Source organism: Leuciscus leuciscus (assembly GCF_965113295.1).
Source record: "Leuciscus leuciscus genome assembly, contig: SUPER_11_unloc_4, whole genome shotgun sequence".
Taxonomy (NCBI): domain Eukaryota; kingdom Metazoa; phylum Chordata; class Actinopteri; order Cypriniformes; family Leuciscidae; genus Leuciscus; species Leuciscus leuciscus.
This window is the reverse complement of record NW_028118543.1, coordinates 403816-475904: the sequence shown is the minus strand read 5'-3', so window position 1 is coordinate 475904 and position 72089 is coordinate 403816. Positions and strand designations below refer to the sequence as shown.

At 35.8% G+C, this 72089-nt stretch overlaps 1 protein-coding gene, 1 long non-coding RNA gene and 1 pseudogene across 3 annotated transcripts in view; 2 read left to right on the top strand and 1 right to left on the bottom strand.

Moving 5' to 3' along the window:
* The window catches only part of LOC309510201, a 150894-nt gene extending 144656 nt beyond the window's left edge, over positions 1-6238 (top strand). The window contains exon 3 of the long non-coding RNA XR_014210259.1: positions 3159-6238. This is a non-coding gene — a long non-coding RNA (uncharacterized lncRNA). The remainder of the gene's footprint in view (positions 1-3158) is intronic.
* A 40645-nt stretch (positions 6239-46883) lies between these two features.
* On the top strand, positions 46884-67443 carry LOC309510186 (protein adenylyltransferase SelO-like; annotated as a pseudogene). The gene is made up of 17 exons (XR_014211780.1): positions 46884-47352; positions 47440-47504; positions 47792-47848; positions 48015-48080; positions 48345-48412; positions 48499-48586; positions 48670-48739; positions 48841-48913; positions 49019-49102; positions 64989-65118; positions 65196-65240; positions 65322-65404; positions 65598-65690; positions 65782-65861; positions 65943-65986; positions 66624-66703; positions 66880-67443. The product of XR_014211780.1 is annotated as a protein adenylyltransferase SelO-like (transcript).
* On the bottom strand, positions 67046-69833 carry LOC309510180 (uncharacterized protein). The gene is made up of 3 exons (XM_082191235.1): positions 69047-69833; positions 68906-68952; positions 67046-68100 (listed from the first exon to the last, which is right to left on the bottom strand). Exon 3 carries the CDS (start codon positions 68056-68058, stop codon positions 67540-67542), a length of 519 nt encoding a protein of 172 aa, XP_082047361.1. The 5' UTR covers positions 68059-68100; positions 68906-68952; positions 69047-69833; the 3' UTR covers positions 67046-67539.
* Positions 69834-72089: the final 2256 nt, after the last annotated feature.

The window sequence follows — 72089 nt, the reverse complement described above, 5'->3', positions numbered from 1 at the left end:
CTCCAAACTAAGCGCTGTCTTGCTCTCTCTCCCTCATGGAAAAGTTAGTCTGGAGCCCTGCATTGACGGTTCACATCGCTGTAGCCAGGCGGCTGATATCTGCACAGCCCTTATTATACGGTACATTTAGACTCAGTGTCAAGACAACACCATCTGGGTAAAAAAACAACAACACAACGCTCCGAACTAATTTAGTGTAGGAGAGAGATGGAGAGCAGAGGCACGGAGCGATGTGCTCCAGGTGTAGCCTCTGCCTCTGCCTCTGGCTCGACCAGCTGATGTGGCCACAGAGAAAGTGATGAAGGTGGACAATCGTCAGAGTGTGCTTCTGCCCAGCCAACACCTCTCAAGGGCTGTGTCGATAGTAGCCACCTGGGTAACGTTACAGCGATTTGACAGCCGATGAGAGCTAGCGCGTTTAGCTAGCCCATCTTGGAAATTATTAGATAAAGTGTCACATCTCCAGAGCACAAAACCTCTAAATGTTCACAAGAGCAGCACTGAACATTAACTCCAGCCAAACGGAGAATAATCGTATGATTTTCATGTTCAGAATAATGCCGATTCAGGATATTATAATGCTCCGTAACACAAATGCTTTGACCCACTTGACACACAAGATGGCGCCGTAAGGAGTTGCGGGAGAAATGTGACGTCATCGTAAATCTATCTATAGCTGGATTTGGCCAGCTCAACCAGAGCCTCATCTCGAGGCCACACCTCAGAGTTCCTGACGGAGACCTCTGCATCAGCGACTCGCATCATCCTGAATACCAGCATGTACAACTTCACAGTGGGAAGATTGCTAATGCACTGCAAGTGAACACAACTACTAGTGCTTAGACATTATTCATGCCATTTTTCTTTTCTCATTTTCTCCTGTTTTTTGTTAGTTAGAAAGTAAGGTAAGAGTTCTGTTGTTTATTTGTGTTGATTGTTGTAGGTGTTCCTTCTACCGGGTAGTGAGATCTTTTGTTTGTTTTGGCTTTACCTGCTCCTGAAGAACAGGCTTCATTTCTTTTTCTTTTGGAGCTGTTTGTTTAGGATTCTTTTTGCACTGTATTTATCACTTATTGTAAATAAATGTATTGGAAATCTTACTTTGTGTATTGTGTGCTGGGACTCAGATAGGTTAACTTTTCTTTGTCGCTGTTCATTTTTGCTTTAAAGCTACTTTCCCTTTTGCCCCTAGAAAATGAATTGGGAACGTAACAGTGGTATTGTGTAATTATTCGAATAGAATTGAGTCTTTTCTCTCTGTTTTGCATGCGTCGTCATAATCATTGTTGTTATTATTATTTTAATAAATTGTTTTGCCTCTGTCAAAGTGTATTCTTAACCTGAATTAGCACTGTTCATATAGGCAACACCAATAGGTGTCATGTAACACAAAATAAACCTATGTTTTCTTCATGATACAGGGCATAATCTTAGTTTCGTTTTTATTTTGTTACCATTAGACATCACTGGGTTTTAATTTGAGGTATGAAAACCTGACGATGCCACATATTGAAACACAAATTCATATAACATATTAATTAGCCTGTCATTTTCTTCATTTTCTAAGTCAATAAAGGTTATGTTAAATGAATAAATGTAGTGTAAATGTTGTAATGAAACCAACTGTACCGTTCAAAAGTACTGTTTGTTGTTGTATTTTTCAAAACTTGAAACTTGTGTGTGTGTGTGTGTGTGTGTCAGGTGGATTTTTTTAATGTTTTTGAAATAAGTCTCTTGCACTGCTCCCCCAGCCTGCATTTATTTGATTAAAATATAGTAGCCTAGGCTATAAACTACAGTATTGTGATGTATTATTACCATTTTAAATAACAGTTTCTATTTGGACATATATAAAAAATTTAAATACATTTTTTTTTTTCTGATTTCTAATTGTAATAACGATCTCATAGCTTTATTTCTGCAATTGTAAATGCAGTGAAAATATATTATTGGCACTTCTGTGTATGCACTGCAAAGATGTATTTTCCTTGAATGATTTAATTTGACTGGTGTTACCGTCCCAGGACGTATGCATTTGCGTTTTCTAATGGGTAAGTGTCATTCATTGATTTATTGAGTGTGTGTGCGCGCGCAGCCAATGGACCCAACGGCCTGCTGGGAGTTGTAGTTTTGTTGTACGTTGTATTTATACCACAGAAAGGACCTGTCTTTCACTTCGATGGTAACTAAAAAAAAATTCAAGCTGCGATTTTTCACGATGGATATCCTCGCGCGATTGAGTGTAGATTGTGTTAAACACGACAAGAACCAAAAATTCTGCGTTTATTCCTTAAAACAGTCGGTATTTCCCATATTGCTTCTCCTTTGCAGCTGCCATTGGCGCACGTCACGATTATAAGCGCCTGCTATTGGCGTAGGCAATGTTTACAGCACGATTATCAAGTATGTGGTGCGAACGCAACGGAACAGTCAGATTTACCATAAATGAACATGGTGAGTAACATTTTATAAACAATATTGTCAATATTGTTTGTTTTCCCTCTATTTTGCTGACGAGAATTTCAAAATAAAGCCCTACCAGAGTCTCAATGCAACAACAGACAGTGATTGAACCGTGAATTTTGTGAACCATTACATAATCCTATATAGGCTAATTATAAATTCAATTGTTATTATACTTTACAATATTACTGTTTGTTGTTGTATTTTTCAAAACTTGAAACTTGTGTGTGTGTGTCAGGTGGATTTTTTTAATGTTTTTGAAATAAGTCTCTTGCGCTGCTCCCCCAGCCTGCATTTATTTGATTAAAATATAGTAGCCTAGGCTATAAACTACAGTATTGTGATATATTATTACCATTTTAAATAACAGTTTCTATTTGGACATATATTAAAAGGTTTTTTGTTTGTTTTTTTTTGTCCAATTTCTTGTGCTCCTCCCTGTCCTAATCTAGGTGATGGGACCTACCAGCTGTTCCTCATCAATGGCAAGAGGATCCAGTATTTAAGCAGAGCCGGGGGAGAGAGAGAGAGAGAGAGAGAGAGAGAGAGGATCCAGTATTTAAGCAGAGAGAGAGAGAGAGAGAGAGAGAGAGAGAGAGAGAGAGAGAGAGAGAGAGAGAGAGAGAGAGAGAGAGGATCCAGTATTTAAGCAGAGCCAGAGAGAGAGAGAGAGAGAGAGAGAGAGAGAGAGAGAGAGAGACAGAGACACTTAGGTAAAGTTGGTTTTATATTCGCATATTCGCACATTCGCGGACTTCCGCGTTCAATAACTCGTGAACTAAACGTTGTTGCTACACAAAACACCTATCACATATAACTACAGATTAAACACCAGAAGCTACAACATAATTTTCCTCAAAACGATCTTTCCCTCGCACTGGACAAAATACATTGATCTCTATGCGCAGGCTGCTAAGAAGGGACCATCTGCAAAGTGCAAACCCGAAGGAAAGCTCGTTTTAAGAAGAAGATTTAAATATTAAAACAATGTTATTTGTGTAGTAACAATATTCAGCTCACGAGATATTGAACGCGGAACTCCGCGAATATGCGAATATAAAATCAACTTTACCCAAGTTGCAGACTTGATAATTTAGGACCTTCAGGACCACATACGTGGACAGCACCATGAACATAATCAAGTAAAAAAATAAAAAAATAAAGTTGCCAACCAGGATAGAAATAGTTTCAGGTTTGATATTTGCTGCATATTTTTACTTTTTTGTAGGCTACTGTACAGAGTACGTATGTGTAATACGTAGCAAATATGTTTTATGTAAAAGTTACAGTAATTCAGCAAAGGGATTTTTTTCATGTTCCAAAGGTTGTAGTATGGTCCTACTGACCAGACTGACTTACTACATGTGAAATTTTGACAATACCTCCCTTACTGTACGTTCAGTATACAAATATTAATTAAAAAAAATTACAGCAATTCACCTAAAGTATTTTTTCATGTTCCAAAGGCATAGTGCTTCCCTAGTGATCAGACTGACTTACTACAGGTGGAATTTTGACAATAACTCCTTTACTGTACGTACAATAAACAAATATGTTTAAGAAAAAAATACAGTAATTCCCCTAAAGTATTTTTTCCTGTTGCAAAGGCTGTAGTGCTTTCCTAGTGATCAGACTGACTTACTACAGGTGGAATTTTGACAATATCTCCTTTACTGTACGTACAATAAACAAATAAGTTTAAGAAAAAATTACAGTAATTCCCCTAAAGTATTTTTTCATGTTCCAAAGGCTGTAGTGCTTCCCTAGTGATCAGACTGACTTACTACAGGTGGAATTTTGACAATAACTCCTTTACTGTATGTACAATAAACAAATATGTTTAAGAAAAAATTACAGTAATTCCCCTAAAGTATTTTTTCCTGTTCCAAAGGCTGTAGTGCTTTCCTAGTGATCAGACTGACTTACTACAGGTGGAATTTTGACAATATCTCCTTTACTGTACGTACAATAAACAAATAAGTTTAAGAAAAAATTACAGTAATTCCCCTAAAGTATTTTTTCATGTTCCAAAGGCTGTAGTGCTTCCCTAGTGATCAGACTGACTTACTACAGGTGGAATTTTGACAATAACTCCTTTACTGTATGTACAATAAACAAATATGTTTAAGAAAAAATTACAGTAATTCCCCTAAAGTATTTTTTCCTGTTCCAAAGGCTGTAGTGCTTTCCTAGTGACCACACTGACTTACTACAGGTGGAATTTTGACAATAACTCCTTTACTGTACGTACAATAAACAAATAAGTTTAAGAAAAAATTACAGTAATTCCCCTAAAGTATTTTTTCATGTTCCAAAGGCATAGTGCTTCCCTAGTGATCAGACTGACTTACTACATGTTAAATACTGCCAATACCTTACTGTAAGTATAGTACAAACATATTATTATTAAAAAGTTACTGTAATTTCTCCTTTTTTCATGTTCCAAAGGTTATAGTATGTTCCCAGTGATCACTCTACTCAATTAACTTTGATAAATGTATTAGGTAAAAGTATGTATTAGAACTGCTGTTCCTTGTACAACACAATTCTTTCATTGATTAAAAAAAGCAGATATTTTAGGTTAATAATATTTTCAATGTTATAAATAAGCAACACCCTTATTGTAATTATTCAAGTTAAGTTTTTGTTATGAAGTCCTGAAGAAGTGGATTCTGGAACACACTGCTGCTTCAATGTATATCTAATGAGTGATTATAATCAAGGTATTAATCAATAGTTTTCCTTCTATATATCAAATGAGTTGAATGAATTCTCTAGGCTTATGAGATTTTACTTTGTTAAAGAAATTATCAGTGTGATTATCGAAAATGTTATTTCATGTATCCTTTAAATGTCTGTATTTGATATCTGAGGTGTAACATAAGGGTCTGGCCCATGCCAGGAATGCAGTAACAGTGTTTGCTCATTTAGCCCGGCTTCCAGAGATGAAATATGGACTTCTTTAACAGGTGTCACTACATCCATCTGCTTTTCCAGGCTACCCTGATAGCAATGGTCTCAGGAGTCATTGAAACCTATAGTTGAGAGACCATTTCTTAGTTAAAGTCTTTACTTTACAGTTAGATTTAAAGTATCCACTCCTTGAGAGAAAGAACATGTTATCTTAATGTTTTGAGAAGACTCTCCTCCTCACCAAATCCAATCTTGAAGAAACTGTGTCTGTGTGTGTTAGTATTTTGGTTACATGTTAAGGAACAAGTGGAAATATAGCTGCAAGCAGCGATACGGGGCCAAGCTGAAGCAGCAGCAAGAGCAGGAATAGTAAAAACAGCAGAAATTGAAGAAAAAAGAGCTGGTTTAGAAGTATAGGTGAAAATAAACTCAAAATGAACAGAAGTTCAGATGAGAATGAACATATAATGAACAAGACATACATTAATCCAAGAGGAAGAAAGATTAGTACAACGTTGAATAATAAAGGAATCGACATGACACAACATTACACACAATTTTTTTTAAATCATCCCACACGGGGCTCAAACCCATTATCTCTGGGTCAGATACCTGTCACTCATATCATTGCGCCACTGGGAAGTTGCGTTTTTAGCAAGATGAAGAAGGTCCAGTAGTTCAAGTGAGAAGCAATTCAAAATGAATAATTTTTTGTATAAATTCGCTGCATGTTGTATTTATCGAGTTCGCTCACATATAGACACCATGTCTGGAACAGAAGCAACTTTTACACCACAATACCTCTTGCGGTCTGGGAATGTGCCACACAGGATTCAAACCCACAACTGGAATGGTTCAGGGCTCATGGCACGTGGTTTAGCAGCTTGCGCCACTCAGTTGACGCTGTCTTACCAAGCTGCCGAGGAGAGGCTTAAGTGTAAGAATGAGCACACAAAGGCATGTTAACCAGATTAGTTAAGTTAGCAAGTTAAGTTATCTTAATGCTAATGTAGTTTATGGTTAGCCTTATAGCTGAAGAGCCACATTAGAAAGAATGGCATCAGGTTAGCATGCTAACCAATTAGCATGCTAAGCTAACTACCATAAGGCAACAAATACAGGTCGAATTTGGAGAAAAGTATATCAGGAACGATAGCAAAAATAAAAAAATCTGTTCAGTCACTTCTGTGTGGCTTGGTCCAAAGATCATCTGAGCCAATTTTTGTAAAAATTGAACAAAATTTGAATGAGGAGTAGCACAAAAAAATTGAACACTGCCCATTACAGTAGTGGCCATTTTGAAAAGTACAGAGTCTTAATGTAAGATATTGATTGTGATCACCATAATGAGTGGAATCAGGTGTACTAAGTGTCATTTTACATCTATTTACATTCACATCTAGATCAAAGGGTTCAAAAGCTATAATCCTTTTAATGTTGAATTTTTGAACTGGTGGTGGCGCTATAGAGTTGGTCCTAGACTGGAGACTCAAAAATTGGTCCAATTACTATTCATTACAATCACTACAAGTGTGGAAGGTCACGACGTGCCTAAATTCAGGGTCCGAATGTCAGCCGCATAATTGATGGAGATATGCTTCAGTCTATCTATGTGTAGAAAATGTGTGATTATTTATTAGCCAATCAGAACCTACTTTTGATCACTGGTTCTGATTCTTGACTTCTGCCTGATAATAAACTGCAAACATTCTTCAGTAAAATTTCCTTTAATTTATTATAATTCTGACTCTTGTCTTAAATTGAGTGCACTTCTAACTCCTGGTCTTAATAAATCATATCTGGTCCATGGGTCTTTAACTGTAAGTCCCAAAATGCAGATATACAATGGTAATCCATATTGCAACAAGGACAATAAAGCAGAAGTTTCAGCAGATATTCTTTAATGATGTTCCACTGTTTAAGGTACACAGTGAGCACAACCATTGGGTATCTTTTTCAGGTAGCTTGTCTGGTGATAGTCCAATGCAGCTTACATTGGGTACCATCTTTGGCACTGTTCACGTTGGTAAACATGACAAGGATTAACTATGTAACAAACCACTAACAGTTATAGTTATGTGTGTTAACCAATTACATAATGCAATGAATAGATATTAAATAACATATTTTTGTTTACCCAAAGTAGTCCTGACTGAAAACATTTGAAAAAATTGTATTCAAACACACACATTTGTTTTACTTAAACTTTTACGTCACTTCACTAAAAGAAAATATAGTAAAGTAAAAAGTACTTGACAAAACAATCAGTTAAAGGGTTTATGATAATATAAGAACAACTTAAACCAAGAGAGGATCAACAACAGCAAAATTTTGAAGAAGTGAAATTGAAATATTACTCTAACCACGAGGAATTAATTATAATAACTTTTATGTATAATCCTAGTGGTATTCCATGAACAATTAGAAAGATAATAGAAATAAAACAGTGCACTGTACAGTATCTTGAATGCCTCCATGATCTTGTTGTTCATTATCTGTCAGATTTGCTGCACCAATCCGTGTGCGCGCGCACACACACTCAATAAATCAATGAATGACACTTACCCATTAGAAAACGCAAATGCATACGTCCTGGGACGGTAACACCAGTCAAATTAAATCATTCAAGGAAAATACATCTTTGCAGTGCATACACAGAAGTGCCAATAATATATTTTCATTGCATTTACAATTGCAGAAATAAAGCTATGAGATCGTTATTACAATTAGAAATCCAAAAAAAAAAAAAAAAAAAAATTTTTTTTTATTTTTTATATATGTCCAAATAGAAACTGTTATTTAAAATGGTAATAATACATCACAATACTGTAGTTTATAGCCTAGGCTACTATATTTTAATCGGTATTAAACAACAGTAACGACGAATAGCACGAGCGACTTCCTGTTCCTTTCAAAACAATAGACATGGCGCGAGGTTCGTTCGTGTGGACAGACAGCGAAGCAAATGCAAACAGGCCAAAAGCGTTTTCACAAAAGTAAAAATGAGTACCACTTTAACAGCATCCATGATCAAATAGTAGCCAAACAAACTCATAGACAGTATGGAACAAACTCTGAACATAGGGCGCTCACATGACGTAAGCATTTTCTGGCGCATAATGTGACGTTTGAGAACCTAAAACCCCGTTTCTCCCAGTTGACACGGCAACACATGACCGGCGTTTTCAGAAATCTCCACTTTGGCCGGAGTTTTTAGAAATAATCGTTCTCTGGGATAAAAACTGCGTTTTCGTGTAAATGACAGGCCAAAACGCAGGGAAATATCTGCGTTTTCCCATCGTGTAAACGGGGCCTCAGGCTCTTGGGAGAAGAAACCTCTCCCAGTCCCAGTCCCAGTCCCAGTCCCAGTCCCAGTCCCAGTCCCAGTCCCAGTCCCAGTCCCAGTCTCTCTCTCTCTCTCTCTCCCCCCCGGCTCTGCTTAAATACTGGATCCTCTTGCCATTGATGAGGAACAGCTGGTAGGTCCCATCACCTAGATTAGGACAGGGAGGAGCACAAGAAATTGGACAAAAAAAAAAAAAAAAAAAAAAAACCTTTTAATATATGTCCAAATAGAAACTGTTATTTAAAATGGTAATAATATATCACAATACTGTAGTTTATAGCCTAGGCTACTATATTTTAATCAAATAAATGCAGGCTGGGGGAGCAGCGCAAGAGACTTATTTCAAAAACATTAAAAAAATCCACCTGACACACACACACGAATTTCAAGTTTTGAAAAATACAACAACAAACAGTAATATTGTAAAGTATAATAACAATTGAATTTATAATTAGCCTATATAGGATTATGTAATGGTTCACAAAATTCACGGTTCAATCACTGTCTGTTGTTGCATTGAGACTCTGGTAGGGCTTTATTTTGAAATTCTCGTCAGCAAAATAGAGGGAAAACAAACAATATTGACAATATTGTTTATAAAATGTTACTCACCATGTTCATTTATGGTAAATCTGACTGTTCCGTTGCGTTCGCACCACATACTTGATAATCGTGCTGTAAACATTGCCTACGCCAATAGCAGGCGCTTATAATCGTGACGTGCGCCAATGGCAGCTGCAAAGGAGAAGCAATATGGGAAATACCGACTGTTTTAAGGAATAAACGCAGAATTTTTGGTTCTTGTTGTGTTTAACACAATCTACACTCGATCGCGCGAGGATATCCATCGTGAAAAATCGCAGCTTGAATTTTTTTTTAGTTACCATCGAAGTGAAAGACAGGTCCTTTCTGTGGTATAAATACAACGTACAACAAAACTACAACTCCCAGCAGGCCGTTGGGTCCATTGGCTGCGCGCGCACACACACTCAATAAATCAATCAATGACACTTACCCATTAGAAAACGCAAATGCATACGTCCTGGGACGGTAACACCAGTCAAATTAAATCATTCAAGGAAAATACATCTTTGCAGTGCATACACAGAAGTGCCAATAATATATTTTCACTGCATTTACAATTGCAGAAATAAAGCTATGAGATCGTTATTACAATTAGAAATCAGAAAAAAAAAAAGAAAAAAAAAGTTTTTTTTTAATTTTTTTTTTAATATATGTCCAAATAGAAACTGTTATTTAAAATGGTAATAATACATCACAATACTGTAGTTTATAGCCTAGGCTACTATATTTTAATCAAATAAATGCAGGCTGGGGGAGCAGTGCAAGAGACTTATTTCAAAAACATTAAAAAAATCCACCTGACACACACACACACAAGTTTCAAGTTTTGAAAAATACAACAACAAACAGTACTTTTGAACGGTACAGTTGGTTTCATTACAACATTTACACTACATTTATTCATTTAACATAACCTTTATTGACTTAGAAAATGAAGAAAATGACAGGCTAATTAATATGTTATATGAATTTGTGTTTCAATATGTGGCATCGTCAGGTTTTCATACCTCAAATTAAAACCCAGTGATGTCTAATGGTAACAAAATAAAAACGAAACTAAGATTATGCCCTGTATCATGAAGAAAACATAGGTTTATTTTGTGTTACATGACACCTATTGGTGTTGCCTATATGAACAGTGCTAATTCAGGTTAAGAATACACTGTGACAGAGGCAAAACAATTTATTAAAATAATAATAACAACAATAACAATAATGATTATGACGACGCATGCAAAACAGAGAGAAAAGACTCAATTCTATTCGAATAATTACACAATACCACTGTTACGTTCCCAATTCCTTTTCTAGGGGCAAAAGGGAAAGTAGCTTTAAAGCAAAAATGAACAGCGACAAAGAAAAGTTAACCTATCTGAGTCCCAGCACACAATACACAAAGTAAGATTTCCAATACATTTATTTACAATAAGTGATAAATACAGTGCAAAAAGAATCCTAAACAAACAGCTCCAAAAGAAAAAGAAATGAAGCCTGTTCTTCAGGAGCAGGTAAAGCCAAAACAAACAAAAGATCTCACTACCCGGTAGAAGGAACACCTAATTGACCTACAACAATCAACACAAATAAACAACAGAACTCTTACCTTACTTCCTAACTAACAAAAAACAGGAGAAAATGAGAAAAGAAAAATGGCACCCACTCCCTACTGCTCCAACACTCAACAATGGGCAAGCAATTCAAAGCTGCACACTACAGCCGTAACAACACATTTAAGCGTAACAACACACTTAAGCTTAACATACACCAACAAGAGCAACACTCCAAGTCTGGTAACACAACAGTCTCAGGCCACATTTACACATAGCCGGGTATTTAGAGAAACGAATATTTCTCCCCCTCCGTTTTCAAAAATAACATCGTGCACGCAATATCGTTTTCAAAAAAAGTTGTCGTTTACATCAACCCGCATAAATACAAAGGGGCGGCAGTGTAAGGAGAAGGATAAAGCCATGCAAGCCAATCAGAATCCTCAAAATCGACAACGACGAATAGCACGAGCGACTTCCTGTTCCTTTCAAAACAATAGACATGGCGCGAGGTTCGTTCGTGTGGACAGACAGCGAAGCAAATGCAAACAGGCCAAAAGCGTTTTCACAAAAGTAAAAATGAGTACCACTTTAACAGCATCCATGATCAAATAGTAGCCAAACAAACTCATAGACAGTATGGAACAAACTCTGAACATAGGGCGCTCACATGACGTAAGCATTTTCTGGCGCATAATGTGACGTTTGAGAACCTAAAACCCCGTTTCTCCCAGTTGACACGGCAACACATAACCGGCGTTTTCAGAAATCTCCACTTTGGCCGGAGTTTTTAGAAATAATCGTTCTCTGGGATAAAAACTGCGTTTTCGTGTAAATGACAGGCCAAAACGCAGGGAAATATCTGCGTTTTCCCATCGTGTAAACGGGGCCTCAGGCTCTTGGGAGAAGAAACCTCTCCCAGTCCCAGTCCCAGTCCCAGTCCCAGTCCCAGTCCCAGTCCCAGTCCCAGTCCCAGTCCCAGTCCCAGTCCCAGTCCCAGTCTCTCTCTCTCTCTCTCTCCCCCCCGGCTCTGCTTAAATACTGGATCCTCTTGCCATTGATGAGGAACAGCTGGTAGGTCCCATCACCTAGATTAGGACAGGGAGGAGCACAAGAAATTGGACAAAAAAAAAAAAAAAAAAAAAACCTTTTAATATATGTCCAAATAGAAACTGTTATTTAAAATGGTAATAATATATCACAATACTGTAGTTTATAGCCTAGGCTACTATATTTTAATCAAATAAATGCAGGCTGGGGGAGCAGCGCAAGAGACTTATTTCAAAAACATTAAAAAAATCCACCTGACACACACACACGAGTTTCAAGTTTTGAAAAATACAACAACAAACAGTAATATTGTAAAGTATAATAACAATTGAATTTATAATTAGCCTATATAGGATTATGTAATGGTTCACAAAATTCACGGTTCAATCACTGTCTGTTGTTGCATTGAGACTCTGGTAGGGCTTTATTTTGAAATTCTCGTCAGCAAAATAGAGGGAAAACAAACAATATTGACAATATTGTTTATAAAATGTTACTCACCATGTTCATTTATGGTAAATCTGACTGTTCCGTTGCGTTCGCACCACATACTTGATAATCGTGCTGTAAACATTGCCTACGCCAATAGCAGGCGCTTATAATCGTGACGTGCGCCAATGGCAGCTGCAAAGGAGAAGCAATATGGGAAATACCGACTGTTTTAAGGAATAAACGCAGAATTTTTGGTTCTTGTTGTGTTTAACACAATCTACACTCGATCGCGCGAGGATATCCATCGTGAAAAATCGCAGCTTGAATTTTTTTTTAGTTACCATCGAAGTGAAAGACAGGTCCTTTCTGTGGTATAAATACAACGTACAACAAAACTACAACTCCCAGCAGGCCGTTGGGTCCATTGGCTGCGCGCGCACACACACTCAATAAATCAATCAATGACACTTACCCATTAGAAAACGCAAATGCATACGTCCTGGGACGGTAACACCAGTCAAATTAAATCATTCAAGGAAAATACATCTTTGCAGTGCATACACAGAAGTGCCAATAATATATTTACACTGCATTTACAATTGCAGAAATAAAGCTATGAGATCGTTATTACAATTAGAAATCAGAAAAAAAAAAAAAAAAAAAAAAAAAAATTTATATATTTTTTTTTATATATGTCCAAATAGAAACTGTTATTTAAAATGGTAATAATACATCACAATACTGTAGTTTATAGCCTAGGCTACTATATTTTAATCAAATAAATGCAGGCTGGGGGAGCAGTGCAAGAGACTTATTTCAAAAACATTTTAAAAAATCCACCTGACACACACACACACAAGTTTCAAGTTTTGAAAAATACAACAACAAACAGTACTTTTGAACGGTACAGTTGGTTTCATTACAACATTTACACTACATTTATTCATTTAACATAACCTTTATTGACTTAGAAAATGAAGAAAATGACAGGCTAATTAATATGTTATATGAATTTGTGTTTCAATATGTGGCATCGTCAGGTTTTCATACCTCAAATTAAAACCCAGTGATGTCTAATGGTAACAAAATAAAAACGAAACTAAGATTATGCCCTGTATCATGAAGAAAACATAGGTTTATTTTGTGTTACATGACACCTATTGGTGTTGCCTATATGAACAGTGCTAATTCAGGTTAAGAATACACTGTGACAGAGGCAAAACAATTTATTAAAATAATAATAACAACAATAACAATAATGATTATGACGACGCATGCAAAACAGAGAGAAAAGACTCAATTCTATTAGAATAATTACACAATACCACTGTTACGTTCCCAATTCCTTTTCTAGGGGCAAAAGGGAAAGTAGCTTTAAAGCAAAAATGAACAGCGACAAAGAAAAGTTAACCTATCTGAGTCCCAGCACACAATACACAAAGTAAGATTTCCAATACATTTATTTACAATAAGTGATAAATACAGTGCAAAAAGAATCCTAAACAAACAGCTCCAAAAGAAAAAGAAATGAAGCCTGTTCTTCAGGAGCAGGTAAAGCCAAAACAAACAAAAGATCTCACTACCCGGTAGAAGGAACACCTAATTGACCTACAACAATCAACACAAATAAACAACAGAACTCTTACCTTACTTCCTAACTAACAAAAAACAGGAGAAAATGAGAAAAGAAAAATGGCACCCACTCCCTACTGCTCCAACACTCAACAATGGGCAAGCAATTCAAAGCTGCACACTACAGCCGTAACAACACATTTAAGCGTAACAACACACTTAAGCTTAACATACACCAACAAGAGCAACACTCCAAGTCTGGTAACACAACAGTCTCAGGCCACATTTACACATAGCCGGGTATTTAGAGAAACGAATATTTCTCCCCCTCCGTTTTCAAAAATAACATCGTGCACGCAATATCGTTTTCAAAAAAAGTTGTCGTTTACATCAACCCGCATAAATACAAAGGGGCGGCAGTGTAAGGAGAAGGATAAAGCCATGCAAGCCAATCAGAATCCTCAAAATCGACAACGACGAATAGCACGAGCGACTTCCTGTTCCTTTCAAAACAATAGACATGGCGCGAGGTTCGTTCGTGTGGACAGACAGCGAAGCAAATGCAAACAGGCCAAAAGCGTTTTCACAAAAGTAAAAATGAGTACCACTTTAACAGCATCCATGATCAAATAGTAGCCAAACAAACTCATAGACAGTATGGAACAAACTCTGAACATAGGGCGCTCACATGACGTAAGCATTTTCTGGCGCATAATGTGACGTTTGAGAACCTAAAACCCCGTTTCTCCCAGTTGACACGGCAACACATAACCGGCGTTTTCAGAAATCTCCACTTTGGCCGGAGTTTTTAGAAATAATCGTTCTCTGGGATAAAAACTGCGTTTTCGTGTAAATGACAGGCCAAAACGCAGGGAAATATCTGCGTTTTCCCATCGTGTAAACGGGGCCTCAGGCTCTTGGGAGAAGAAACCTCTCCCAGTCCCAGTCCCAGTCCCAGTCCCAGTCCCAGTCCCAGTCCCAGTCCCAGTCCCAGTCCCAGTCCCAGTCCCAGTCTCTCTCTCTCTCTCTCTCCCCCCCGGCTCTGCTTAAATACTGGATCCTCTTGCCATTGATGAGGAACAGCTGGTAGGTCCCATCACCTAGATTAGGACAGGGAGGAGCACAAGAAATTGGACAAAAAAAAAAAAAAAAAAAAAACCTTTTAATATATGTCCAAATAGAAACTGTTATTTAAAATGGTAATAATATATCACAATACTGTAGTTTATAGCCTAGGCTACTATATTTTAATCAAATAAATGCAGGCTGGGGGAGCAGCGCAAGAGACTTATTTCAAAAACATTAAAAAAATCCACCTGACACACACACACGAGTTTCAAGTTTTGAAAAATACAACAACAAACAGTAATATTGTAAAGTATAATAACAATTGAATTTATAATTAGCCTATATAGGATTATGTAATGGTTCACAAAATTCACGGTTCAATCACTGTCTGTTGTTGCATTGAGACTCTGGTAGGGCTTTATTTTGAAATTCTCGTCAGCAAAATAGAGGGAAAACAAACAATATTGACAATATTGTTTATAAAATGTTACTCACCATGTTCATTTATGGTAAATCTGACTGTTCCGTTGCGTTCGCACCACATACTTGATAATCGTGCTGTAAACATTGCCTACGCCAATAGCAGGCGCTTATAATCGTGACGTGCGCCAATGGCAGCTGCAAAGGAGAAGCAATATGGGAAATACCGACTGTTTTAAGGAATAAACGCAGAATTTTTGGTTCTTGTTGTGTTTAACACAATCTACACTCGATCGCGCGAGGATATCCATCGTGAAAAATCGCAGCTTGAATTTTTTTTTAGTTACCATCGAAGTGAAAGACAGGTCCTTTCTGTGGTATAAATACAACGTACAACAAAACTACAACTCCCAGCAGGCCGTTGGGTCCATTGGCTGCGCGCGCACACACACTCAATAAATCAATCAATGACACTTACCCATTAGAAAACGCAAATGCATACGTCCTGGGACGGTAACACCAGTCAAATTAAATCATTCAAGGAAAATACATCTTTGCAGTGCATACACAGAAGTGCCAATAATATATTTACACTGCATTTACAATTGCAGAAATAAAGCTATGAGATCGTTATTACAATTAGAAATCAGAAAAAAAAAAAAAAAAAAAAAAAAAAATTTATATATTTTTTTTTATATATGTCCAAATAGAAACTGTTATTTAAAATGGTAATAATACATCACAATACTGTAGTTTATAGCCTAGGCTACTATATTTTAATCAAATAAATGCAGGCTGGGGGAGCAGTGCAAGAGACTTATTTCAAAAACATTTTAAAAAATCCACCTGACACACACACACACAAGTTTCAAGTTTTGAAAAATACAACAACAAACAGTACTTTTGAACGGTACAGTTGGTTTCATTACAACATTTACACTACATTTATTCATTTAACATAACCTTTATTGACTTAGAAAATGAAGAAAATGACAGGCTAATTAATATGTTATATGAATTTGTGTTTCAATATGTGGCATCGTCAGGTTTTCATACCTCAAATTAAAACCCAGTGATGTCTAATGGTAACAAAATAAAAACGAAACTAAGATTATGCCCTGTATCATGAAGAAAACATAGGTTTATTTTGTGTTACATGACACCTATTGGTGTTGCCTATATGAACAGTGCTAATTCAGGTTAAGAATACACTGTGACAGAGGCAAAACAATTTATTAAAATAATAATAACAACAATAACAATAATGATTATGACGACGCATGCAAAACAGAGAGAAAAGACTCAATTCTATTCGAATAATTACACAATACCACTGTTACGTTCCCAATTCCTTTTCTAGGGGCAAAAGGGAAAGTAGCTTTAAAGCAAAAATGAACAGCGACAAAGAAAAGTTAACCTATCTGAGTCCCAGCACACAATACACAAAGTAAGATTTCCAATACATTTATTTACAATAAGTGATAAATACAGTGCAAAAAGAATCCTAAACAAACAGCTCCAAAAGAAAAAGAAATGAAGCCTGTTCTTCAGGAGCAGGTAAAGCCAAAACAAACAAAAGATCTCACTACCCGGTAGAAGGAACACCTAATTGACCTACAACAATCAACACAAATAAACAACAGAACTCTTACCTTACTTCCTAACTAACAAAAAACAGGAGAAAATGAGAAAAGAAAAATGGCACCCACTCCCTACTGCTCCAACACTCAACAATGGGCAAGCAATTCAAAGCTGCACACTACAGCCGTAACAACACATTTAAGCGTAACAACACACTTAAGCTTAACATACACCAACAAGAGCAACACTCCAAGTCTGGTAACACAACAGTCTCAGGCCACATTTACACATAGCCGGGTATTTAGAGAAACGAATATTTCTCCCCCTCCGTTTTCAAAAATAACATCGTGCACGCAATATCGTTTTCAAAAAAAGTTGTCGTTTACATCAACCCGCATAAATACAAAGGGGCGGCAGTGTAAGGAGAAGGATAAAGCCATGCAAGCCAATCAGAATCCTCAAAATCGACAACGACGAATAGCACGAGCGACTTCCTGTTCCTTTCAAAACAATAGACATGGCGCGAGGTTCGTTCGTGTGGACAGACAGCGAAGCAAATGCAAACAGGCCAAAAGCGTTTTCACAAAAGTAAAAATGAGTACCACTTTAACAGCATCCATGATCAAATAGTAGCCAAACAAACTCATAGACAGTATGGAACAAACTCTGAACATAGGGCGCTCACATGACGTAAGCATTTTCTGGCGCATAATGTGACGTTTGAGAACCTAAAACCCCGTTTCTCCCAGTTGACACGGCAACACATAACCGGCGTTTTCAGAAATCTCCACTTTGGCCGGAGTTTTTAGAAATAATCGTTCTCTGGGATAAAAACTGCGTTTTCGTGTAAATGACAGGCCAAAACGCAGGGAAATATCTGCGTTTTCCCATCGTGTAAACGGGGCCTCAGGCTCTTGGGAGAAGAAACCTCTCCCTCTCCCAGTCCCAGTCCCAGTCCCAGTCCCAGTCCCAGTCCCAGTCCCAGTCCCAGTCCCAGTCCCAGTCTCTCTCTCTCTCTCTCTCCCCCCCGGCTCTGCTTAAATACTGGATCCTCTTGCCATTGATGAGGAACAGCTGGTAGGTCCCATCACCTAGATTAGGACAGGGAGGAGCACAAGAAATTGGACAAAAAAAAAAACAAAAAAAAAAAACCTTTTAATATATGTCCAAATAGAAACTGTTATTTAAAATGGTAATAATATATCACAATACTGTAGTTTATAGCCTAGGCTACTATATTTTAATCAAATAAATGCAGGCTGGGGGAGCAGCGCAAGAGACTTATTTCAAAAACATTAAAAAAATCCACCTGACACACACACACGAGTTTCAAGTTTTGAAAAATACAACAACAAACAGTAATATTGTAAAGTATAATAACAATTGAATTTATAATTAGCCTATATAGAATTATGTAATGGTTCACAAAATTCACGGTTCAATCACTGTCTGTTGTTGCATTGAGACTCTGGTAGGGCTTTATTTTGAAATTCTCGTCAGCAAAATAGAGGGAAAACAAACAATATTGACAATATTGTTTATAAAATGTTACTCACCATGTTCATTTATGGTAAATCTGACTGTTCCGTTGCGTTCGCACCACATACTTGATAATCGTGCTGTAAACATTGCCTACGCCAATAGCAGGCGCTTATAATCGTGACGTGCGCCAATGGCAGCTGCAAAGGAGAAGCAATATGGGAAATACCGACTGTTTTAAGGAATAAACGCAGAATTTTTGGTTCTTGTTGTGTTTAACACAATCTACACTCGATCGCGCGAGGATATCCATCGTGAAAAATCGCAGCTTGAATTTTTTTTTAGTTACCATCGAAGTGAAAGACAGGTCCTTTCTGTGGTATAAATACAACGTACAACAAAACTACAACTCCCAGCAGGCCGTTGGGTCCATTGGCTGCGCGCGCACACACACTCAATAAATCAATCAATGACACTTACCCATTAGAAAACGCAAATGCATACGTCCTGGGACGGTAACACCAGTCAAATTAAATCATTCAAGGAAAATACATCTTTGCAGTGCATACACAGAAGTGCCAATAATATATTTTCACTGCATTTACAATTGCAGAAATAAAGCTATGAGATCGTTATTACAATTAGAAATCAGAAAAAAAAAAAAAAAAAAAAAAAAAAAATTATATATTTTTTTTTATATATGTCCAAATAGAAACTGTTATTTAAAATGGTAATAATACATCACAATACTGTAGTTTATAGCCTAGGCTACTATATTTTAATCAAATAAATGCAGGCTGGGGGAGCAGTGCAAGAGACTTATTTCAAAAACATTTTAAAAAATCCACCTGACACACACACACACAAGTTTCAAGTTTTGAAAAATACAACAACAAACAGTACTTTTGAACGGTACAGTTGGTTTCATTACAACATTTACACTACATTTATTCATTTAACATAACCTTTATTGACTTAGAAAATGAAGAAAATGACAGGCTAATTAATATGTTATATGAATTTGTGTTTCAATATGTGGCATCGTCAGGTTTTCATACCTCAAATTAAAACCCAGTGATGTCTAATGGTAACAAAATAAAAACGAAACTAAGATTATGCCCTGTATCATGAAGAAAACATAGGTTTATTTTGTGTTACATGACACCTATTGGTGTTGCCTATATGAACAGTGCTAATTCAGGTTAAGAATACACTGTGACAGAGGCAAAACAATTTATTAAAATAATAATAACAACAATAACAATAATGATTATGACGACGCATGCAAAACAGAGAGAAAAGACTCAATTCTATTCGAATAATTACACAATACCACTGTTACGTTCCCAATTCCTTTTCTAGGGGCAAAAGGGAAAGTAGCTTTAAAGCAAAAATGAACAGCGACAAAGAAAAGTTAACCTATCTGAGTCCCAGCACACAATACACAAAGTAAGATTTCCAATACATTTATTTACAATAAGTGATAAATACAGTGCAAAAAGAATCCTAAACAAACAGCTCCAAAAGAAAAAGAAATGAAGCCTGTTCTTCAGGAGCAGGTAAAGCCAAAACAAACAAAAGATCTCACTACCCGGTAGAAGGAACACCTAATTGACCTACAACAATCAACACAAATAAACAACAGAACTCTTACCTTACTTCCTAACTAACAAAAAACAGGAGAAAATGAGAAAAGAAAAATGGCACCCACTCCCTACTGCTCCAACACTCAACAATGGGCAAGCAATTCAAAGCTGCACACTACAGCCGTAACAACACATTTAAGCGTAACAACACACTTAAGCTTAACATACACCAACAAGAGCAACACTCCAAGTCTGGTAACACAACAGTCTCAGGCCACATTTACACATAGCCGGGTATTTAGAGAAACGAATATTTCTCCCCCTCCGTTTTCAAAAATAACATCGTGCACGCAATATCGTTTTCAAAAAAAGTTGTCGTTTACATCAACCCGCATAAATACAAAGGGGCGGCAGTGTAAGGAGAAGGATAAAGCCATGCAAGCCAATCAGAATCCTCAAAATCGACAACGACGAATAGCACGAGCGACTTCCTGTTCCTTTCAAAACAATAGACATGGCGCGAGGTTCGTTCGTGTGGACAGACAGCGAAGCAAATGCAAACAGGCCAAAAGCGTTTTCACAAAAGTAAAAATGAGTACCACTTTAACAGCATCCATGATCAAATAGTAGCCAAACAAACTCATAGACAGTATGGAACAAACTCTGAACATAGGGCGCTCACATGACGTAAGCATTTTCTGGCGCATAATGTGACGTTTGAGAACCTAAAACCCCGTTTCTCCCAGTTGACACGGCAACACATAACCGGCGTTTTCAGAAATCTCCACTTTGGCCGGAGTTTTTAGAAATAATCGTTCTCTGGGATAAAAACTGCGTTTTCGTGTAAATGACAGGCCAAAACGCAGGGAAATATCTGCGTTTTCCCATCGTGTAAACGGGGCCTCAGGCTCTTGGGAGAAGAAACCTCTCCCTCTCCCAGTCCCAGTCCCAGTCCCAGTCCCAGTCCCAGTCCCAGTCCCAGTCCCAGTCCCAGTCCCAGTCCCAGTCTCTCTCTCTCTCTCTCTCCCCCCCGGCTCTGCTTAAATACTGGATCCTCTTGCCATTGATGAGGAACAGCTGGTAGGTCCCATCACCTAGATTAGGACAGGGAGGAGCACAAGAAATTGGACAAAAAAAAAAACAAAAAAAAAAAACCTTTTAATATATGTCCAAATAGAAACTGTTATTTAAAATGGTAATAATATATCACAATACTGTAGTTTATAGCCTAGGCTACTATATTTTAATCAAATAAATGCAGGCTGGGGGAGCAGCGCAAGAGACTTATTTCAAAAACATTAAAAAAATCCACCTGACACACACACACGAGTTTCAAGTTTTGAAAAATACAACAACAAACAGTAATATTGTAAAGTATAATAACAATTGAATTTATAATTAGCCTATATAGAATTATGTAATGGTTCACAAAATTCACGGTTCAATCACTGTCTGTTGTTGCATTGAGACTCTGGTAGGGCTTTATTTTGAAATTCTCGTCAGCAAAATAGAGGGAAAACAAACAATATTGACAATATTGTTTATAAAATGTTACTCACCATGTTCATTTATGGTAAATCTGACTGTTCCGTTGCGTTCGCACCACATACTTGATAATCGTGCTGTAAACATTGCCTACGCCAATAGCAGGCGCTTATAATCGTGACGTGCGCCAATGGCAGCTGCAAAGGAGAAGCAATATGGGAAATACCGACTGTTTTAAGGAATAAACGCAGAATTTTTGGTTCTTGTTGTGTTTAACACAATCTACACTCGATCGCGCGAGGATATCCATCGTGAAAAATCGCAGCTTGAATTTTTTTTTAGTTACCATCGAAGTGAAAGACAGGTCCTTTCTGTGGTATAAATACAACGTACAACAAAACTACAACTCCCAGCAGGCCGTTGGGTCCATTGGCTGCGCGCGCACACACACTCAATAAATCAATCAATGACACTTACCCATTAGAAAACGCAAATGCATACGTCCTGGGACGGTAACACCAGTCAAATTAAATCATTCAAGGAAAATACATCTTTGCAGTGCATACACAGAAGTGCCAATAATATATTTTCACTGCATTTACAATTGCAGAAATAAAGCTATGAGATCGTTATTACAATTAGAAATCAGAAAAAAAAAAAAAAAAAAAAAAAAAAAATTATATATTTTTTTTTATATATGTCCAAATAGAAACTGTTATTTAAAATGGTAATAATACATCACAATACTGTAGTTTATAGCCTAGGCTACTATATTTTAATCAAATAAATGCAGGCTGGGGGAGCAGTGCAAGAGACTTATTTCAAAAACATTTTAAAAAATCCACCTGACACACACACACACAAGTTTCAAGTTTTGAAAAATACAACAACAAACAGTACTTTTGAACGGTACAGTTGGTTTCATTACAACATTTACACTACATTTATTCATTTAACATAACCTTTATTGACTTAGAAAATGAAGAAAATGACAGGCTAATTAATATGTTATATGAATTTGTGTTTCAATATGTGGCATCGTCAGGTTTTCATACCTCAAATTAAAACCCAGTGATGTCTAATGGTAACAAAATAAAAACGAAACTAAGATTATGCCCTGTATCATGAAGAAAACATAGGTTTATTTTGTGTTACATGACACCTATTGGTGTTGCCTATATGAACAGTGCTAATTCAGGTTAAGAATACACTGTGACAGAGGCAAAACAATTTATTAAAATAATAATAACAACAATAACAATAATGATTATGACGACGCATGCAAAACAGAGAGAAAAGACTCAATTCTATTCGAATAATTACACAATACCACTGTTACGTTCCCAATTCCTTTTCTAGGGGCAAAAGGGAAAGTAGCTTTAAAGCAAAAATGAACAGCGACAAAGAAAAGTTAACCTATCTGAGTCCCAGCACACAATACACAAAGTAAGATTTCCAATACATTTATTTACAATAAGTGATAAATACAGTGCAAAAAGAATCCTAAACAAACAGCTCCAAAAGAAAAAGAAATGAAGCCTGTTCTTCAGGAGCAGGTAAAGCCAAAACAAACAAAAGATCTCACTACCCGGTAGAAGGAACACCTAATTGACCTACAACAATCAACACAAATAAACAACAGAACTCTTACCTTACTTCCTAACTAACAAAAAACAGGAGAAAATGAGAAAAGAAAAATGGCACCCACTCCCTACTGCTCCAACACTCAACAATGGGCAAGCAATTCAAAGCTGCACACTACAGCCGTAACAACACATTTAAGCGTAACAACACACTTAAGCTTAACATACACCAACAAGAGCAACACTCCAAGTCTGGTAACACAACAGTCTCAGGCCACATTTACACATAGCCGGGTATTTAGAGAAACGAATATTTCTCCCCCTCCGTTTTCAAAAATAACATCGTGCACGCAATATCGTTTTCAAAAAAAGTTGTCGTTTACATCAACCCGCATAAATACAAAGGGGCGGCAGTGTAAGGAGAAGGATAAAGCCATGCAAGCCAATCAGAATCCTCAAAATCGACAACGACGAATAGCACGAGCGACTTCCTGTTCCTTTCAAAACAATAGACATGGCGCGAGGTTCGTTCGTGTGGACAGACAGCGAAGCAAATGCAAACAGGCCAAAAGCGTTTTCACAAAAGTAAAAATGAGTACCACTTTAACAGCATCCATGATCAAATAGTAGCCAAACAAACTCATAGACAGTATGGAACAAACTCTGAACATAGGGCGCTCACATGACGTAAGCATTTTCTGGCGCATAATGTGACGTTTGAGAACCTAAAACCCCGTTTCTCCCAGTTGACACGGCAACACATAACCGGCGTTTTCAGAAATCTCCACTTTGGCCGGAGTTTTTAGAAATAATCGTTCTCTGGGATAAAAACTGCGTTTTCGTGTAAATGACAGGCCAAAACGCAGGGAAATATCTGCGTTTTCCCATCGTGTAAACGGGGCCTCAGGCTCTTGGGAGAAGAAACCTCTCCCTCTCCCAGTCCCAGTCCCAGTCCCAGTCCCAGTCCCAGTCCCAGTCCCAGTCCCAGTCCCAGTCTCTCTCTCTCTCTCTCTCCCCCCCGGCTCTGCTTAAATACTGGATCCTCTTGCCATTGATGAGGAACAGCTGGTAGGTCCCATCACCTAGATTAGGACAGGGAGGAGCACAAGAAATTGGACAAAAAAAAAAACAAAAAAAAAAAACCTTTTAATATATGTCCAAATAGAAACTGTTATTTAAAATGGTAATAATATATCACAATACTGTAGTTTATAGCCTAGGCTACTATATTTTAATCAAATAAATGCAGGCTGGGGGAGCAGCGCAAGAGACTTATTTCAAAAACATTAAAAAAATCCACCTGACACACACACACGAGTTTCAAGTTTTGAAAAATACAACAACAAACAGTAATATTGTAAAGTATAATAACAATTGAATTTATAATTAGCCTATATAGAATTATGTAATGGTTCACAAAATTCACGGTTCAATCACTGTCTGTTGTTGCATTGAGACTCTGGTAGGGCTTTATTTTGAAATTCTCGTCAGCAAAATAGAGGGAAAACAAACAATATTGACAATATTGTTTATAAAATGTTACTCACCATGTTCATTTATGGTAAATCTGACTGTTCCGTTGCGTTCGCACCACATACTTGATAATCGTGCTGTAAACATTGCCTACGCCAATAGCAGGCGCTTATAATCGTGACGTGCGCCAATGGCAGCTGCAAAGGAGAAGCAATATGGGAAATACCGACTGTTTTAAGGAATAAACGCAGAATTTTTGGTTCTTGTTGTGTTTAACACAATCTACACTCGATCGCGCGAGGATATCCATCGTGAAAAATCGCAGCTTGAATTTTTTTTTAGTTACCATCGAAGTGAAAGACAGGTCCTTTCTGTGGTATAAATACAACGTACAACAAAACTACAACTCCCAGCAGGCCGTTGGGTCCATTGGCTGCGCGCGCACACACACTCAATAAATCAATCAATGACACTTACCCATTAGAAAACGCAAATGCATACGTCCTGGGACGGTAACACCAGTCAAATTAAATCATTCAAGGAAAATACATCTTTGCAGTGCATACACAGAAGTGCCAATAATATATTTTCACTGCATTTACAATTGCAGAAATAAAGCTATGAGATCGTTATTACAATTAGAAATCAGAAAAAAAAAAAAAAAAAAAAAAAAAATTTATATATTTTTTTTTATATATGTCCAAATAGAAACTGTTATTTAAAATGGTAATAATACATCACAATACTGTAGTTTATAGCCTAGGCTACTATATTTTAATCAAATAAATGCAGGCTGGGGGAGCAGTGCAAGAGACTTATTTCAAAAACATTTTAAAAAATCCACCTGACACACACACACACAAGTTTCAAGTTTTGAAAAATACAACAACAAACAGTACTTTTGAACGGTACAGTTGGTTTCATTACAACATTTACACTACATTTATTCATTTAACATAACCTTTATTGACTTAGAAAATGAAGAAAATGACAGGCTAATTAATATGTTATATGAATTTGTGTTTCAATATGTGGCATCGTCAGGTTTTCATACCTCAAATTAAAACCCAGTGATGTCTAATGGTAACAAAATAAAAACGAAACTAAGATTATGCCCTGTATCATGAAGAAAACATAGGTTTATTTTGTGTTACATGACACCTATTGGTGTTGCCTATATGAACAGTGCTAATTCAGGTTAAGAATACACTGTGACAGAGGCAAAACAATTTATTAAAATAATAATAACAACAATAACAATAATGATTATGACGACGCATGCAAAACAGAGAGAAAAGACTCAATTCTATTCGAATAATTACACAATACCACTGTTACGTTCCCAATTCCTTTTCTAGGGGCAAAAGGGAAAGTAGCTTTAAAGCAAAAATGAACAGCGACAAAGAAAAGTTAACCTATCTGAGTCCCAGCACACAATACACAAAGTAAGATTTCCAATACATTTATTTACAATAAGTGATAAATACAGTGCAAAAAGAATCCTAAACAAACAGCTCCAAAAGAAAAAGAAATGAAGCCTGTTCTTCAGGAGCAGGTAAAGCCAAAACAAACAAAAGATCTCACTACCCGGTAGAAGGAACACCTAATTGACCTACAACAATCAACACAAATAAACAACAGAACTCTTACCTTACTTCCTAACTAACAAAAAACAGGAGAAAATGAGAAAAGAAAAATGGCACCCACTCCCTACTGCTCCAACACTCAACAATGGGCAAGCAATTCAAAGCTGCACACTACAGCCGTAACAACACATTTAAGCGTAACAACCAGGGTTGGGGAGTAACGGAATACATGTAACGGCGTTATGTAATCAGGATACAAAAAGCCAGTAACTGTAATCCGTTACAGTTACGTCAAAAAACGTAGTAATCAGATTATAGTTACATTTTGAAAAAAGGGGGAATACTTTCAGGATTACAATGGTTTCATTTAAAACTAAATAAATAAGTATTTTGGCATAATAACAACACTATATTAAGCGCTGCTTGATTATACAGTAGTTCCTGGTTCTGTTGCCAGTAATGACTCACGTGTGCCACCCGCTGGTGCATGTGCAAATAACAGCTTTCTACAATCTCCTCAGACGCAGATTGAATCACTGCTGCTAGTAGAAACGATGCTGCCTGCGGGTAAAATCGCTTTTAATTCATGGAAATTCCGCGGATATTTTGTAGAAATTAGGAGAGTAGCTTTTTTAGTACCCAAAATGTCCTTTCTTAATCTTTTCTCACGTAACAGGATGTTCGCTGTCTAGGTAACGTAGGGGAACTCCCACTGCCGACGCCCCAAGTTCAGTCAGGCAAATTAAGAAAGATCACGGCTTTAGTCAACATGTAGGCCTATTTTAAAATAAACTAATATGTAGATTGTGTAAAAATTTTAAATGTTGTGTTTTTATATTTTTTGTTAAAAATTAGTTACAAATAAAACAAAATAATCTGTAATACCATACATTAGCCACTAGATGTCTGTATAGCCCTTTACATAAATATATATTCGGTGTGTATATTTAGAAAATATTGTACACTGGACCAAATTCTTAATAAATAAAAGTTTATTTATATATATTTTTTAATAATATTTCTTCTTGCTTGACTTTATTTATACACGTGACCTTGAAGTAATCCAAAAGTAATCAGTTACATTACTTTCATATTATAGTACTTGGATTACGTTACTGAATACTTTTTTTATGAAGTAATTTGTAACTGTAACGGAATACATTTTTAAAGTAACCCTCCCAAGCCTGGTAACAACACACTTAAGCTTAACATACACCAACAAGAGCAACACTCCAAGTCTGGTAACACAACAGTCTCAGGCCACATTTACACATAGCCGGGTATTTAGAGAAACGAATATTTCTCCCCCTCCGTTTTCAAAAATAACATCGTGCACGCAATATCGTTTTCAAAAAAAGTTGTCGTTTACATCAACCCGCATAAATACAAAGGGGCGGCAGTGTAAGGAGAAGGATAAAGCCATGCAAGCCAATCAGAATCCTCAAAATCGACAACGACGAATAGCACGAGCGACTTCCTGTTCCTTTCAAAACAATAGACATGGCGCGAGGTTCGTTCGTGTGGACAGACAGCGAAGCAAATGCAAACAGGCCAAAAGCGTTTTCACAAAAGTAAAAATGAGTACCACTTTAACAGCATCCATGATCAAATAGTAGCCAAACAAACTCATAGACAGTATGGAACAAACTCTGAACATAGGGCGCTCACATGACGTAAGCATTTTCTGGCGCATAATGTGACGTTTGAGAACCTAAAACCCCGTTTCTCCCAGTTGACACGGCAACACATAACCGGCGTTTTCAGAAATCTCCACTTTGGCCGGAGTTTTTAGAAATAATCGTTCTCTGGGATAAAAACTGCGTTTTCGTGTAAATGACAGGCCAAAACGCAGGGAAATATCTGCGTTTTCCCATCGTGTAAACGGGGCCTCAGGCTCTTGGGAGAAGAAACCTCTCCCTCTCCCAGTCCCAGTCCCAGTCCCAGTCCCAGTCCCAGTCCCAGTCCCAGTCCCAGTCTCTCTCTCTCTCTCTCTCCCCCCCGGCTCTGCTTAAATACTGGATCCTCTTGCCATTGATGAGGAACAGCTGGTAGGTCCCATCACCTAGATTAGGACAGGGAGGAGCACAAGAAATTGGACAAAAAAAAAAACAAAAAAAAAAAACCTTTTAATATATGTCCAAATAGAAACTGTTATTTAAAATGGTAATAATATATCACAATACTGTAGTTTATAGCCTAGGCTACTATATTTTAATCAAATAAATGCAGGCTGGGGGAGCAGCGCAAGAGACTTATTTCAAAAACATTAAAAAAATCCACCTGACACACACACACACGAGTTTCAAGTTTTGAAAAATACAACAACAAACAGTAATATTGTAAAGTATAATAACAATTGAATTTATAATTAGCCTATATAGGATTATGTAATGGTTCACAAAATTCACGGTTCAATCACTGTCTGTTGTTGCATTGAGACTCTGGTAGGGCTTTATTTTGAAATTCTCGTCAGCAAAATAGAGGGAAAACAAACAATATTGACAATATTGTTTATAAAATGTTACTCACCATGTTCATTTATGGTAAATCTGACTGTTCCGTTGCGTTCGCACCACATACTTGATAATCGTGCTGTAAACATTGCCTACGCCAATAGCAGGCGCTTATAATCGTGACGTGCGCCAATGGCAGCTGCAAAGGAGAAGCAATATGGGAAATACCGACTGTTTTAAGGAATAAACGCAGAATTTTTGGTTCTTGTTGTGTTTAACACAATCTACACTCGATCGCGCGAGGATATCCATCGTGAAAAATCGCAGCTTGAATTTTTTTTTAGTTACCATCGAAGTGAAAGACAGGTCCTTTCTGTGGTATAAATACAACGTACAACAAAACTACAACTCCCAGCAGGCCGTTGGGTCCATTGGCTGCGCGCGCACACACACTCAATAAATCAATCAATGACACTTACCCATTAGAAAACGCAAATGCATACGTCCTGGGACGGTAACACCAGTCAAATTAAATCATTCAAGGAAAATACATCTTTGCAGTGCATACACAGAAGTGCCAATAATATATTTTCACTGCATTTACAATTGCAGAAATAAAGCTATGAGATCGTTATTACAATTAGAAATCAGAAAAAAAAAAAAAAAAAAAAAAAAAAATTATATATTTTTTTTTATATATGTCCAAATAGAAACTGTTATTTAAAATGGTAATAATACATCACAATACTGTAGTTTATAGCCTAGGCTACTATATTTTAATCAAATAAATGCAGGCTGGGGGAGCAGTGCAAGAGACTTATTTCAAAAACATTTTAAAAAATCCACCTGACACACACACACACAAGTTTCAAGTTTTGAAAAATACAACAACAAACAGTACTTTTGAACGGTACAGTTGGTTTCATTACAACATTTACACTACATTTATTCATTTAACATAACCTTTATTGACTTAGAAAATGAAGAAAATGACAGGCTAATTAATATGTTATATGAATTTGTGTTTCAATATGTGGCATCGTCAGGTTTTCATACCTCAAATTAAAACCCAGTGATGTCTAATGGTAACAAAATAAAAACGAAACTAAGATTATGCCCTGTATCATGAAGAAAACATAGGTTTATTTTGTGTTACATGACACCTATTGGTGTTGCCTATATGAACAGTGCTAATTCAGGTTAAGAATACACTGTGACAGAGGCAAAACAATTTATTAAAATAATAATAACAACAATAACAATAATGATTATGACGACGCATGCAAAACAGAGAGAAAAGACTCAATTCTATTCGAATAATTACACAATACCACTGTTACGTTCCCAATTCCTTTTCTAGGGGCAAAAGGGAAAGTAGCTTTAAAGCAAAAATGAACAGCGACAAAGAAAAGTTAACCTATCTGAGTCCCAGCACACAATACACAAAGTAAGATTTCCAATACATTTATTTACAATAAGTGATAAATACAGTGCAAAAAGAATCCTAAACAAACAGCTCCAAAAGAAAAAGAAATGAAGCCTGTTCTTCAGGAGCAGGTAAAGCCAAAACAAACAAAAGATCTCACTACCCGGTAGAAGGAACACCTAATTGACCTACAACAATCAACACAAATAAACAACAGAACTCTTACCTTACTTCCTAACTAACAAAAAACAGGAGAAAATGAGAAAAGAAAAATGGCACCCACTCCCTACTGCTCCAACACTCAACAATGGGCAAGCAATTCAAAGCTGCACACTACAGCCGTAACAACACATTTAAGCGTAACAACACACTTAAGCTTAACATACACCAACAAGAGCAACACTCCAAGTCTGGTAACACAACAGTCTCAGGCCACATTTACACATAGCCGGGTATTTAGAGAAACGAATATTTCTCCCCCTCCGTTTTCAAAAATAACATCGTGCACGCAATATCGTTTTCAAAAAAAGTTGTCGTTTACATCAACCCGCATAAATACAAAGGGGCGGCAGTGTAAGGAGAAGGATAAAGCCATGCAAGCCAATCAGAATCCTCAAAATCGACAACGACGAATAGCACGAGCGACTTCCTGTTCCTTTCAAAACAATAGACATGGCGCGAGGTTCGTTCGTGTGGACAGACAGCGAAGCAAATGCAAACAGGCCAAAAGCGTTTTCACAAAAGTAAAAATGAGTACCACTTTAACAGCATCCATGATCAAATAGTAGCCAAACAAACTCATAGACAGTATGGAACAAACTCTGAACATAGGGCGCTCACATGACGTAAGCATTTTCTGGCGCATAATGTGACGTTTGAGAACCTAAAACCCCGTTTCTCCCAGTTGACACGGCAACACATAACCGGCGTTTTCAGAAATCTCCACTTTGGCCGGAGTTTTTAGAAATAATCGTTCTCTGGGATAAAAACTGCGTTTTCGTGTAAATGACAGGCCAAAACGCAGGGAAATATCTGCGTTTTCCCATCGTGTAAACGGGGCCTCAGGCTCTTGGGAGAAGAAACCTCTCCCTCTCCCAGTCCCAGTCCCAGTCCCAGTCCCAGTCCCAGTCCCAGTCCCAGTCCCAGTCCCAGTCTCTCTCTCTCTCTCTCTCCCCCCCGGCTCTGCTTAAATACTGGATCCTCTTGCCATTGATGAGGAACAGCTGGTAGGTCCCATCACCTAGATTAGGACAGGGAGGAGCACAAGAAATTGGACAAAAAAAAAAACAAAAAAAAAAAACCTTTTAATATATGTCCAAATAGAAACTGTTATTTAAAATGGTAATAATATATCACAATACTGTAGTTTATAGCCTAGGCTACTATATTTTAATCAAATAAATGCAGGCTGGGGGAGCAGCGCAAGAGACTTATTTCAAAAACATTAAAAAAATCCACCTGACACACACACACACGAGTTTCAAGTTTTGAAAAATACAACAACAAACAGTAATATTGTAAAGTATAATAACAATTGAATTTATAATTAGCCTATATAGGATTATGTAATGGTTCACAAAATTCACGGTTCAATCACTGTCTGTTGTTGCATTGAGACTCTGGTAGGGCTTTATTTTGAAATTCTCGTCAGCAAAATAGAGGGAAAACAAACAATATTGACAATATTGTTTATAAAATGTTACTCACCATGTTCATTTATGGTAAATCTGACTGTTCCGTTGCGTTCGCACCACATACTTGATAATCGTGCTGTAAACATTGCCTACGCCAATAGCAGGCGCTTATAATCGTGACGTGCGCCAATGGCAGCTGCAAAGGAGAAGCAATATGGGAAATACCGACTGTTTTAAGGAATAAACGCAGAATTTTTGGTTCTTGTTGTGTTTAACACAATCTACACTCGATCGCGCGAGGATATCCATCGTGAAAAATCGCAGCTTGAATTTTTTTTTAGTTACCATCGAAGTGAAAGACAGGTCCTTTCTGTGGTATAAATACAACGTACAACAAAACTACAACTCCCAGCAGGCCGTTGGGTCCATTGGCTGCGCGCGCACACACACTCAATAAATCAATCAATGACACTTACCCATTAGAAAACGCAAATGCATACGTCCTGGGACGGTAACACCAGTCAAATTAAATCATTCAAGGAAAATACATCTTTGCAGTGCATACACAGAAGTGCCAATAATATATTTTCACTGCATTTACAATTGCAGAAATAAAGCTATGAGATCGTTATTACAATTAGAAATCAGAAAAAAAAAAAAAAAAAAAAAAAAAAATTTATATATATTTTTTTATATATGTCCAAATAGAAACTGTTATTTAAAATGGTAATAATACATCACAATACTGTAGTTTATAGCCTAGGCTACTATATTTTAATCAAATAAATGCAGGCTGGGGGAGCAGTGCAAGAGACTTATTTCAAAAACATTTAAAAAAATCCACCTGACACACACACACACAAGTTTCAAGTTTTGAAAAATACAACAACAAACAGTACTTTTGAACGGTACAGTTGGTTTCATTACAACATTTACACTACATTTATTCATTTAACATAACCTTTATTGACTTAGAAAATGAAGAAAATGACAGGCTAATTAATATGTTATATGAATTTGTGTTTCAATATGTGGCATCGTCAGGTTTTCATACCTCAAATTAAAACCCAGTGATGTCTAATGGTAACAAAATAAAAACGAAACTAAGATTATGCCCTGTATCATGAAGAAAACATAGGTTTATTTTGTGTTACATGACACCTATTGGTGTTGCCTATATGAACAGTGCTAATTCAGGTTAAGAATACACTGTGACAGAGGCAAAACAATTTATTAAAATAATAATAACAACAATAACAATAATGATTATGACGACGCATGCAAAACAGAGAGAAAAGACTCAATTCTATTCGAATAATTACACAATACCACTGTTACGTTCCCAATTCCTTTTCTAGGGGCAAAAGGGAAAGTAGCTTTAAAGCAAAAATGAACAGCGACAAAGAAAAGTTAACCTATCTGAGTCCCAGCACACAATACACAAAGTAAGATTTCCAATACATTTATTTACAATAAGTGATAAATACAGTGCAAAAAGAATCCTAAACAAACAGCTCCAAAAGAAAAAGAAATGAAGCCTGTTCTTCAGGAGCAGGTAAAGCCAAAACAAACAAAAGATCTCACTACCCGGTAGAAGGAACACCTAATTGACCTACAACAATCAACACAAATAAACAACAGAACTCTTACCTTACTTCCTAACTAACAAAAAACAGGAGAAAATGAGAAAAGAAAAATGGCACCCACTCCCTACTGCTCCAACACTCAACAATGGGCAAGCAATTCAAAGCTGCACACTACAGCCGTAACAACACATTTAAGCGTAACAACACACTTAAGCTTAACATACACCAACAAGAGCAACACTCCAAGTCTGGTAACACAACAGTCTCAGGCCACATTTACACATAGCCGGGTATTTAGAGAAACGAATATTTCTCCCCCTCCGTTTTCAAAAATAACATCGTGCACGCAATATCGTTTTCAAAAAAAGTTGTCGTTTACATCAACCCGCATAAATACAAAGGGGCGGCAGTGTAAGGAGAAGGATAAAGCCATGCAAGCCAATCAGAATCCTCAAAATCGACAACGACGAATAGCACGAGCGACTTCCTGTTCCTTTCAAAACAATAGACATGGCGCGAGGTTCGTTCGTGTGGACAGACAGCGAAGCAAATGCAAACAGGCCAAAAGCGTTTTCACAAAAGTAAAAATGAGTACCACTTTAACAGCATCCATGATCAAATAGTAGCCAAACAAACTCATAGACAGTATGGAACAAACTCTGAACATAGGGCGCTCACATGACGTAAGCATTTTCTGGCGCATAATGTGACGTTTGAGAACCTAAAACCCCGTTTCTCCCAGTTGACACGGCAACACATAACCGGCGTTTTCAGAAATCTCCACTTTGGCCGGAGTTTTTAGAAATAATCGTTCTCTGGGATAAAAACTGCGTTTTCGTGTAAATGACAGGCCAAAACGCAGGGAAATATCTGCGTTTTCCCATCGTGTAAACGGGGCCTCAGGCTCTTGGGAGAAGAAACCTCTCCCTCTCCCAGTCCCAGTCCCAGTCCCAGTCCCAGTCCCAGTCCCAGTCCCAGTCCCAGTCCCAGTCCCAGTCCCAGTCCCAGTCTCTCTCTCTCTCTCTCTCCCCCCCGGCTCTGCTTAAATACTGGATCCTCTTGCCATTGATGAGGAACAGCTGGTAGGTCCCATCACCTAGATTAGGACAGGGAGGAGCACAAGAAATTGGACAAAAAAAAAAACAAAAAAAAAAAACCTTTTAATATATGTCCAAATAGAAACTGTTATTTAAAATGGTAATAATATATCACAATACTGTAGTTTATAGCCTAGGCTACTATATTTTAATCAAATAAATGCAGGCTGGGGGAGCAGCGCAAGAGACTTATTTCAAAAACATTAAAAAAATCCACCTGACACACACACACGAGTTTCAAGTTTTGAAAAATACAACAACAAACAGTAATATTGTAAAGTATAATAACAATTGAATTTATAATTAGCCTATATAGAATTATGTAATGGTTCACAAAATTCACGGTTCAATCACTGTCTGTTGTTGCATTGAGACTCTGGTAGGGCTTTATTTTGAAATTCTCGTCAGCAAAATAGAGGGAAAACAAACAATATTGACAATATTGTTTATAAAATGTTACTCACCATGTTCATTTATGGTAAATCTGACTGTTCCGTTGCGTTCGCACCACATACTTGATAATCGTGCTGTAAACATTGCCTACGCCAATAGCAGGCGCTTATAATCGTGACGTGCGCCAATGGCAGCTGCAAAGGAGAAGCAATATGGGAAATACCGACTGTTTTAAGGAATAAACGCAGAATTTTTGGTTCTTGTTGTGTTTAACACAATCTACACTCGATCGCGCGAGGATATCCATCGTGAAAAATCGCAGCTTGAATTTTTTTTTAGTTACCATCGAAGTGAAAGACAGGTCCTTTCTGTGGTATAAATACAACGTACAACAAAACTACAACTCCCAGCAGGCCGTTGGGTCCATTGGCTGCGCGCGCACACACACTCAATAAATCAATCAATGACACTTACCCATTAGAAAACGCAAATGCATACGTCCTGGGACGGTAACACCAGTCAAATTAAATCATTCAAGGAAAATACATCTTTGCAGTGCATACACAGAAGTGCCAATAATATATTTTCACTGCATTTACAATTGCAGAAATAAAGCTATGAGATCGTTATTACAATTAGAAATCAGAAAAAAAAAAAAAAAAATAAAAAAAAATTTATATATTTTTTTTTATATATGTCCAAATAGAAACTGTTATTTAAAATGGTAATAATACATCACAATACTGTAGTTTATAGCCTAGGCTACTATATTTTAATCAAATAAATGCAGGCTGGGGGAGCAGTGCAAGAGACTTATTTCAAAAACATTTTAAAAAATCCACCTGACACACACACACACAAGTTTCAAGTTTTGAAAAATACAACAACAAACAGTACTTTTGAACGGTACAGTTGGTTTCATTACAACATTTACACTACATTTATTCATTTAACATAACCTTTATTGACTTAGAAAATGAAGAAAATGACAGGCTAATTAATATGTTATATGAATTTGTGTTTCAATATGTGGCATCGTCAGGTTTTCATACCTCAAATTAAAACCCAGTGATGTCTAATGGTAACAAAATAAAAACGAAACTAAGATTATGCCCTGTATCATGAAGAAAACATAGGTTTATTTTGTGTTACATGACACCTATTGGTGTTGCCTATATGAACAGTGCTAATTCAGGTTAAGAATACACTGTGACAGAGGCAAAACAATTTATTAAAATAATAATAACAACAATAACAATAATGATTATGACGACGCATGCAAAACAGAGAGAAAAGACTCAATTCTATTCGAATAATTACACAATACCACTGTTACGTTCCCAATTCCTTTTCTAGGGGCAAAAGGGAAAGTAGCTTTAAAGCAAAAATGAACAGCGACAAAGAAAAGTTAACCTATCTGAGTCCCAGCACACAATACACAAAGTAAGATTTCCAATACATTTATTTACAATAAGTGATAAATACAGTGCAAAAAGAATCCTAAACAAACAGCTCCAAAAGAAAAAGAAATGAAGCCTGTTCTTCAGGAGCAGGTAAAGCCAAAACAAACAAAAGATCTCACTACCCGGTAGAAGGAACACCTAATTGACCTACAACAATCAACACAAATAAACAACAGAACTCTTACCTTACTTCCTAACTAACAAAAAACAGGAGAAAATGAGAAAAGAAAAATGGCACCCACTCCCTACTGCTCCAACACTCAACAATGGGCAAGCAATTCAAAGCTGCACACTACAGCCGTAACAACACATTTAAGCGTAACAACACACTTAAGCTTAACATACACCAACAAGAGCAACACTCCAAGTCTGGTAACACAACAGTCTCAGGCCACATTTACACATAGCCGGGTATTTAGAGAAACGAATATTTCTCCCCCTCCGTTTTCAAAAATAACATCGTGCACGCAATATCGTTTTCAAAAAAAGTTGTCGTTTACATCAACCCGCATAAATACAAAGGGGCGGCAGTGTAAGGAGAAGGATAAAGCCATGCAAGCCAATCAGAATCCTCAAAATCGACAACGACGAATAGCACGAGCGACTTCCTGTTCCTTTCAAAACAATAGACATGGCGCGAGGTTCGTTCGTGTGGACAGACAGCGAAGCAAATGCAAACAGGCCAAAAGCGTTTTCACAAAAGTAAAAATGAGTACCACTTTAACAGCATCCATGATCAAATAGTAGCCAAACAAACTCATAGACAGTATGGAACAAACTCTGAACATAGGGCGCTCACATGACGTAAGCATTTTCTGGCGCATAATGTGACGTTTGAGAACCTAAAACCCCGTTTCTCCCAGTTGACACGGCAACACATAACCGGCGTTTTCAGAAATCTCCACTTTGGCCGGAGTTTTTAGAAATAATCGTTCTCTGGGATAAAAACTGCGTTTTCGTGTAAATGACAGGCCAAAACGCAGGGAAATATCTGCGTTTTCCCATCGTGTAAACGGGGCCTCAGGCTCTTGGGAGAAGAAACCTCTCCCTCTCCCAGTCCCAGTCCCAGTCCCAGTCCCAGTCCCAGTCCCAGTCCCAGTCCCAGTCCCAGTCCCAGTCCCAGTCCCAGTCTCTCTCTCTCTCTCTCTCCCCCCCGGCTCTGCTTAAATACTGGATCCTCTTGCCATTGATGAGGAACAGCTGGTAGGTCCCATCACCTAGATTAGGACAGGGAGGAGCACAAGAAATTGGACAAAAAAAAAAACAAAAAAAAAAAACCTTTTAATATATGTCCAAATAGAAACTGTTATTTAAAATGGTAATAATATATCACAATACTGTAGTTTATAGCCTAGGCTACTATATTTTAATCAAATAAATGCAGGCTGGGGGAGCAGCGCAAGAGACTTATTTCAAAAACATTAAAAAAATCCACCTGACACACACACACGAGTTTCAAGTTTTGAAAAATACAACAACAAACAGTAATATTGTAAAGTATAATAACAATTGAATTTATAATTAGCCTATATAGAATTATGTAATGGTTCACAAAATTCACGGTTCAATCACTGTCTGTTGTTGCATTGAGACTCTGGTAGGGCTTTATTTTGAAATTCTCGTCAGCAAAATAGAGGGAAAACAAACAATATTGACAATATTGTTTATAAAATGTTACTCACCATGTTCATTTATGGTAAATCTGACTGTTCCGTTGCGTTCGCACCACATACTTGATAATCGTGCTGTAAACATTGCCTACGCCAATAGCAGGCGCTTATAATCGTGACGTGCGCCAATGGCAGCTGCAAAGGAGAAGCAATATGGGAAATACCGACTGTTTTAAGGAATAAACGCAGAATTTTTGGTTCTTGTTGTGTTTAACACAATCTACACTCGATCGCGCGAGGATATCCATCGTGAAAAATCGCAGCTTGAATTTTTTTTTAGTTACCATCGAAGTGAAAGACAGGTCCTTTCTGTGGTATAAATACAACGTACAACAAAACTACAACTCCCAGCAGGCCGTTGGGTCCATTGGCTGCGCGCGCACACACACTCAATAAATCAATCAATGACACTTACCCATTAGAAAACGCAAATGCATACGTCCTGGGACGGTAACACCAGTCAAATTAAATCATTCAAGGAAAATACATCTTTGCAGTGCATACACAGAAGTGCCAATAATATATTTTCACTGCATTTACAATTGCAGAAATAAAGCTATGAGATCGTTATTACAATTAGAAATCAGAAAAAAAAAAAAAAAAAAAAAAAAAATTTATATATTTTTTTTTATATATGTCCAAATAGAAACTGTTATTTAAAATGGTAATAATACATCACAATACTGTAGTTTATAGCCTAGGCTACTATATTTTAATCAAATAAATGCAGGCTGGGGGAGCAGTGCAAGAGACTTATTTCAAAAACATTTTAAAAAATCCACCTGACACACACACACACAAGTTTCAAGTTTTGAAAAATACAACAACAAACAGTACTTTTGAACGGTACAGTTGGTTTCATTACAACATTTACACTACATTTATTCATTTAACATAACCTTTATTGACTTAGAAAATGAAGAAAATGACAGGCTAATTAATATGTTATATGAATTTGTGTTTCAATATGTGGCATCGTCAGGTTTTCATACCTCAAATTAAAACCCAGTGATGTCTAATGGTAACAAAATAAAAACGAAACTAAGATTATGCCCTGTATCATGAAGAAAACATAGGTTTATTTTGTGTTACATGACACCTATTGGTGTTGCCTATATGAACAGTGCTAATTCAGGTTAAGAATACACTGTGACAGAGGCAAAACAATTTATTAAAATAATAATAACAACAATAACAATAATGATTATGACGACGCATGCAAAACAGAGAGAAAAGACTCAATTCTATTCGAATAATTACACAATACCACTGTTACGTTCCCAATTCCTTTTCTAGGGGCAAAAGGGAAAGTAGCTTTAAAGCAAAAATGAACAGCGACAAAGAAAAGTTAACCTATCTGAGTCCCAGCACACAATACACAAAGTAAGATTTCCAATACATTTATTTACAATAAGTGATAAATACAGTGCAAAAAGAATCCTAAACAAACAGCTCCAAAAGAAAAAGAAATGAAGCCTGTTCTTCAGGAGCAGGTAAAGCCAAAACAAACAAAAGATCTCACTACCCGGTAGAAGGAACACCTAATTGACCTACAACAATCAACACAAATAAACAACAGAACTCTTACCTTACTTCCTAACTAACAAAAAACAGGAGAAAATGAGAAAAGAAAAATGGCACCCACTCCCTACTGCTCCAACACTCAACAATGGGCAAGCAATTCAAAGCTGCACACTACAGCCGTAACAACACATTTAAGCGTAACAACACACTTAAGCTTAACATACACCAACAAGAGCAACACTCCAAGTCTGGTAACACAACAGTCTCAGGCCACATTTACACATAGCCGGGTATTTAGAGAAACGAATATTTCTCCCCCTCCGTTTTCAAAAATAACATCGTGCACGCAATATCGTTTTCAAAAAAAGTTGTCGTTTACATCAACCCGCATAAATACAAAGGGGCGGCAGTGTAAGGAGAAGGATAAAGCCATGCAAGCCAATCAGAATCCTCAAAATCGACAACGACGAATAGCACGAGCGACTTCCTGTTCCTTTCAAAACAATAGACATGGCGCGAGGTTCGTTCGTGTGGACAGACAGCGAAGCAAATGCAAACAGGCCAAAAGCGTTTTCACAAAAGTAAAAATGAGTACCACTTTAACAGCATCCATGATCAAATAGTAGCCAAACAAACTCATAGACAGTATGGAACAAACTCTGAACATAGGGCGCTCACATGACGTAAGCATTTTCTGGCGCATAATGTGACGTTTGAGAACCTAAAACCCCGTTTCTCCCAGTTGACACGGCAACACATAACCGGCGTTTTCAGAAATCTCCACTTTGGCCGGAGTTTTTAGAAATAATCGTTCTCTGGGATAAAAACTGCGTTTTCGTGTAAATGACAGGCCAAAACGCAGGGAAATATCTGCGTTTTCCCATCGTGTAAACGGGGCCTCAGGCTCTTGGGAGAAGAAACCTCTCCCTCTCCCTCTCCCAGTCCCAGTCCCAGTCCCAGTCCCAGTCCCAGTCCCAGTCCCAGTCCCAGTCCCAGTCCCAGTCCCAGTCTCTCTCTCTCTCTCCCCCCCGGCTCTGCTTAAATACTGGATCCTCTTGCCATTGATGAGGAACAGCTGGTAGGTCCCATCACCTAGATTAGGACAGGGAGGAGCACAAGAAATTGGACAAAAAAAAAAACAAAAAAAAAAAACCTTTTAATATATGTCCAAATAGAAACTGTTATTTAAAATGGTAATAATATATCACAATACTGTAGTTTATAGCCTAGGCTACTATATTTTAATCAAATAAATGCAGGCTGGGGGAGCAGCGCAAGAGACTTATTTCAAAAACATTAAAAAAATCCACCTGACACACACACACGAGTTTCAAGTTTTGAAAAATACAACAACAAACAGTAATATTGTAAAGTATAATAACAATTGAATTTATAATTAGCCTATATAGAATTATGTAATGGTTCACAAAATTCACGGTTCAATCACTGTCTGTTGTTGCATTGAGACTCTGGTAGGGCTTTATTTTGAAATTCTCGTCAGCAAAATAGAGGGAAAACAAACAATATTGACAATATTGTTTATAAAATGTTACTCACCATGTTCATTTATGGTAAATCTGACTGTTCCGTTGCGTTCGCACCACATACTTGATAATCGTGCTGTAAACATTGCCTACGCCAATAGCAGGCGCTTATAATCGTGACGTGCGCCAATGGCAGCTGCAAAGGAGAAGCAATATGGGAAATACCGACTGTTTTAAGGAATAAACGCAGAATTTTTGGTTCTTGTCGTGTTTAACACAATCTACACTCGATCGCGCGAGGATATCCATCGTGAAAAATCGCAGCTTGAATTTTTTTTTAGTTACCATCGAAGTGAAAGACAGGTCCTTTCTGTGGTATAAATACAACGTACAACAAAACTACAACTCCCAGCAGGCAATTGGGTCCATTGGCTGCGCGCGCACACACACTCAATAAATCAATGAATGACACTTACCCATTAGAAAACGCAAATGCATACGTCCTGGGACGGTAACACCAGTCAAATTAAATCATTCAAGGAAAATACATCTTTGCAGTGCATACACAGAAGTGCCAATAATATATTTTCACTGCATTTACAATTGCAGAAATAAAGCTATGAGATCGTTATTACAATTAGAAATCAGAAAAAAAAAAAAAAAAAAAAAAAAATTTTATATATTTTTTTTTATATATGTCCAAATAGAAACTGTTATTTAAAATGGTAATAATACATCACAATACTGTAGTTTATAGCCTAGGCTACTATATTTTAATCAAATAAATGCAGGCTGGGGGAGCAGTGCAAGAGACTTATTTCAAAAACATTTAAAAAAATCCACCTGACACACACACACACAAGTTTCAAGTTTTGAAAAATACAACAACAAACAGTACTTTTGAACGGTACAGTTGGTTTCATTACAACATTTACACTACATTTATTCATTTAACATAACCTTTATTGACTTAGAAAATGAAGAAAATGACAGGCTAATTAATATGTTATATGAATTTGTGTTTCAATATGTGGCATCGTCAGGTTTTCATACCTCAAATTAAAACCCAGTGATGTCTAATGGTAACAAAATAAAAACGAAACTAAGATTATGCCCTGTATCATGAAGAAAACATAGGTTTATTTTGTGTTACATGACACCTATTGGTGTTGCCTATATGAACAGTGCTAATTCAGGTTAAGAATACACTGTGACAGAGGCAAAACAATTTATTAAAATAATAATAACAACAATAACAATAATGATTATGACGACGCATGCAAAACAGAGAGAAAAGACTCAATTCTATTCGAATAATTACACAATACCACTGTTACGTTCCCAATTCCTTTTCTAGGGGCAAAAGGGAAAGTAGCTTTAAAGCTAAAATGAACAGCGACAAAGAAAAGTTAACCTATCTGAGTCCCAGCACACAATACACAAAGTAAGATTTCCAATACATTTATTTACAATAAGTGATAAATACAGTGCAAAAAGAATCCTAAACAAACAGCTCCAAAAGAAAAAGAAATGAAGCCTGTTCTTCAGGAGCAGGTAAAGCCAAAACAAACAAAAGATCTCACTACCCGGTAGAAGGAACACCTAATTGACCTACAACAATCAACACAAATAAACAACAGAACTCTTACCTTACTTCCTAACTAACAAAAAACAGGAGAAAATGAGAAAAGAAAAATGGCACCCACTCCCTACTGCTCCAACACTCAACAATGGGCAAGCAATTCAAAGCTGCACACTACAGCCGTAACAACACATTTAAGCGTAACAACACACTTAAGCTTAACATACACCAACAAGAGCAACACTCCAAGTCTGGTAACACAACAGTCTCAGGCCACATTTACACATAGCCGGGTATTTAGAGAAACGAATATTTCTCCCCCTCCGTTTTCAAAAATAACATCGTGCACGCAATATCGTTTTCAAAAAAAGTTGTCGTTTACATCAACCCGCATAAATACAAAGGGGCGGCAGTGTAAGGAGAAGGATAAAGCCATGCAAGCCAATCAGAATCCTCAAAATCGACAACGACGAATAGCACGAGCGACTTCCTGTTCCTTTCAAAACAATAGACATGGCGCGAGGTTCGTTCGTGTGGACAGACAGCGAAGCAAATGCAAACAGGCCAAAAGCGTTTTCACAAAAGTAAAAATGAGTACCACTTTAACAGCATCCATGATCAAATAGTAGCCAAACAAACTCATAGACAGTATGGAACAAACTCTGAACATAGGGCGCTCACATGACGTAAGCATTTTCTGGCGCATAATGTGACGTTTGAGAACCTAAAACCCCGTTTCTCCCAGTTGACACGGCAACACATAACCGGCGTTTTCAGAAATCTCCACTTTGGCCGGAGTTTTTAGAAATAATCGTTCTCTGGGATAAAAACTGCGTTTTCGTGTAAATGACAGGCCAAAACGCAGGGAAATATCTGCGTTTTCCCATCGTGTAAACGGGGCCTCAGGCTCTTGGGAGAAGAAACCTCTCCCAGTCCCAGTCCCAGTCCCAGTCCCAGTCCCAGTCCCAGTCCCAGTCCCAGTCCCAGTCCCAGTCTCTCTCTCTCCCCCCCGGCTCTGCTTAAATACTGGATCCTCTTGCCATTGATGAGGAACAGCTGGTAGGTCCCATCACCTAGATTAGGACAGGGAGGAGCACAAGAAATTGGACAAAAAAACCCCCAAAAAAAACCTTTTAATATATGTCCAAATAGAAACTGTTATTTAAAATGGTAATAATATATCACAATACTGTAGTTTATAGCCTAGGCTACTATATTTGAATCAAATAAATGCAGGCTGGGGGAGCAGCGCAAGAGACTTATTTCAAAAACATTAAAAAAATCCACCTGACACACACACACGAGTTTCAAGTTTTGAAAAATACAACAACAAAAAGTAATATTGTAAAGTATAATAACAATTGAATTTATAATTAGCCTATATAGGATTATGTAATGGTTCACAATTAATCCTAACATTACACGAAGTAAATGCCTGCATTAAGTCAGGGACCACAAAACATGCAAACGAATTAAAACATTATAAACTGACACTGTCATATTTACCTTTTTTGAAATAATCCATTACATCATTACACCTGCTGAAACACAAGCAGCATGAACTAAAAGCAAGCTCTTCTCGTTTGGAAAATTTGCTACTGTCACAATTTCTCTCCTCACACCTCTTTCATTTGGAATAATGGAAATATAACTGTTTCAAATAAATCTTTGTTTTTAACAAATTGGTTCAACAGAGACATTAATCATCTTATAAAACTGTTTGACAGCTCTGGGAATCTCTTAACTTACGAACAATTCATGTCAACTTACAATTTTCCCGTACTGTTTAGGGAATTTAATTTAGTTAATAAAGCTATTCCTGTAACACTTCGTCAACTTATCAAATGTCATATTTGTTACAATTCCTTATCTGTGACAAACCCAAATTTAATTTTAGAAGGTGTTGAGTTAATTGAGAAAAAATGCAATAACAAGCATATTTGTAATATTTTCCAAAAACAAAACAAAATATCTCCTAGAGGGAAATTTCCTTTCACATACATAAACAAAAATTTCTTAATTCATCTCCTATGTTAAATTTGTTTTGCTCTGACTTTGATTTTTATATTTCTTCTATAAGACTGTTAAAAAACATATAAGTCTGTGAAATATTTAAATATTTAAAATGCTATGATACACTCTTTAATACCCCTGATATTTTATAATATCTTTATTCGTTAAAATTGAATGTGAGATATCCTTTTTCTGTTTTTATTTTATTTTATTTTATGTATTTATTTATTTTTGTGTTATTTTCTGTATGTTACCTTCTCTGCAAAAAAAAAAAAAAAAAAAAAAGCATGAACTAAAATGATCAGTTCCACATGCATGCCCTGGAAACTCATGAATATTTATGTGCTCCGAGTCCGCCCTCTGAAACCAAAATATACCATAAGATACTGTCACGTGATGTGCTACTGGAGAAGATTGCCCTTTTAGGAATACAATTAATAGGGGAAAGATTGGCAGTTAACATAAAATTGATATAAAATGGACGTTCCATAGTGTCCCATAACTTGTCTCCAATTGGTCAAGTACGGTAGTTCTAATAAGTCTCCAAAAATAACTATATATATATATAAATTGTTATTATTATTATTATTATTTAAATATTATAAATAGTAAATAAATAAAATGAATAAATGTTAACAATGACAATTTAATCTAATTCATGTATTTTGTTCATGTTATTAATAATAATTGTAATAATAACAGATATTATTATTATTATATTTCGATAAATATAAATAGTTATATAAATATAAAAGTGAGTTAAATAGGTTATTTAAGGGGTGTGGGTGGGCTTAAAACATGTTTACATTTTTACATTAAAAAAATTACATTTTCATTACATTCATTTCAATCATAGAGATTTCAATCTTCTCCAGTAATATTTATAATTTTAAGTATTCAGTATTTTTTAAAACGGCTGGTCACATGGCACCTGTTACTTTTTACAATACAGATTTGAGGTTGACCAATCACAGTCGTCTCTGATCATTGGCTAGAGACGCTTATTTAATCATTATAGTGAGAAAGTTCCGAGAGTTTCCATTTGTACGACAGCTTCTGAACCCATACAACTAATAGATTTAATCGGTTATACTTTATAACTCGCATACATTTCCAAAAAGACAAAAAAGTCCCGAATATTGCATAAATGGAGCATTCGTGTTTTTGAGCCGATGAGCGCCCTCTGGTGGAACATTGAAGGATTGTTTGTGTGACAGTTCTGATGTTTTCCTCTAGTTACGTGATGTAAGGAAGTACAGGGCATATAAACTAAAAAAAATATGCCTGTGAGTTTGATGTAATGACAAAACATGGTTTCACATTATTTTTATTTTTATCGGCCGTCGCCATCGCTACATTTAGGGACGAACAAGAATTCTGTGAGAATGAAAGTTGTAATGAAAGAGAGTTCGATAAGAGTCACTTTTATAGCAATGTGAAACACTGTGGAGAGAAATACCACTGGCATTATCACATAAACTACTAGGTAAGATACAGATACGAGTGCCAACATGCTATTGTACACGTTGATATGTTTTAATAACTTCTGTGTGTTTTACAGATGCTCTGCCTCTTGATGAGGTTGATGGTAATGTTATTCGTACTGTGAAGAGAAGTGTGTTTTCAGAGTCTCAGCCCTCTCCTCTGAAAGAGCCCCTGACACTGGCTGCTGTGTCACAGGTCAATAAACCCATCCACTCATCATCATTTACAGAGAACTTGTGCTTCACTGCAGTCAAACCTGGGGATATTGTTGCAGTAACTGTGTATATGTAATTTATGAAACAGAAAAATACAATAGAGCTAGTGCCATCTAACCACCAGTCAAAAGTTTGGTCACACCCACCCATTCTTTATCATTTTTCTTGTCCACATTTTAAAATAGTAATAAATTAATCATCATCATCACCACCAATAACATTGTCGTCGTCAGCATAATTTTGAACTTATTCAGGCTGTTGTTACAAAGAAGTACACTTCATCATACTTTTAAAAAGAGAAATTATGAAAATAATATAGGCTACTTTAAAAGAATATACTTTGGTGCAAACTGAATATAATGTTTCGGACACTTAATTGCATCATGTTAACTGAAATTAAATGAACATTTATTATAGTTTGTAAGAAACGGTCATGAAAGTATACTCGTTAAGTGGCTTTTTATTTCATTCATTTATTTTGTATTATCTGCAATAACTGTTTTTTAAAAGAAACATAGTTTTCCATTTTTATTTTTAACACTTATTTTTTACAAGGGTGAAGCAGATCACTTAAAAAAAATAATAATTGAACCACCCAACTCCTCAAATAAATGTCTACTTTAGGTTGTGGGCAAATTATTTTTAGCTATTATACTCTATTATATATATAGATATTATATAATGCTAGCTTAAAAATTGGACCCAACACTTACATACCAATAGAAACACTTTATCATACATTTATTTAGTCACAAACAGTTCATTTATTGCATTGAGTTAATTAATTTAGTTAATTTAGTGTTTTTTGTTTGTTTTTGTCAGTTATACTTGTATTAATTGATTCAGTCATAAAGCTTTTAATCAGCTAATGAACTCGTGGGCCACTTGGACTCTTTACAGAACCACCAGTGGTCTGAGGATCACAGTCTGAGAAAACTGCTTTAAAACAAAACTGGACCATGGTACCACCACAGTACTTTTGTGTAAATGTTGTTTCTGCATATATTCAGGCTCTTTTGTGTATTTCAGGATGTGTTGAGGAATATTTTGGATCTGAATGAGTCTGTGATTCAGAATGAAGAGTTTGTCCGTTGTGTCAGTGGTGGGAAACTGTTTCCTGGCTCTGTTCCACTGGCACACAGATACGGGGGCCATCAGGTAAAACTGACCGTCACTTCAAACCCGACAGCGATGGCGTAAGACAACCAGAGCAAACATGTCAACCATGTGTTATTATTATTATAGTTTGGTTATTGGGCCGGACAGCTGGGGGATGGAAGAGCACATTTGTTGGGTGAATACACAAACAGGTAAAATCATCCTTTTCCATCAGCGTTCAACACAAATCATCAGTTGTTATTGTCAGATGTGACTTTTCTGTTGTAATGCATGTCAACTTTCCCATAATGTTGTTTAAGATTAAAGAATGGAAAGTTTGATCTATACTTACTGGTTTTTCAGCAAATAGATGATTCTGGCATTTTTAAAATCTAATTCTCACTTAATGCTTAAACATGCGTCTGAACAATGACATCTCTCAGTTTAGAACTGACAAGTGTTAACCGTTAGAGCGGTATACAATCTCTCTTTTATCCAGAAAAGGTGAAAGATGGGAAGTCCAGTTGAAAGGCTCAGGAAAGACACCGTACTCAAGGTGAATATCAGTTTCTGCTGCTCAATATTTTTGATATGCTTTTTAAGTAATTCTGAGATATATTTAGTTGTAAATGATCTTACATTATGACTCATAGTGTGTGATTCTCTGTCTGGCAGGAGTGTAATGGTTATGCTGTTTACTGTACATGATGTTTTGTGTGCAGGTCTGGTGATGGACGGGCTGTGATTCGCTCCTCTGTGAGGGAGTTCCTGTGCAGTGAAGCCCTCAGGTACACACACACACACACACACACACACACACACACACACACACACACACACACACACACACACACACACACACACACACACACACACACACACACACACACACACACACACATATATATTCACAATATATATGAATGGACATGCACAAGAAGAGTAATATATGGATTTATCATATTCAAATGTTTGGTGTTGAATATTATTTTTATTTTTATTTTTATTTTTATTTATACTTTTTCCATTTTTTTGCCTTTATTGTTTGTCAGTCTGGTTGTGAGTGAGGAACCTGTTTGGAGGGATCCGTTTTATAATGGCAGTGTCATAAAAGAAAGAGGTAAAATACGATCAGATTTGGAAAAATCGAGTAACTAAGTTCTTTATCCTCCTCAGCTTTATGTGATTGTTCTCTGTATCTATCAGGAGCGGTTGTTCTGCGTCTGGCCAAGTCCTGGTTTCGTATCGGTTCACTGGAGATATTAACTAGAACTGGAGAGTTAGATGTCCTACGGTATATTAACTTTTACTTGGGAGATAATATTTTTTTTCTCACTCTTATTTGCTTTTTAATTTCTTTTAATTTTTTATTTTCAGGACATTGTTGGACTTTGTAATTAAAGAGCATTTTAAATCTATAGCAACAAATGACCCTGACAAGTATGTGGTGAGTATCTGTGTCTCTCTGCTGTTTAGCTGTAATACAAGATTATTTTATATTGTCTGATCAGTCTCACTATATTTGAATGGTTTTCATGTTGTGTGAAGGTGTTTTTCTCTCGAGTGCTGAATGAAACGGCACATTTAATCGCCCACTGGATGTCGGTTGGTTTTGCTCATGGTTAGTTCACTCTGCTTTACTTGTTTAGTTATCACATAGATTTATCATTATAGATCAAGCTTAATACGCAAAATGCACAACATCATGATCTGCATCTTCACACAGGAGTCTGTAACACAGATAACTTCAGTCTGCTTTCTATCACTTTTGATTATGGCCCATTTGGATTTATGGAATCATATGACCCAAGTATGTTTCTTTGTCTAACTTAAACTTTCATAATATTAGCAATCATCTTCCTATACGTTTAGTTTTTAAGCTTTTTGTCATTTTGACATCACACACACACACACACACACACACACACACACACACACACACACACACACACACACACACACACACACACACACACACACACACACACACACACACACACACACACACACACACACACACATACACGTCTATATTACTAACAGGGGACTATCGCTCTACACTGGCCAAGAGGGGACTAGTGTTTCTGGTCATTTTGAAGGAACAAAAATGACATACAAAATTTTCTTTTAAGCTCTTTTTTCATAATATAACTTCAAATATGCATTTTTTTATTAAAAAAAAAACATGCCAAGTGGGGACCTGAAACTCTGAACGATCTCTATCTATACTAGTGGGGACTTGATAGCCTACAATGGAGCTGTGTGTGTGTGAACAGTGAAGTGAACTGGCAGTGAAGTCTGCCTTCATTATGTAACTCTCTCTCTCTCTCTCTCTCTCTCTCTCTCTCTCTCTCTCTCTCTCTATATATATATATATATATATATATATATATATATAACCTATCAGTTATCAAAAAAATTTAAATACGATTTGTTTTAGGAAAGACCATTTAAATCTACAACGGGGTAAAAAATACAGACGGCCCGACGGCAACAGTTCAAAAGCAGAGGCGAGAATATCCTCTTATCATTCATAATATTATTTTTCTTATTTAACGCTCTCTCTTCATAGATACTTTCTATGCTTGGTTATGCAGTCCCTAACAATTTACTTGTTACTACTTTTCTTAATAATTTCTTCTGTACCTCAGTAGCAGTTCCATACCAACAAATAATACAGAATATCATAACACTTTCAATGAAAGCACTATAAAACATCAGAAGCTTTATGTTGTGGACATTACAGCAAAGTTATTGCTTTAAGAAATTCATTCTCTGTTGTGGCCTATTAATTAAAACATAATTTCTACTCTAATAAAATCAATAGACATTTTTCTGTTTCCTTTGTTTCTAGGATGTTGATGTACAGAGAAAGTCAGTGTTTGAAATATTGCTCAATTTAAATGCAACCAAACATATGTCGGTCGTTACCATCCAACAGTGGACCTTTCTTTAAGATCTAATTCAAAACTTTTGAGTTGACTTGCTGCATCTGGTCATTTTGAAGAAACAAAAATGAAATCATTTTTTTCATAATATAACTTTAAAAAAAAAAAAAAAAAAAAAATTAAAAAAAAAAAACATGCCAAGATTGAATCTCAACTCTGAACGATCTCTACCTATACAACAGTGGACTCACAATAGCCTGCAATGGAACTGTGTGTGTGTGTGTGAATAGTTAAGTATGTCTTTATTTTGTAACTATAAGTTATATATATTTACATATAGGCCTTCATAGATACTTTCTATGCTTGGTTATGCAGTCCCTAACAATTTACTTGCCATTGTTATGTGCCATTGCACTCACACATACATGTCTATATTACTAACAGACCAATGTCACTCTACACTGGCCAAGTGAGGACTCAATGAACGATGTCTATCTATACAAGTGAGGACTTGAACAGTGTGTGTGTGTGTGTGTGTGTGTGAACAGTGAAGTGAACTGGCAGTGAAGTCTGTCTTCATTATGTATATATAGTATATTATATATTATGCCTTTTATCAGTCATAATATTTGTTTATTTTATTTAACACTTATTTTCTCTCTTCATAGATACTTTCTATGTTTGGTTATGCAGTCCCTTTAGGGTTTATAGGATTAATCAAACAGAAATAGCTCTTTAAGGTAACGATTTCAGGTCACTATAGTGACCTATATTTAGTATAGTGTAAAGCATACTTTATACAGTGAATAATGATTTTATTCATCAAAATGAACTTCGCGTCCCCAGTTGGATGGTAAAGAACGATACGTGTTTGGCTGCTTTGTACATTTCTTGCCATCACAAACACACTGTAAAGATTTTGGAGGTCAATCTCAAAATGTTATGTCGAAAAACTAAAGTGCAATAAATAATACACGCTTTAGGGTCTGTTTACACGACATCATTTTCAACTGAAAACTGAAAACGTTTTGGCCGTTCATTTCAACGAAAATGCCATTTTGGGGGCCTGACAATGAAAGCTTTTGAAAACGAGTTTTTGTGAGCTCATCTAAAGTGAGGACTAGTTATGCCTTGTAAAGCATTTATAAAGGAGATTTAAAGGCTGTTAATATTTCTATGTTCTCTATCGTGTTGTGTTTGTTTCCTTTTTCTGTTTAGAATATAAATTAGTCTTTAAATCTCCTTTATAAATTATTTACAAAGCATAACTAGTCCTCACTTTAGATGAGCTCGCAAAATAGTGAACTGACCACTACTAAATGCTTTATAACTGCCTGAATCTACTACATTTACTCACACTTTCTAAGTGATCTTATTAATCACTGTAAACACCTAAATAACTGATTTGTAAATAATGCTATACTTCATTTAGAAATGATAAATTGATTTAATAAAGTATGAAAAAGCAATTATTAAACACATTATAGATATGCTTCTAACTCAATAATACAGCGTTTAAAGGTGTATTTATAAACTGCTTACTAATGTCTGCTTTATGAATTATGATTTATCTGTTTACCAATGCTTAACTAATGATTAATAGGATGCAGTTTTTATAAAGGGTTACCATATATATTATATTATATTTCTCAAAATATAACTTCAAATTTGCATTTTTTTTTATAAAAAAAAAAGCATGCCAAGAGGGGATCTGCAACTAAATGTTATAATTATAATGTAATTATTATTATATTAAGATATTAATAATGCGACTGATAGTATTGGCTGCCTATTAATTAAAACATAATTTCTACTCTTAAAAAAAATCAATAGACATGTCCTTATTTTTCTGTTTCCTTTGTTTCTAGGATGTTGATGTACAGAGAAAGTCAGTGTTTGAAATATTGCTCAATTTAAATGCAACCAAACATATGTCGTTCGTTACCATCCAACAGTGGACCTTTCTTTAAGATCTAATTCAAAACTTTTGAGTTGACTTGCTGCATCTGGTCATTTTGAAGAAACAAAAATGAAATCATTTTTTTCATAATATAACTTTAAAAAAATCAAAATTAAAAAAATTAAACATGCCAAGATTGAATCTCAACTCTGAATGATCTCTACCTATACAACAGTGGACTCACAATAGCCTGCAATGGAACTGTGTGTGTGTGTGTGTGTGAACAGTTAAGTATGTCTTTATTTTGTAACTATAAGTTATATATATTATATATAGGCCTTCATAGATACTTTCTATGCTTGGTTATGCAGTCCCTAACAATTTACTTGCCATTGTTATGTGCCATTGCACTCACACATACATGTCTATATTACTAACAGACCAATGTCGCTCTACACTGGCCAAGTGAGGACTCAATGAACGATGTCTATCTATACAAGAGAGGACTTGAACAGTGTGTGTGTGTGTGTGTGTGTGAACAGTGAAGTGAACTGGCAGTGAAGTCTGTCTTCATTATGTATATATAGTATATTATATAGTATATTATATATTATGCCTTTTATCACTCATTTTGAAAACGATGCCTTTACCATCTGCATGTAAACAACATAAACGTGAATTTGTGAAATTGTTACGTCATTCCAACCCGGTCACACTAAATGCGTCTCTATAGCACACATTGTGTTTATTGTGCAATTTATACGTGCATATGATAGGCATGGGTGGGTTTAGGGTAGGTTTAGTAGTGGTGTGTAATATGTAATATGTATTATATGTTTGGTTAGGATTAGTTTTGTAGGATGTGTGTGTATTACACTCAATAAAGTGCGTATTATATGCAAGTAAAAAAATATATTTTCGCGTAAAAATTGCACGATAAACACAATGCGTGCCATAGAGATGCATTTTCATGAGATCAGGCAGGTCATGCACAAGTATATAACATGGTCACATGCGTACTTATCATCACGTGTTCACATGTTCATGAGTATTTGAGTTTTTTTTTTTTTTTTTTTTTTTTTTTGACAAAGTAAGAAAGGTTTGGGGTGTGCTTTTAGATGGGCCTTTAAAATTTGACAAACAAATATCTTCAGTAACTGGATCTAGTTTCTATCAACTCCGTCTTTTGTCTAAAATTAAACACTTCCTAACTGACAAAACACTAGAGATGGCTGTTCATGCTTTTATTACTTCCCATTTAGACTACAGCAACTCATTGTATTGCGGTATTTCCAAGTCACAAATCGCTCGCCTTCAACTGGTCCAAAATGCTGCAGCAAGATTTATTCACAAAAGTAGTAAATATAATCACATGATGATGATGATACATTTTATTTATATTGCGCTTTTCTGCTTTACATATAGCCTCACATTCAAGCTGGGGGCAAGCTGGGGCCAGTTGTACTGTTAGAGGGGCCAGTTTAGACCTTATTGTTGTCATATCATTTTCTGCACTGCACTATAGGCATTAACAGGCAAAATACCATGATTACCAATCATTCAACAATGTATTTGCATTGCCATTATATTTTTTAAATTTGCATTACATATTCAGAATCAGTCACATTAACTGCATTCTACGATTTTTGTGTTTTTTTTGCAAAAAGATCAGCAAATTCATCTAGATTTAAGGCCTTTGCCCTCCTTGACTCAATACTTAGAACACCTAAATTGCTTAATCTGTCATCTGACATTGTGGACCTGAGATAGGTTTTCACCAGCTTTAGTGCATACAATATAATATACAATTAAATTATGCTTATTTTAAATGTATTGTGCAGGCTAGGTATAAAAAATATAGGAAAAACCATGATAATATGAAACGCTTCAAAACAGAGCGCACAAAGCGCGTATGCGCATCGCGGGTGCAGAATGATGTGCTCAAAGCAACATGGAGTCACAGTGTTCAGCGCTGCACAAGTGCGCATTTAAAAGTTCACGGCACAAAGCGAAGAAATTTCGAGCGCACAAATCCTAGTGTAGCCTATATCTGTCCAACAGTTTATTGATCATTTGTTTCTTCACATAGTGAAGTTTTAAATTCCAGTTATTGTGCGTTTGATGCCGATTCATAGTCCTTGTGGTGTGAACAGGCACACGGTAGCGAGTCGTTTTAAAACAGCAACAAACATAAAATACAAATACACAAAATAAAGTCATTTTATGCAAATCCACAGCCTTTTATCTACAGATCAAGCATTATAATGTGTATATATCATATTGGAGAGAGTTTTACCGTGCATATATATAACATAATATAAATTAACATTACAAAAGTTAATGATAGTACATTTCAAATACCTAAAAATTGACAATTAAGTGATTTTGTTCGAGTCAAAAATATTACTTAACATTAATGAACCAACGGTACACATTTTTTACTTTAGCAATCTTATGGGTTGTGGTCTCTCAGACATTGGCAGTAATAAAAATACAATAAAAACATAGTTTCCCTTTGGACTTAAATTACATATCTTTGTGGTATACGGTAGAAATATTGCACATTTCAGTCTAGCTTAGGTTTTTAAAATAAATAACACAGTCTTGGAAATAATATGTAAGCATGTGCAAATAAGCCTGTATAGTAAATCAAGTTCTGTTGGTCTTTGTGTTTAAGTGAGAAATTAATTCATTTAAATTGAAAGATCTCAATGTTTATAAGATCTTTCAATTATGTTTAACAGTTTTGAGCGTATAAAAGAGTGTATAAAAATGGGCTCTGAGTTTTGGCAGTGGTTGTGTCTAAGTGAAATATGTAGTTTGGAAGATGTAGTCACTGAATGCATTAATACAACATTGAATGACACAGACATTTGCAACACTTCTACAGTAATACCGTAGTAAAATATTTTCAGAATCTAAAAAATTAAATACTATCAAAACAATTAGATGTAGCTGAACACATACAGGTATTAATCTTTCAGTTTCATCACCATCTATAAAAAGGGGAAACTTGGGGGAAATGTGTACTGTACTGTAAACAATGACCATGTGACATAAAATGCTGTGAATTCTGAACAACAGAAAACAGCAGAAATATGTTAGAATTCTACCCGTTATTTGTGTGTTTTTTTATTTAACGTGTGTTTTTGGGGGGTAAAACCTTTTCTAGTGTTCTGGAAGAATGAGTTGATCTGAGAATGAAGTTTCAGTGCATTTTGAATGTGAAATGAACTGCTGTCAAGCTGTAAGTTGGTTTGGAGAAGATATCATGGTCTTTTAACCTGATATCATTTAAGACATCATTTAAGACTGTGGTATAAATGATTGAATGATTTAACCATAACTCATTACTATCCTTGATATTCTAAAATAGGTATTTTTCATGTGTATGTAGACTAGGGTGTGTGATATTGAGTTGTTGCACTTCCCCCCCACACGCAATTTACATATCAATGCAGGAAGGCCTTAAAGGCCAGTGTTTTTCTTAGGTGAGAAAACTGGCCAACAACCCCCAGAGTAGTGTTACCAATATCTGTGCAACTTCTCAAATACACTAGAATAAACTAGAGAAAACGCTGGGATTTACCCTGCCAAATTTATTTTGTAAAGTTTTCTTTTGTAAAAATGTATTTAAAAAATTAATAAAACAAGAATTACACTATCTACTGTTCACTGCAGTTAATGTTACATTATCCACGTTTACAATACTGTACAAAAATATGAAACTGAGATTAACACTTGTATAGGTGTTTAGTTAAATATATATTTTTTTGTTTTTGTTTTTTTTTAGATTCAGAATTTAAATATTAGGTTTTGAACATCAGTTTTGATTAGAGAATGTAAACATCTGCAAATTGGCCTGTATAGAACATAAATGTCTGTTGGTGTTTGTGTTAAGTTAGAAATAATTTTTTTTTTTGCCAAAGCAATAATAAATGATCCACAGTTTGGCTCACATAAGCTCCGTTCACACAGAGATTCCGGAAAATACACCTTGCACAATTCTGAAATCAGTATTATATATTATAATATAATATTTAAATATAAAATCTTGTTTACTTGTTTAGCACTATGTTTACAATGAAACTAAATTAATGATTATTCCAAACACAAATAAAATGTAAGTTTCCCAATTCTAAAGTCACTTTTTCAAAACTCTCTTCACACAGTGATCACACCTTCCGTCTTGAGCTAAACTGTGGATCACTGCTTTGAAAGATGTCATTGAATGCATTTTGTTCCATTTACATTAATTATTCTTAAACACAAACACCAACAGAACTTTATGTTCTATACAGGCTAATTTGCACGTTTACATACTCTTTTTAAAACTGTTAATAATAATAGTACTGTTAAACTGTTAAAAATTAATTTCAGTAATATCACATTGAAATAGATATTCTGATTCTAAAATATAATAATATCAAAATAATTAGATGTAAGTGTTAGTCTTTCATTTTCATCACCATCTATACAAAAGGGGAAACTTAGGAATATTTTAGTACAGTAATGTTAAAAAGTTAGTTTGTTAGTATACTCTACTTTATTGTCCTTTTTCAGGAAATTTGTCTTGGACTCAAAGCTGCATTAGTACACAACATATACATACACACACAAACCAAAAAGAGTTTAAAACTACATATATGTATAACTACATCTTGCTATTTAACATATTAATAGATACTCTAACGGTTCCTCTTACTCAGTGGGACTCTATACCGTCTCCATGATGGCGGAAGCTGATACATTGGAAATAAAACATGGCTTGAATCACTCACTATTGTCTGTGCATTTTTTTTAAAATCCACGATTCGTAAATTGATTGAAGTGATGAGTACTCTCTTACACCCATAACTTACATTGCAGTTTTCACAAGACATGCAAGCTGTGATTTTAATTGGACCGAAAGATTGCCATATGAAGTTTGCATCCTATAATTTAAAAGACTACCTAAAACGGCATAATGAAATAATTGCATAATTCTCTGATTTACACCGAACAGCCTAAGTCTTCTTAAAAAAATACAATCGTTGCCGGAATTTTGAACAAAGATAATCAATGTTGGCTTTCCAAGTAAATGAACGATCAATGACCACACCTAGATACTTATAGGTATCCACCTGCTCAATATTATCATAGATGATAACTGGGCTGTAATCAAAAAGGATTATGTAACATCAACTGCAGTGAATTATAAACAGTAGATAGTGTCATTCTTGTTTTATGAAAGCATTTTACAAAAGAAAACATTGTGTAATGCTCCTGTTGTTTGTGTTTTTTTGTTTTATGTGTGACAAAGTGTATCACTTAGTGTATGGGTGAAACCTTTTCTAATGTTCTGGAAGAATGAGTTGATCTGAGACATGAAGTTTCAGTGCATTTTGAATGTGAAATGAACTGCTGTCAAGCTGTAAGTTGGTTACTGGTTGTTGGCCAGTTTTCTCACCTAAGAAAAACACTGGCCTTTAAGGCCTTCCTGCATTGATATGTAAATTGCGTGTGGGGGGGAAGTGCAACAACTCAATATCACACACCCTAGTCTACATACACATGAAAAATACCTATTTTAGAATATCAAGGATAGTAATGAGTTATGGTTAAATCATTCAATCATTTATACCACAGTCTTAAATGATGTCTTAAATGATATCAGGTTAAAAGACCATGATATCTTCTCCAAACCAACTTACAGCTTGACAGCAGTTCATTTCACATTCAAAATGCACTGAAACTTCATTCTCAGATCAACTCATTCTTCCAGAACACTAGAAAAGGTTTTACCCCCCAAAAACACACGTTAAATAAAAAAACACACAAATAACGGGTAGAATTCTAACATATTTCTGCTGTTTTCTGTTGTTCAGAATTCACAGCATTTTATGTCACATGGTCATTGTTTACAGTACAGTACACATTTCCCCCAAGTTTCCCCTTTTTATAGATGGTGATGAAACTGAAAGATTAATACCTGTATGTGTTCAGCTACATCTAATTGTTTTGATAGTATTTAATTTTTTAGATTCTGAAAATATTTTACTACGGTATTACTGTAGAAGTGTTGCAAATGTCTGTGTCATTCAATGTTGTATTAATGCATTCAGTGACTACATCTTCCAAACTACATATTTCACTTAGACACAACCACTGCCAAAACTCAGAGCCCATTTTTATACACTCTTTTATACGCTCAAAACTGTTAAACATAATTGAAAGATCTTATAAACATTGAGATCTTTCAATTTAAATGAATTAATTTCTCACTTAAACACAAAGACCAACAGAACTTGATTTACTATACAGGCTTATTTGCACATGCTTACATATTATTTCCAAGACTGTGTTATTTATTTTAAAAACCTAAGCTAGACTGAAATGTGCAATATTTCTACCGTATACCACAAAGATATGTAATTTAAGTCCAAAGGGAAACTATGTTTTTATTGTATTTTTATTACTGCCAATGTCTGAGAGACCACAACCCATAAGATTGCTAAAGTAAAAAATGTGTACCGTTGGTTCATTAATGTTAAGTAATATTTTTGACTCGAACAAAATCACTTAATTGTCAATTTTTAGGTATTTGAAATGTACTATCATTAACTTTTGTAATGTTAATTTATATTATGTTATATATATGCACGGTAAAACTCTCTCCAATATGATATATACACATTATAATGCTTGATCTGTAGATAAAAGGCTGTGGATTTGCATAAAATGACTTTATTTTGTGTATTTGTATTTTATGTTTGTTGCTGTTTTAAAACGACTCGCTACCGTGTGCCTGTTCACACCACAAGGACTATGAATCGGCATCAAACGCACAATAACTGGAATTTAAAACTTCACTATGTGAAGAAACAAATGATCAATAAACTGTTGGACAGATATAGGCTACACTAGGATTTGTGCGCTCGAAATTTCTTCGCTTTGTGCCGTGAACTTTTAAATGCGCACTTGTGCAGCGCTGAACACTGTGACTCCATGTTGCTTTGAGCACATCATTCTGCACCCGCGATGCGCATACGCGCTTTGTGCGCTCTGTTTTGAAGCGTTTCATATTATCATGGTTTTTCCTATATTTTTTATACCTAGCCTGCACAATACATTTAAAATAAGCATAATTTAATTGTATATTATATTGTATGCACTAAAGCTGGTGAAAACCTATCTCAGGTCCACAATGTCAGATGACAGATTAAGCAATTTAGGTGTTCTAAGTATTGAGTCAAGGAGGGCAAAGGCCTTAAATCTAGATGAATTTGCTGATCTTTTTGCAAAAAAAACACAAAAATCGTAGAATGCAGTTAATGTGACTGATTCTGAATATGTAATGCAAATTTAAAAAATATAATGGCAATGCAAATACATTGTTGAATGATTGGTAATCATGGTATTTTGCCTGTTAATGCCTATAGTGCAGTGCAGAAAATGATATGACAACAATAAGGTCTAAACTGGCCCCTCTAACAGTACAACTGGCCCCAGCTTGCCCCCAGCTTGAATGTGAGGCTATATGTAAAGCAGAAAAGCGCAATATAAATAAAATGTATCATCATCATCATGTGATTATATTTACTACTTTTGTGAATAAATCTTGCTGCAGCATTTTGGACCAGTTGAAGGCGAGCGATTTGTGACTTGGAAATACCGCAATACAATGAGTTGCTGTAGTCTAAATGGGAAGTAATAAAAGCATGAACAGCCATCTCTAGTGTTTTGTCAGTTAGGAAGTGTTTAATTTTAGACAAAAGACGGAGTTGATAGAAACTAGATCCAGTTACTGAAGATATTTGTTTGTCAAAATTTAAAGGCCCATCTAAAAGCACACCCCAAACCTTTCTTACTTTGTCAAAAAAAAAAAAAAAAACTCAAATACTCATGAACATGTGAACACGTGATGATAAGTACGCATGTGACCATGTTATATACTTGTGCATGACCTGCCTGATCTCATGAAAATGCATCTCTATGGCACGCATTGTGTTTATCGTGCAATTTTTACGCGAAAATATATTTTTTTACATGCATATAATACGCACTTTATTGAGTGTAATACACACACATCCTACAAAACTAATCCTAACCAAACATATAATACATATTACATATTACACACCACTACTAAACCTACCCTAAACCCACCCATGCCTATCATATGCACGTATAAATTGCACAATAAACACAATGTGTGCTATAGAGACGCATTTAGTGTGACCGGGTTGGAATGACGTAACAATTTCACAAATTCACGTTTATGTTGTTTACATGCAGATGGTAAAGGCATCGTTTTCAAAATGAGTGATAAAAGGCATAATATATAATATACTATATAATATACTATATATACATAATGAAGACAGACTTCACTGCCAGTTCACTTCACTGTTCACACACACACACTGTTCAAGTCCTCACTTGTATAGATAGACATCGTTCATTGAGTCCTCACTTGGCCAGTGTAGAGCGACATTGGTCTGTTAGTAATATAGACATGTATGTGTGAGTGCAATGGCACATAACAATGGCAAGTAAATTGTTAGGGACTGCATAACCAAGCATAGAAAGTATCTATGAAGGCCTATATATAAATATATATAACTTATAGTTACAAAATAAAGACATACTTAACTGTTCACACACACACACACACACACACACAGTTCCATTGCAGGCTATTGTGAGTCCACTGTTGTATAGGTAGAGATCGTTCAGAGTTGAGATTCAATCTTGGCATGTTTAATTTTTTTAATTTTTTTAATTTTGATTTTTTTAAAGTTATATTATGAAAAAAATGATTTAATTTTTGTTTCTTCAAAATGACCAGATGCAGCAAGTCAACTCAAAAGTTTTGAATTAGATCTTAAAGAAAGGTCCACTGTTGGATGGTAACGACCGACATATGTTTGGTTGCATTTAAATTGAGCAATATTTCAAACACTGACTTTCTCTGTACATCAACATCCTAGAAACAAAGGAAACAGAAAAATAAGGACATGTCTATTGATTTTTTTTAAGAGTAGAAATTATGTTTTAATTAATAGGCAGCCAAAACTATCAGTCGCATTATTAATATCTTAATATAATAATAATTACATTATAATTATAACATTTAGTTGCAGATCCCCTCTTGGCATGCTTTTTTTTTAATAAAAAAAAATGCAAATTTGAAGTTATATTTTGAGAAATATAATATAATATATATGGTAACCCTTTATAATAACTGCATCCTATTAATCATTAGTTAAGCATTGGTAAACAGATAAATCATAATTCAGAAAGCAGACATTAGTAAGCAGTTTATAAATACACCTTTAAACGCTGTATTATTGAGTTAGAAGCATATCTATAATGTGTTTAATAATTGCATTTTCATACTTTATTAAATCAATTTATCATTTCTAAATGAAGTATAGCATTATTTACAAATCAGTTATTTAGGTGTTTACAGTGATTAATAAGATCACTTAGAAATTGTGAGTAAATGTAGTAGATTCAGGCAGTTATAAAGCATTTAGTAGTGGTCAGTTCACTATTTTGCGAGCTCATCTAAAGTGAGGACTAGTTATGCTTTGTAAATAATTTATAAAGGAGATTTAAAGACTCATTTATATTCTAAACAGAAAAAGGAAACAAACACAACACGATAGAGAACATAGAAATATTAACAGCCTTTAAATCTCCTTTATAAAAGCTTTACAAGGCATAACTAGTCCTCACTTTAGATGAGCTCACAAAAACTCGTTTTCAAAAGCTTTCATTGTCAGGCCCCCAAAATGGCATTTTCGTTGAAATGAACGGCCAAAACGTTTTCAGTTTTCAGTTGAAAATGATGTCGTGTAAACAGACCCTAAAGCGTGTATTATTTATTGCACTTTAGTTTTTCGACATAACATTTTGAGATTGACCTCCAAAATCTTTACAGTGTGTTTGTGATGGCAAGAAATGTACAAAGCAGCCAAACACGTATCGTTCTTTACCATCCAACTGGGGACGCGAAGTTCATTTTGATGAATAAAATCATTATTCACTGTATAAAGTATGCTTTACGCTATACTAAATATAGGTCACTATAGTGACTTGAAATCGTTACCTTAAAGAGCTATTTCTGTTTGATTAATCCTATAAACCCTAAAGGGACTGCATAACCAAACATAGAAAGTATCTATGAAGAGAGAAAATAAGTGTTAAATAAAATAAACAAATATTATGACTGATAAAAGGCATAATATATAATATACTATATATACATAATGAAGACAGACTTCACTGCCAGTTCACTTCACTGTTCACACACACACACACACACACACACACTGTTCAAGTCCTCTCTTGTATAGATAGACATCGTTCATTGAGTCCTCACTTGGCCAGTGTAGAGTGACATTGGTCTGTTAGTAATATAGACATGTATGTGTGAGTGCAATGGCACATAACAATGGCAAGTAAATTGTTAGGGACTGCATAACCAAGCATAGAAAGTATCTATGAAGGCCTATATATAAATATATATATAACTTATAGTTACAAAATAAAGACATACTTAACTATTCACACACACACACACAGTTCCATTGCAGGCTATTGTGAGTCCACTGTTGTATAGGTAGAGATCGTTCAGAGTTGAGATTCAATCTTGGCATGTTTATTTTTTTTAATTTTAATTTTTTAAAAAGTTATATTATGAAAAAAATGATTTCATTTTTGTTTCTTCAAAATGACCAGATGCAGCAAGTCAACTCAAAAGTTTTGAATTAGATCTTAAAGAAAGGTCCACTGTTGGATGGTAACGACCGACATATGTTTGGTTGCATTTAAATTGAGCAATATTTCAAACACTGAATATCTCTGTACATCAACATCCTAGAAACAAAGGAAACAGAAAAATAAGGACATGTCTATTGATTTTTTTTTTTTTTTTTTTTTTTTTGTAGAAATGATGTTTTAATTAATAGGCAGCCAATACTATCTGTCGCATTATTAATACCTTTATAATATAATAATAATTACATTATAATTATAACATTGAGTTGTAGATCCCCTCTTGGCATGTTTTTTTTATTTTATTTTTTATAAAAAAATGCATATTTGAAGTTATATTCTGAAAAATATTATATAATATATATATGGTAACCCTTTATAATAACTGCATTTAATTAATCATTAGTTAAGCATTAGTAAACAGTTAAATCATAATTCATAAAGCAGACATTAATAAGCCGTTTATAAATACAGCTTTAAATGCTGTATTATTGATTTATAAGGATATCTATAATGTGTTTAATAATTGTATTTTCATACTTTATTAATTATCAATTTATAATTTCTAAATGAAGTATAGCATTATTTACAAAGCAGTTATTTAGGAGTTGTCAGTGATTAATAAGATCACTTAGAAAGTGTGAGTAAATGTAGTAGATTCAGGGAGTTATAAAGCATTTAGTAGTGGTCAGTTCACTATTTTGTGAGCAAAAGTGAGGACTAGTTATGCCTAGTAAAGCATTTATAAAGGAGATTTAAAGACTCAGTTATCTTCTAAACAGAAAAAGGAAACAAACACAACACAACACAATGATAGAGAACATAGAAATATTAACAGCCTTTAAATCTCCTACATAACTAGCATAACTAGTCCTCACTTTAGATGAGCTCACAAAAAATTGTGAACTGACCTCTACTAAATGCTTTATAACTACCTGAACTACAGTAGAAATACATGTTAATAAAGCATTTATTAACACACTAAGTAACTATTACTATATGTCTGAATAATAAGTGTATGATGTATGAATGTACATTGAATTAGTTTAATCATTTACTCACACTTTCTAAGGGATCTTATGAACCACTGACAACTCCTAAATAACTGCTTTGTAAATGATGCTATACTTCATTTAGAAATGATAAATTGATCATTAATAAAGTATGAAAATACAATTATTAAACACATTATAGATATGCTTTTAAAACAGGAATAAAGCATTTATAACTGCATTTATATACTGCTTATTAGTGTATATTAATGCTTTATAAATGAATTAACTCTTTACTAATGCTTAACTAATGATTAATAGCGTGCAGTTATTATAAAGTGTTACTGAAGCAGTTAAACAGCAGCTCTACAGTCTCAGAGCCTCTCTAGGACAGCAGCCATTCAGACAATAGAGAAGTGTGAACGACGTGTGTTTATGGGCCACTGCAGTTCCTGCTCCAGCCTACAGGAGCGCTGCTGAGTATGGACTTAAACACACACACACATGTAAGTCCCCACTTGGTCAAAAATGTACAAAATTAACCAGAGCGTGTTTTGGCTGATTTTAACATGTTTTAAAGCATGACCAACAGGGGACTTGAAAAATGTCCCCACTTGGCTCGACGGTCCCCTGTTAGTGAGTGTGTAACGACACCAAGGTCCCCAGTTAGATAGATAGACGAGTACACACACACACACACACACACACACACACACACACACACACACAGGGACTCTGTATATTAACCCTACCCCTAAACCTATGAGGACACAGGAAGTGTGAAGATGTTTACGTTGTCATTATACGCATTTGTGTCCTCCTAAACCATATCCGAGAACACACACACACACACACACACACACACACACACACACACACACACACACACATATATACAATACTGCAAAAGTGGAACATTGTATGAATAGTAAGCTACTTTAGATCTACTATAAATTTTGTATATACTTACAGTATAATATACATGGGTTGAGGGGCTTGATTAATTGCATAATTTTTTTAATCCATTACTTGTTTTATTTTACTTCATTATATTCTAATAAGATAAAGTGAAACAGACAGCCATAATAATAACATATAATAATTTTATTGTTAAATGTGTGTTATTGCTACAGCATTGTTTCCTCTGTATAGATTTTGTCCCCAACACGTCTGATGACGAGGGCCGGTACAGTATAGGAGCTCAGGCTAATGTTGGCCTGTTCAATCTACAGAAACTTCTAGAAGCTCTGAAACCACTGCTGACCTCAGATCAGCTTTCACAGTAAGAGATCCTTTTATTTTCTGTTGGTATTGGTCTGGAATAAATAAGGGTGATTCGTGTCAATTCATTTACTTCAGATCTCAGCAAATATTGAGAGAATATCCACAAATCTACCATCAAAGGTGAGCCTGTCATTAGACAATATAGATCACTGTATTCCTCTCTGAGTCGTTCCTGGTCTCACTTTACTGTTTCTGTTGTAGATTTCATGAGCTTGTTCAAAGCAAAGTTGGGCTTTCTGGGAAATGAAGAAAAGGATTCATATGTGATTGCATTTCTTCTAAAGGTAAATATTAACTGGATAGTTTTTTTTCTCTGATTGTACTATAATTAATTCATTTTTTTTATTATATATTTAACGGCCAAACTGTCAGAAATAGTTAAGTCCAGTATGGAGTTAAATCAGTAGTAGATCACACAAATGGCAGCATTTCCTGAGAATGACCCATATAATGTTGTATGTTGTGTGATGTGTTGAGCTAATGGAGGACACTGGAGCAGACTTCACTATGACTTTCAGACAGCTGAGTGAAGTGACCCTGTCCCGGCTTCAGAAGGGATCCTTTGCTCCGGTACGTTTCCTCTCCATTCACTCCCACAGCAGCCGCAATATCCATAATCATGATTTCAGTCCATTAACTGTGACTGTGTCTCTCTTGACAGTCTTTGTGGGCTCTTTCAGACCTCTCATCACACAAGCATTTCAGAGACTGGGTTCAGCTGTATTTACAGCGTCTGTCAAGGTAATGTTGCTATAATGTAAACTCGAACTCTTTAGAGGATTAAAAATGAACATCACTTGATGTGTTAATCGTCTTCTACAGGATAATGAGTGACTCAGATGAAGAACGGCAGCACAGAATGCAAGGTGTGTTTTTGTATATGTTATATGATGCAGTGTTATATATTATATATTGTTACAGTAACACTACCGCTGAAATGTTCAGGATTGGTAAGATTTGTTTTTGAAAGAAGTTTCTTATACTCACGAAGGCTGCATTTATTTAATCAAAAATACAATAAAAACAGTAATTTTGTAATACTATAATATATTATTATACTATGAGATATTACAATATAAAATAAATTATTCTATTTGAATATACAGTATTTGTGTAATTAATATATTTGTTCAGTTGAATGTAATTTATTCCTGTGATCATTTCTCCAGTCTTCAGTGTCACATGATCCTTCAGAAATCATTCTAATATGATGATTTGCTGCTCAAGAAACATTTGAAAACAGTTGAGCTGCTTAATATTTCTGAGGAAACCCTGATACATGTTTTGATTAATATAAAGTTCAAAAGAACAGCGTTTATTTGAATCTTTTGTAATATTATAAATGTCTTTATTGGCCCTTTTTGTGCATCCTTGCTGAATAATATTATTCATTTCTTTTTTTTAAAAAGCCTTACTGACCGTAAATGTTTAAACGGTAGTGTGTGTTTTTTTACGATGTGTTATGTTGTATTTAATGTTATTAGTAATTTTTCTATTGTTCAGGAGTAAACCCACGGTATGTGTTGAGGAACTGGATGGCTGAATCTGCTATCAGAAAAGCAGAGAAAAATGACTTTTCAGAGGTATTATTACATGTGATGTCAAACTAATATGCTGTCATGATCATGCTTATCATATATCTTAGAGTGTTTGCTTTAATATATTACTGTGAAATGAAGACTTGACAATTATACATACAATGTAACATCTTCAGACAGACCATTATGGCTTGTTGACAGTATGTTTGATGTATTTCTAGGTGACACTGTTGCAGAAGACTTTAATGGAGCCATTTATGGAGCAGGAAGAGGCTGAGAGAGCCGGATATGCCAGTAAACCTCCATCCTGGGCTCAGCATCTGAGGGTCAGCTGTTCTTCCTAACTCAGGGTCGAATGAAAAAAAAAAATCACAAATTTCAGCATCATTTGAACCAAAAATATTGTTTATGACATTGTAATCACACTTCCTAATGGATGATCTGATTGGAGGATGCGCCATGTTTGATGTTATATATGTACATATATGCACGTTATATATGGACAATGGACATGGATGTCTTTTGTAATATTGCTGTTTCTGCATTTCTACAAAAGTGCAAAAATCTTTGCATCATGCATCTCGTTTACTCCTGTTTAACAATTAGGCATGTCAAAATCTGTTAAACAGTTAACTTTGCAAGACCTTATTTATTATGACATTCCATTAGCAATGATGATGTAGCATATTTGTAATACAAATAATCTGATTAGGTGCGTAAGTACAAAGTATTTACATATTTTAGTCTGGTGGTGTAATGCAAGAATATTAAACAAAATAATTAAAGATGTGTGTCCGTATGTCACGCCGAGAACTTGTTTGGCGGTCAGTTCCTCAGTCCAACTACAAAAACATGTCAATTAGCTCTATCTGTCTTCAAGATCATTGTTGACTGCGCTTTTTCAGCATTGCTGTCATCAGTTCTGACATGAGTTCGCCACCTGGGGGCGCTGTTTGTAGAGGTGTAGTTGTCTTTGGTGGAGCTGGAGGCATTTTTCTGATGGAGCCGGCGGATGGTTTGGCAGCCGGTGCAGGAGCTGGTGGTGGAGGCGGTGGTGGAGGTGGTGGTGGTGGAGCTCCACCTGCAGATGCAAAGTTTTGGGGACCAGGAGGAGGAGGAGGTGGAAGGGAGGTAATGGGGTCTGGAGGTGGTGGGGGGAGTGAGTCTCCCCCGTGAGGTGCAAAACTAGGAGGCGGTGGAGGAAGAAAGTCAGGGGGCAGCTCGGCATCATCTGGAGGAGGTGGTGGTGGAGGCAGGTCATCCATGGGTGGAGGTGGGAAGGATGATTGTGGGAATCGAGGTGGAGGAGGAAACTTGTTGACTTTGGTTGTGCTGGCAGGAGGAGCAGGGGGAGGAGGAGGCAACATGGGGTCGGGTGGTGGAGGAGGCAGGGTTTCCATTGAAGGCGGAGGTGGTGGGAAAGATGTTTGGTTGCCAGGACCCTTCAAAAACAAACCAAAAGTAGCATTCAGGAGCATTTCAGATAAATGATGAAATTACAAGAGGATTAAAACAGCTCTAAAGGAACCGTCACCCTTTGTGGAAAAGTAGTGTGCGTAATTTTACTGCTCTTGAAGTATACTTTAAATCTTTGAAGTATATTTAAAAATATATATTTTCAGATAATATATTGTTCATTAAATAAAAGGCCACTATATGTGTATTTAAAGACACTGCACTTTCATGACTGTTTCTTAACAGAGTTTAGTGCAATTTTAAAAAGTGTACTTTGCAATCATGACAAATTAACAGTTATACTTTTTAAATTATGGTTTAGTAATCTTTTGCAGTACATTTATTTTGATATTGACAAACATACTAGAGCACATGCAAATTTGATTATAATTTCAACTGTAGTGTGTTATTTGTTAATATATTTAATGTTAATATATTTTAAATTTACCAATTGGCAACTTCATCATGACAAATGTGTAATTAAATATTGAAAACATGTCAAGTTTCAATAGAAATAATATATGTATATTTTAGTTTACTATAAATGCTTCTCAGTACATTCGGCAGTAAACTTCATATTTCATTGAAAGTAGAAGTAATTATGAAATGTTATAAAATGATGTACTTAAGTGTGTTAATAAATTTAAACTATATTTTGTTTAATTGCAATTAACATGCAGTTAAGTGTCTGAAAACATAATAGTTCACACTTCAGTATGGTCCATGAACTTATATTATTTATGGTATTATATTATGGTGTTCTTCATTACTAACTGATAGATTTAGAGATACCTTGGTGTCCTTTGGAAGCTGAGGAGCGTGTCCATTCGCAGCTTTGGCTGAAAGATAAGCACAAAAATGTCATCAAAATCCTTTAATATATCAAGATCTATGATACATTTTATAACAATCTATTTAGCTCATTATCTCTACCTTTAGGTGTAGGGGAGGGTGTGGATGCACTGGAGGAGGCCTGGATAGTGCGGTTAGCCCAGCTTCCAGTGCCGGCTGCTTTCCTCACAGCGGCTTTGTAGTTTTCATATAACTGCTTACCATACTATGACAAAATCATGACAAAACAAGACCGTTAATAAAGTAGAAGAACTTTTTTTTTTTGACAAAGTAGACAGCTCACAATAGGACCCAACACAATACAGCTACAATTTACAGTATGTTTTTGCATTGTAAACTATAATTTATAATTTAATTTGCTGCAAAAACTTCAAATTAGTGTCTTCTTGCATTTATCATCATTATCTATTTTGGTTTTTGGTGTGTGGCCTGGTTTCTGCTCACCTTTGCAATACGTATCCCAGTCACCCACAGAGTCATGGTCAACTCATCATCACAACACAGATACTTGATGTATTGGGATTCTTTTTGAATTTGAGGATGCTGAAAGCAGATCACAGTGACCATATGAACATGACACACACCTGATATACACACCTGAGAAGGCCAAGATAATAACACTTCATTTAGTTGTTTTCGCTATTGTTTCCCTGTCATTCTCTACAGATTTGTGGAACCATTCATTTTTCAGGGGTTGAATCTTTAATCAATGTTTTTTTGTTCTCAAAACAACAAAGGGTTGGGTAACAACTTACTAGGGTTTTCAGTATTAGTTCATGCTTTGCTAATATTCATTTTTCTCCAAATGGACAGTTGGTGATATTAACATTGTTTTGATTACATATGTTATTGAGCTGCAGTTGCATAGCAGAGACAGTCTATTTAGCTCCAGTCTATTTAACGGATCTTCTATCGCCCTATAATCCATCGCGCTCTTTAAGATCACTAAATTCAAGGCTTTTGGTCATACCTAGGATATCCAGAACCACCAAAGGAGGGAGAGCATTTTCACATTTGGCTCCAAAACTCTGGAATAGTCTTCCTGATACTGTCCGTTGCTCAGACTCGCTCTCCCAGTTTAAAACTAGATTAAAGTCGCATCTCTTCAGCCAGGCATTCATATAATCCTACAGTTCAAACTACAATCCGGCCTCTAGCTCATAAATGCCAGAGGAGAACTGGCCCCCGACTGAGCCTGGGTTCTCCCAAGGTTTTTTTTCTCCATTAGGTCACCTGATGGAGTTTTAGGACACCATTAGGTCACTTGATGGAGTTTTTCGGTTCCTTGCCACTGTTGCCTTTGGCTTGCTCAGTTGGGGATATTTTGGGGATATTTAATTTAATTTTATCAATCAATAAATTCCTCTTGAAACAAACTTTGTTGTATTATTTTAATTTAATACTGTGAAGCTGCTTTGATACAATCTGTATTGTGAAAAGCGCTATACAAATAAACTTGACTTGACTTGACAGTGGATGACACTAGGGGTCGACCGATTATCGGCGTGGCCGATTATCGGCGCCGATATTAAGCATTTTTATTGTTATCGGTATCGGCCATTTTAAAAACCGATTTGCCGATACATTTTTTTTTTTTTAAATGCGCGATCTGGCACTGATCCAGCCACCTCAGTCAGAGCGCACTGCTCTGTGTCCTAGACTAAGCCCCGCCCATCGACCATCTGATTTGTTGGGAGTCACAAGTCCGGCCAATCAATACGGCTGGCGCGGCTGGAAAATGTTCCGCTCTCACACCGAAAGCACTTGCTAACAGGAGCTGCTTCAGTGATCAATGATCATCATCACACATCAGTTATCTATCTCTCGAAGGTAAGAAAGCAGTAAACGTTCCTGAAGTTGCATTAAATCATTACACTGAAGTTGCAAAACACCTAATCGATTTATGATGACAAGCGCCGTTCAGTTATTATACTGTGAATTCCCGGTCAGTGTCCGTCATTGCAGTGATATGCTTTAACGGAGCTTCACATCAGTGCTAGTGAAACTAAAACGTACTTCTCTCACCATTCGGCCAACTTAACGTTATATTGTGAATAGATTATCAACACGAATGAATTCACTCACATCTGCTGCGGTTTTTGTGTTGTTCACATCGCTTCACTGAACATCAGTGTCCGTTCCGTTTGGGCTTTTAGTCAAAAAATTGCGCATATTTGGAGAAATATTGCATTGTTCTCACGTCACATGATTGCAAAATAATTTGTCACAGATTCAGAATTATCATTATGCAATTTTGAAGAGCTGAAAGGGCATCAAGCGCGAGCTCTGACGCCCGCGACGCGAGCTCCCTATCCCTGATTAGTTATCTATCTCCGCGGCCGCGCTCTCTCATTTGACGAATAACGTTAGTTGTCAATAATCTCACATTGATTGCACGTTTCTGGATGACGCTGTCCTGTATACTTCCTAGTTTGTATCGTCGTGATAAACAGTCAAACAAACATTTCACACATCAAAAATAAAGAAAAAAAAAAACACTATTACAATATGGTTTGTATGTGATCTTAATGCAATTCTTCTTGGTATATTCATATGAATAATGTTCACATTATGCATGCAATAGCAGGTGATTAGCTGCAAATAAAATGCTAAATATAACATGCATACACACACACACATACATATATAGTACAGTATTATATATATATATATATATATATATATATATATATACATACTGTATGTGTGTGTGTGTGTATGTTATATTTAGCATTTTATTTGCAGCTAATCACCTGCTTTTCACACACGCGTACAGAATAGTCACCTCTATTATTTGGATGCTCCCACTACTTTTTATGTTTGTTGTTATTATTAATGATGTTGTTATTATGAATAGTTCTTAGAATTAAAGATATGTTAAAATAATTTAAAGAGTCTTTGTCAGAGGCCTTTTTATTCTTAATTTTGACATTAATTTAAATTTTTACACTAGACAAATATCGGTTCAAAATATCGGTTATCGGGCTACTTGATCTGTAATAATCGGTATCGGCCCTGAAAAATGCATATCGGTCGATCCCTAGATGACACACTAAAATCACAATTTGATTGCCAGTGCCCCTCATGCCACACTTTAGGATTAGTCCTAAATATTGCTAAAATG

Bases quoted from the DNA above. Each gene is read 5' to 3' on its own strand.
- LOC309510180 (XM_082191235.1), bottom strand. From the start codon at position 68,058: ATGGAAACCCTGCCTCCTCCACCACCCGACCCCATGTTGCCTCCTCCT.